Genomic DNA, 56,516 nt, shown 5'->3' on the forward strand with positions numbered 1-56,516 from the left:
AATTCATTCAGCAGTGAATTAGTTCTCAGTTTTTCATGTTAAGCATTTGCACTTTTTCCCAGTTAAAGCCCTGTAGTTCCTGCAGCATTCAACTGAGTTTCTCTTGTAGCATCTCTTGAAATCTTAGCTAGATTACTTTTTCGGAGGTGCTTTTTCTTTTTTCGGCATTCAATAATTCTGCATTTTTGGTCAGTTCAAAGGAATAATTATTACTGTACATCATCTGACAGCTGCTACTCAAGACCCAAGTGGCTCTTTTTATCAGAAGCCGTCCTCCCATTTACAGCACCTGACTACCATTTATGCATAAAACTGCTGAACAGTCATTGTAAGCTGTGAAAGTACTATTTTCAAAAATGATTACTTGTGGTTTCCAGCTTTGAAAGCTGCATTTGTTCTCACACTATTACTTTTTTTGAACAGACATTTACCTATATTTACAATTAATGGTGGCTTTGTGAGAAAAAAAAAATCACCCACTAAAGAGCCGGTATGTTTTATATGGTACCAGACCACTGAACATCAAGTCTAATTGCAGTGGACAATCCTTGTCTGACCTCCTGCTTCAAAACTCATGATTAAATATATATATATATATATATATATATATATACTGTATACGCTTATATACCCACTGTATAATCCTGTCTCCCTGCTACACTAGACCCATTCCAATTTGCCTATCGCCACAATAGGTCAACAGAGGACGCCATCTCAACAGCGCTTCACTCTGCCCTCACCCACCTGGACAGTCAAAACACACATGTGAGAATGCTGTTCACAGATTTCAGTTCTGCATTTAATACTGTAATCCCCTCCAAGCTAATCTCCAAGCTCAGCCAGCTTGGAATCAGCACACCCATCTGCAATTGGATTCTAGATTTTCTGACTAACAGACCTCAGTCCGTTAAGTTAGATAACCTCTCCTCCTCCATCATCACCCTGAACACCGGCGTGCCACAGGGCTGTACTCCCTCTTCACCCATGACTGTGTTCCTGTTTATGGCTCCAACACCATAATCAAATTTGCAGATGACACCACGGTGGTAGGTCTGATCAAGGATGACGATGAGTCAGCCTACAGGGATGAGGTGCAGCACCTGGCTGTGTGGTGTGCCACCAACAATCTAGAACTAAACACCCAGAAGACAAAGGAGATCATTGTGGACTTCAGGCGGACTAGGAGTCATGCACACACACCCATCTACATCAACGGAGCTGTAGTGGAGCGTGTGTCGAGTTTCAAGTTCCTTGGCATCCACATCTCTGATGACCTCACCTGGTCCCATTACACCTCCACTCTGGTCAAAAAGGCACAGCAGCGCCTTTACTTCTTAAGGAGCCTTAAGAAAGTTCACCTGAATCCCAGGATCCTTGTGGAATTCTACCGCTGTACCATTGAGAGCATACTCACGAACTACATCTCAGTATGGTACAGCAATTGCTCTGCATCTGACCGCAAAGCACTCCAGCGGGTGGTTAATTTCCATTGAGAACATTTATCATAAGCGCTGTCTGGGCAGGGCAAGAAACATCATCAAGGATGCCTCTCACCCTAACCATGGACTTTTCACCCTCCTTCCATCCGGCAGGCGTTACAGGTGCCTACGCTCTCGCACTAGTAGGCTCAGGAAGAGCTTCTTCCCCGAGGCTGTGACACTTCTGAACGCCACACCACCAATCTAACCTGCACCTGCTTATTACTGCACTGGTCACAGTACTTTACAAACACATGCATTTGCACTACTCATATTTTGGACAGACTGCACATTGTTAAAGTTATTACACTATAAACTGTCTAAAGTTGTTACTGTACAAAGCACAGTAAACTATTTCTATAAAATATTGCACTACTGTTATTTTGCATAGAATACATTGTTCTATAAATACTTTGCACACTCATCCAGCTGTATTTATTTATTACCACTGTTCTCACGTCTCTGCTGTTCATAATGTGTATATATAATCCTACATTGCTCTGTTCATAATGTACATACAATCCCTACATTGCATTCCTATTTATATTCTGTATATACTCTGCTCAATACAGCAATTCCACTGTACATTCTGTAAATCATATCTTCACCTACTCTGCACTTATATGTATATAAAACACTATATTCTTGCACTTCTGGTTAGATGCTAACTGCATTTCATTAGCTCTGTACTTGTACTCTGCATAATGACAATAAAGTTGAATCTAATCTAATCTAATATATATATATATATATATATATATATATATATATATATATATATATATATATATATATATAAGTGCTGTCAAACGATTAATTACAATTAATTGGATCCAAAATAAAAGTTTTTGTGTACATAATATATGTGTGTGTATTGTGTATATGTATTATGTATATATAAATACACACACACATGCTGCATATGTCTGTGGTTTTCTGTTTCTCCTGTGACCTAGTTTTCCCCATTCTGTTTAAATAGTCATTCAGTTCACCTGTTGTCTTATCTCATTAGTTTCCTTTGTTTGGTTCATTCTTTATAGACTTATAAGTCATAACTCAGTTCTCCCTTAGTCTTCGTCTGTTCTCGTCCATATTATGCTGTTTTACTTGCCTGTTTCCTGGATTTACTAATTAAAATACCTTTTACTTATCTCCTTCGTCTTCATGTGATTGTGCCCCCCCCCCCCCCCCCCCCCCCACACACACACACACACACACACACACATACACAGACTTAGAAATCCGGACAAAATTGCATTGCCAAATAAATGAGGAGCCAACTGTGAGCAGAAACAAGTCCATGAGTGTTTATTTTCATGTTATATTAACAGCACTGAAACACTAATTTCATTCACTCAGTGAACCAATCACAATTAATGAGAGAGACCCTGAACCTCAAAACCAGTCGCAAGGGTAATTTTTTCGAAATTGAGATATATACATCATCTGAAAGCTAAATAAGTAAGCTTTCCATTGATGTGTGGTTTGTTAGGATAGCATAATACTTGTCTGAGATACAACAATTTGAAAATCTGGAATCTGAGGGTGCAAAAAATCCCAATATTGAACAAATCGCCTTTAAAAAAGTTCTTAGCAATGCATATTACTAATAAAAAAAATTGTATTGATATATTTACAGTTAGAAATGTACAAAATATCTTCATGGAATATGATCTTTACTTAATGTCCTAATGATTTTTGACATAAAATAAAAATTTATAATTTAACCATACAGTTGCCAGTCCTCTGTCGTGTGTGTCATGTGTTCCCGCCTCATGTTTCCATATTTGGTTTGTTTCCTGTCCTTGTTAAATGTAATCATTAGTTAATTCTTGTCCAGCTGTGTTTGTCTCGTTATCTATGATTTACCTGTGTATTTATAGTCCTGTCTGTTCAGTTTGATTTGGTCTGGTCTACTCGTTACTCCCCGGTGTTCCTGTCGGTGTCTTGCCCTGCCTTGATGTCATCAGTAAAGACTATTATTTGAAGTTATATCCTGCGGGTTCCTGTGTCCTCTCTTGTGTGTGCACCTTGACAACAGTGTATTTTTGGCTATTGCTACAAATATTCCCCAGCTATTTAAGACTGGTTTTGTGGTCCAGGGTCGCACACACATACATTATATCTACAATGGAAAAAGAAAATGGGTAGTTTTATGAAAATCTTGTCAATCATGTTGGATTTGGGCCAGGTTTTGTCTATCCGTTTAAGTTTCCTGCCCAATGGGGGATGTAGCACCAAGAATGACAGACATATTTTTAATGCTCTGGAGGAATATCTCCTGCATGCCAACAGTGTGCCTCAAGACAGTGTGTTGATAAGAGTTCAGATCTTAAGCTCTCCATGCAGCACCAAGTAGAAAAATATTCTCTAGGCACAGTGAGGGAGAGGGAAAATCATGGCAGGAAGGTAATTTGTGTGAGTGGGTAGGAGGTGAACCTCTCATGGATGGTGACTGTGTTGGGGGCAAATATTATCCCATAGGGAGTGTGGTCTGGAGTCCTATGTCGTGTCTCAGGTGGTAGGAATGAAAGGTCATGCAATGTGCTGAAGAATTATGGAAGGATTGATGTGTCATATAGGCTTCTTGTGATAAGGCGATGATGGAACCCCCACTGACTGATATATGTGCTGTTCTGCTTGTTACATGTGCTATTTCTTCTGAGAACATATATCATTTTTCAATACCAAGCAGACAAATTGACCTTCACCTTTCACTGGCTTGTCGTGTGGTTCGTCCTAAGTGATGCTCTGATGTCTGAAGCTCTGAAGAACATCTAAGTTTTTTTTTTTTTATGCACTCACCCATATACTGTATAGATAAATGATGTTTGAGGACAGGTTTACTGAACAAGCCCTGTCTGCTCAATGAAAAATCTTTGTAGACAGACTTTTCTGTGGTCTATGTGGCTTCTGTGGTAATTTGCATGTGGTGTGATCTCTTGGGTTGAACCTAGGGTTGAGAACCAAGAAGGTTCAGAGCTGGTTGGATTAAAGTTTTCGTCATCCAGTTCTTTTTACTGTTCTCACTTCTGCTGAATCTACAGCAAAAAAGAGTGATACTGTTGTCTGATCCCTGAAAGAATTTATTTTTTTTGTCAACTGCAACATTTTAGTGAATCTACAACATAGACCTCCTACAGCATGACACTTGTAGTCCAATTATCTAATGAATCACTCTTATGAATCATTTCATTTGGCATGCATCTGAGTGAACTGGTTTATAGAACAAGAAAAAAAAAATGATAGGGGATTGATTGATTGATTGATTGATTGATTGATTGATTGATTGATTGATTGATTGATTGATTGATTGATTGATTGATTGATTGGATGAATCATTCACAATAAGATTAATAATACGCATTTAGAGAATAGGGTGAATTTCCATTTCATACTGACTTATGTGAAAAAGTGTTATACTCTTTACTGACTGGTTGTTCATATGACAACATGTATGTATATTTTATGAGTTTTGTCAATACTAGCCTAACTATTTTACTTTTTATTTAATGTTATTTATTAAGGACAACCATTGGATCACGTTTGTGGCATGTCAGACAAAGCTTTCTGTCATTAAAAAGCCTGTGTAAACAAACCTTTTGCAACAATTGTTTTAAAATTTATTATCAATTGCATCCAGTGTTGGGGAATAATAGTTACATGTAACAGAATTATATAATTTAATTACAAAATAAATATAACTGTAATCTGTTACAGTTTCTGAGAAAAAAAGTGTAATTAAATTACAGTAACATATGAAAATGTTAAAGATTACAAAGGGGGTTATACTGGAATATTTTCACAAATTTCACAATTTTTTCTTTCCCAAATTGCATTGACTGCTTTAAAATATGAGACACCAATGTTTCAGGACAGTGTAGGACACAGAAAACAGGTTTATTTGATAACTGTTTTATTTCCTATTTGGGTTTATGTATATGCCTTGTTTTTTTGTTTTTTGTTTTTAAGATAAACAGTTTTTATAAAGCATTGTTAGATGCTTCCTGTCAGCTATGCAAAGATTTGATTTCAAAACCAGTATCATAGCTATTAAACTATTTCTCATTATGATTTTAAATATGTGTTTAACAATCTCAAAGTAAAAAGAGGTGCTAAAGTCTGATTTTGTGGTGGCTGTGCTTTAAAATGAAATTATTATAATCTTAATTTAAGTGATGAAGGATTTTGAAAGTCTGACAGTAATCAGTGTTGAGCGCTACTGTAAGCTTAACCCAAAATGATTAACATTGGAAAACATGAAATTTAAGAATTTATAAAAGTAATCAAATGTAACCAGTTTCATTACTTTAATAAAGTAATTGAAATAGTACTTGTTACATTTTAAATAGGGTAACTTGTAATCTGTAACCTGTTACATTTCCAAAGTAACCTTCCCAACACTGATTGCATCTTATTTGGCAATTGCATATTTATCTGAAAAAAAAAAAAAAAAAAAAAAGAAAAAATAACTATTAATGGAACAGTTAAAACACTGGAATCATTCAATTCTTTATGATTCCCATCCCTACTCAGAGTAAATGATAATTGCAGTGCAAGAGTCCTGATATGTCAGTTGATATGCGTGTGTACATCAATCATACCACACGATTTGATTCTCCAGTGGCTGTCAATATTAAGATGTGAGAAAGAAGCAGGATGGCACCTCTTAGCCCCTGCTGTGTTCCCTTCACAAGAGCTTCAGAGGATGTATACTGGAGTGAGTCACATTAACTCTCTGCGCTCGTGGGAAGCAAGCTCAGGGGGGAATTTGCTACAGGGAGAAACTATATATTAGCTTTATTATTATTCAATGACTGCTCTATTAATAGGCTTGCAGACTTGATCATCAGATTAACTCTCTTTGACTGCAGCTGTGACTCATATTTTCCAGGGAAAGTTTTTTTTTTTCTATACATTCATATATCCATGGATGACTAATAATTGCATTGACAGGCAAACACTAGACATTGCAGATTGTCACTGCAATGACATCAATCATCAAAAGCTTCAATTTGGAAAATAAAATTTACACTCAGGCCATCCAAGATGTAGATGACATTGTTTGTTCATAAGAACATGTTTAAAGAAATTTAACATTGCATCACTTGCTCATCAATGGATCCTCTAGTGAATGGGTGCCGTCAGATTAGGAGCCCGGACAGCTGATAAAAACCTCACATTTAATCCACAGGACTCCAGTCCATAAATTATTATCTTGTGAAGTGAAAAGTTGTATGTTTATAATATAATTGTTACCATATTTTGAATGACAGCAGCCTTATATGTTTTGTTTTTTTTGGTCTTGGCAATTGTTAAGGTTTTATAGGGTTTTTATATTTAAGTATCTTACTTTTGGAATACACCATTTAGATCCAGCTCATGGTTGAGAAACATGAATAGTGTTCAGTCACTTAACTGGAAGTGGCAAATAGAGGTGGGCACATTTGCACTAATGGATTTGGAACACCACTTAAATTACTGAAGTAAAGATTTCTGCTTGCAATAGTGTTAATAATAGTTCATGAAGAACACCTTTTAGAAGAGGGATAATGACAGAGGAGTCTGTGTGTGAGTGTGTATGAAGATTTCTTTGTATGTACGTTTTAAAGTTTTTTTGTGCTTTACAGAAGCACACGACACATTCAGTCGATAAAGACAAAACAAAAGGCTACAATTTATTATATTGTTCTTCAAATGAGCATTCAGATTACCAATAATTTCAGAATCAGAATCACGTTTTATTTTATCACATATATTTTAAAAAGTTATTTACTTCAAAGCTGATGTGTCTTCATTGTCACATGATTTGGTGCTAAAAAACAAAACAAAAACATTGCTATTATCAATGTTGAAAACAGATTCAGGATCCTTTGAAGTAAGAACAGCATTTATTTGATATAATATTTTGTAACGGAGTAAAAGTCTATACTCTTACTTTTGATCAATTTAATGCATCCTTGTGGAATAAAAGTATTAAAAGCAGTGTGTAATGTGTATATAGTCAGTTTTGATTTTGATGCTACTTTTAAAATCTCTCGTGGTACAATAGATCAGCATAAAAGCTGACTAAGATGCAAAACAGCAGTTTCTGGAACTCTTTGAAATGATCATCCTTAATTCTTGTCTTCCTATCTATTTTTCATCCCTGCAGTATATGACAATAATTTTTTCTTCCTTGATCTCCACCTCTTCTTTGGTTTTTGTTGTTTTGTGTATCTTTATTGGTTTGAGCCTCTATGGTAAACTCCTTAGTTAGTGTTTGTGGTTCCACAACAGCTTTGAGGATCATTTTCATTTGAATTATTTCGTTGCTCGTTTTCTTTGGTGTTTTTGATGACTTTATCAGTTTTTGTTGCAGTATTGATTATATCGGACTTGTAATATACATCTGTCATTATCAGCAAAAATCTGCATATGCTTTTCTCAACATCATGCAGCTCTCAATGTGGCTGATCCTTCCAAAGACTGTAAACACATTTCAGACACTATTATGAACACAGACAGCTGGATCCACATCATTGAGAGAGACACACACAGAGTCTATTATCAGAGCAAGCGCTCCTGTTCACCTCTGTCACAATGTGTCCGTGAAATGTAAATCACAATGATTTAGTTGGCATGATAGAAATGATATTTTTGCCTGGATCCATCCCCATTTAGGTAGAATAGACATAAATTCATTACAGGCAATCTAGCCAAGTCTAAACTAATAAAATTATCTCAAGGTTGTAGCTTTTCATTCAGCCTGTCTAATACAGTTGAGCCTTTATCCAAACAATGATATCCAATGTAATTCCAGCGCTGTGCATGAGCTACCATAATCCTTAAAGGTCAATTAGTGATCCCAATTGAAAAAATAATAATTTTCAAAGCCGTTTTCCTTTCAAAGTTAACCCAAAAATGAAGTGAGTCGTAATTACCAAATTGAATCATATTGAGAGGTTTTTGTATAGCTGTATTCATCTTAGAATGCATTTGAATATTATTGATAGTTTTGATAACGTCCTTAACAAATAATGCTCTTAAATTATAAAGAACCTCAGTATTATTCAACTTGAAGAGAAGCATGGTATGACAATGTATTTCAATTGGATACACACTAAATCATGGTTATTATTGTTAAATAAAACTAGAACCATTAAAAAAAAAAATCCATTACTAATAACACAACAAAAAACAAGCATTTTCGGTAACACTTTATTTCGATAGTCCACTTTAGACATTCTAACAGTAAGTAACTTTGCAACTACATGTCAACTAGCAGTCATTATAGTATTAGTAGACTGTCTGCTTAATATCTTAACACTTTATTTTGATGGGTCCACAACATACAACATACTGACTATGAGAAATACTGACTATGACAAACACAGCTGGACAAGTATATGTCAACTTATTCTACTAACCCTAAACCTACCCTAACAGTATACTCTGAGAGTCAGTAGACATGTAGTTGCAAATTAATGAGAATTAGTTGACATGTAGTTACAAAGTTACTTATAGTTAGTAGAATGTAGAATCAAAATAAAGTGTAACCGCATTTTCATTTAATTTAACTAAAGTAGCTAAAACTAAATATGTAGCTACTATAAAATGTATAGACAAATAAAAAAAATGACAAAAACACAATAAAATTACTTGTGAAAATAGAAAATAAAATATAATTCAAAATATTAACAAAAACTGTAAGTGCATCAATGATACCGAGATAGCACTTCTATGAATAGGCTACACAAGATAGCAGTCACACATGCACACGTCTCTTCTTCTTGTGAATAGGAAAAAGTCTAAGTTAGTCGAAAGCTAAAATAGAAAAATCTCACAGATTTTCAGATGTTCAGTCTGAGTATTAAAGTAACTAGAGCTGGACAAATTCTGACATCTACTGGCGATAATTATATGGCGAAAGTAACAAGTGTTTTTTAGAACACTAACATCTAGTGGTCACTTAACTGACTGAGAGTGAAACACCGCTGAGGAATAGTATTAACCTGGTAACTTAAACTTTAGGCAACATGCTGCATTCTTACCTGAAATGTCGCTTCAGTGTCTCATAAGAGCATTTCAGCCATATAGTTGAATCTAGTGGTCACTTAACTGACTGAGAGTGAAACACCGCTGAGGAATAGTATTAACCTGGTAACTTAAACTTTAGGCAACATGCTGCATTCTTACCTGAAATGTCGCTTCAGTGTCTCATAAGAGCATTTCAGCCATATAGTTGAAAGCCACTATCAAATTAGACTGTCTGCGATGCTGAAAACTACGGAAGTTCTAAGCGGCCATGCATTATTATAATTTTTCTGTCTTGTTTTCTCGTGATCTTAATTTTCTCGTGATCTCGACATAACGAAAGTTGTTTTGTCGTTATCTCGACTTAATTTTCTCTGTGTATTCGGCATGAGAAAATGCTATAGCATCATCGCAGCATCATGGATGATTGTATTCGCTTTTACTTTGATCAGGGACTCACTCAAACTGAAATAATAAAAATAAAAATATGGTATAAGTACCATCCCAAATATTGAAGGTGTTGTGTGTGTGACCGACATTGATCCATGATAGAATACTTGTCATATTCATACTCGGACATTTTAGCTCTGTGTCTGTCAGTGATTGACGACTTATAAGTGTTCGACACTTGAGAAGGAGGCTGTCGGGTCTGCAACTTTATCGTCGAAGACAATATAGCGACCCTGATTTTCTCAGCTACAATTACGTCGTGAGAAAACGGGTTTTAGGTTGAGATCAACAACTTTCGTTATGTCCAGATAACCACAAAACAAATTTCGTTATGTCGAGATCACGACAAAATTAAGTCGTGATAACCACAAAACAAATTTCGTTATGTCGAGATCACGAGAAAATTAAGTCGTGATAACGACAAAACAACTCGTTATGTCGAGATCACGAGAAAATTAAGTCGTGATAACGACAAAACAACTTTCGTTATGTCGAGATCACGAGAAAATTAAGTCGTGATCACGAGAAAACAAGACAGAAAAATTATAATAATGCATGGCCGCTTAGAACTTCCGTAGAAAACAGACCCAAAAAAAACGACATTTAAGATGGTTTGCTGGCCAGGTTGGTCTGTAACGCGTCTACAGCAGGAGACCAGCTTGGCCAGTTTGAAGGTCTAGGTAGAGATTATTTTAACAGAATTTTTAGACCTTTTTTCATCAGGATGAATCTCAGTCAAGCAGCAAAAGTTATGGTTCTACGGGTAAGAAACGTGTATAATCTGTTGAACATGGATAGTACAGCATGCAAACACAGTCTTTGGAATTAGCTAGCCAATAAAAACACATTTACGTAATTTAGGGAGAGATTTTGAAATAATGACAAGATTGCCAGTGCTAGTGTAGGTCATTTCAGGTTATTTGTTGACGACAGTCCAGAATAAAGGCTGCTGATCTTTACTGAGATTCCTAGACTTACTCGTGCTTAAGAATGCAGCAGTAGGTTACTCATAGTAATTCTGTCACGAGATATTTGTCTAAATTTGGGTTTAGACCAGCTAAAGTTTCTCTCCACATATTTCAGCCGCTGACTGAAGGCTATTGATGGCGTCTGAAAAAAAGGACACGGGTGAAGTTTTGAAGGAACAGGTAATGTTACAGAGTGTGTCAGTTGCTGTCCTTCTGCTGATAGCTCAGTTTTTCATTTTTAGGGTTATTGTCTTGTGCTGTTTTTCTGTATGAATACATTTGTTCTTTTTGAGGGTCAGTGCTGTTTATCAGTGTCCACACCAGTCATATATGTTATTTAAAGATATTACCAATGCTTCACTTTAGAAAACTAAAAATGTAACTTTATTGTTCAGAGTTGTGACATGTATTTCCTTGCAGAATGTACTTCTTCGAATCCGCAATCTTCGATCTGTCAGTGCCGCTCTGGAATCCATTGAGAAGACATACAGTCATACGAAGCAGTCTCATCCCATTATAAACTATGTTTGTGGGTTGTATGAGAAAGGTGTGAGTAAGGCTGGCAGGTTGGCTGTATGGAGCATTCAACCGGCCCTCCATGTACTGGAGCCCCAGCGTAAGTGAAATCATCTGGATTATTTATACAGTGTAGTAATAATAATAATAGCCTAATGTAATTAGTATAATCATATGAAGTAGATTTATTTAGTAGGCCTTTTTATTGATTAAAATTTGAAACTTCATTGTTAAAGTCCTGAAATGTAACTTATAGAGAAGTTTGTTTAGGTACATCACAATTTTGTCAAATTTAACTACATTGCTTTCACTCTTTTTTTTATTTTATTTTTTGTTTAACCATGACTAGTTTGTGGAAGCTCATGGTATGGTAAATCATAATTATGAAAATATATTTTTTTTAAATCCGAGATACTAAATCATAATTACGTAAAGTAGTAAATATTACATTAAAAAGTTTGTCAGAAAACAAGTTGTATCTCGTAATTACAACTTTTATGCAGAGTTTTAACTTTTATATCACAAATTTGAATTTTATGTCAAATTTAATTTATGTCATAATTACAGTTTGTTATAGGATAGTTCAAATAAAAGGATTGCAAGTAAAATGACCAATTTTTAGAGAATGTCTCTGTGTTTTTGGGACAATCTGTAAGCAACTGAGTTCAAATTGATGTAAAGGAATGGAGACTGCAGTTTAGTTTCTAGTTTGGCAATAAATCAGTCTATAGAAAATAGGCAGAACAAAACAAAATGAGTAACCTAATATCTTCTTTTTGCATTGCAATAAAGTCTATTTTAGTGATACTCTGCGAAAGAAGTAATCTGATGAGACGTTAATGAGCTGTTTTGGTCTTCAAACGTGGATATTGATGCTCAAGTAGGGGAGAGTCTGTCTAGACACAGAATGACTCATGAATTACTTCTGACATATCCGCCAGTGGATGCTGTGCTTTCAGGTCAATGTCAAACCTAAAACGTGATCTGTTTATTGCACTGCATGTCTTTTAATTGACATTTAATAGTGATCCTAATTTATATTAATAGATAACCGTAAAAGATCATTTATTTAATAAAAAGGGAAGTGCTATTTAGTTACATCTTCTGCAAGTGCTTTGCTTGTCTCAAAATCCTCATATTCTGAATGACTAAAAAGAAAAAAACGGGAACAATTTTTATGATTTTGTTCTCCTTGGGTTTTGTACAAATATATTTGTAACATAAATGCAAATACAAGTTGAGAAATGCAGTATAGCCAGGGTTATAGTCTGGCATTGCAAAACTGAACTCTGCTCTCACCGTGTTTGTGATTAGATGAATAATTGGGCAATAATGTTAAATATTTGAATCCTTCAAGGGCCCACTTGAGCATTACACAAGACTAATCCACTGAGAGATGTAATTACATTTTACTAGCACTCTGACTCTACTGTGTAGATTTCCTTTTTGTAATGAGCTAATGACTGAATATATAGTCTGGTGCTGCATAATATATATTAATTTATTTTTCTTTTTTTACATCAGATTTATTTAACAGACCATAAATAAAACCAATTGGGGTCTGTAATGTTTTTGTAATGGAAATTAATGCTTGTATTCAGCAAGGATGCATTATATTGATCAAAAATGAATTGAAAATAATAAGAAATGTTTCCTGAGCATCAAATCAGCATATACAAATATTTTCTGAAAAATCATGTAACACTGAAGACTGGAATAATGGCTGCTGAAAATTCAGTTTTGCATCACAGGACAAATTTATAGTTTAATATTAGGGGTGACAAATCGATTAATCGCATCCAAAATAAAAGTTTGTGTTTGAATAATATATTTGTGTGCACTGTGTATATTTGCTTACGGCAAAGCATCATTGATGGTTATTTCACACACACACACACACGTGTGTGTGTGTGTGTGTGTGTGTGTGTGCGATACTGTGATTAATCGATTTGACAGCCCTCAAATCTATATTAAAATGAAACAAGTTATTATAAATTGTAAAGAAAAATCTGATCAAACAAAAGTATACTTGGTGAGTGTTAGTGACTTCTTTCAAAACTGTTTTAAAAAATGAACTTTTCCAAACTACTGAATGGTAGTGTACATAACGTATGCAATATTTCATCCACATAGTGGATCTATTTCTATAATGAACATTAACAAGACATTTACAAGGCAATAAAAACATTCCAGAGCAGTTCAGCAGTCATTTCAGAAATTAAAGGTCAGCCTCGTGAATTCTAGAGGAGTTAGTAAGGCTTAGCATTAGGGGAAACATTTTGAAAGAAACTGTTCATGTGTTTTGCCAAATGAATCAGCATATGTTTGCATTAATGTATAATGTATTCATATATTTTGACGTTTAATCAAGTTATAAAACATTAACGCTCTGCATTTGTATGAAAATTATATTATTTGTAGTTGTAGCAGCCAACTCATTGGCCTGCAGAGGGCTGGACCACCTGGAGGAGAAGGTACCAGCCTTGCAGTATCCACCTGAAGAGGTAATGTGCTTCAAATATCCAAAACTGGTTTCTTACTACTACTCTTAAGTTGTTAATTGTATTTGTTTTAACTATGGGCACACATTAACTAAGATGCATATATAAGTATAGTAAAATGTCTGTATTTTAAATAAAAATGTCCTTTTTCTGCTTCCTCCACAACAGCTAACAGCAAGCATCAAGGAGCTGGTGTCATCAACTTTGGAAACTGCCAAGGATAGAGTTGCCTGTCCAATCAAACAGACCTCTAATGTTGTATTGGACAAGGTATCAACTGGGTACCAGCAGAGTAAGAATGCCTTAAGTGACGGCATACATTATGTCCTTAACAGCAAGCTTGTCTGCCTGGCTGAGCAGAGAGCTGACAGGGCTCTAAGTCTAATGGAGAACCTTGTCGACTTTGCCCTTCCTGTATCTTCAACTGAGACAGGTATTCTGATATTCTTATATGATTAATGTAGTCCTACAGTATACAGCTGTATATTTTTAGTGAACGATTCTTAGTTTCTTCCTTTGTATTTCTTGGGAGAAAATCATATCAAATAAATTCAGTGTGGCCCCAGCAAAATGCATGTGCTTTTAAGGCTGGACACTAGATGTCACTGAAACTTCATTGTTAAAGCGATGAAGTCCTGTTAGGTCCATAATAATTTTGTCAAATTTGACTACATCGCCCGAGTTTAGCTTCACCTTTCCCCAGTACACCTGCCTGGAATTTTCTAAAGTTGCTTGAAGAAACTGATTAGTTGTTTCAGGGTTGGAGCTAAACTTTGCAGGACAGTAGCCTTCCAGGAGCAGGACTGGACGCCCCTGAGTTTGACCATCCATTTTGCGATTGTATCTGTTAAATGTAAACATTGTCTTTGCAAACTATTTTGTAACAACAAGTGTAGTGTATTATATTGTTTTATTCTGTTGTGGACTGTATTGCTGTGGTTCAAGCCTTAGAGCCATAGATAAAGTTAATAGAGATCCCTGGATTGAATAAGTGTTGATCTAGTTTAGTGACTCATTGCCTGGAAGAACTGTAGAAGCCTTGTTCCCTCTTTTCTGTCTGTTTATTATAATATTGCATCTTTAAGTGTCCACTGTGCATCTGCTCCTCTACAGAGATGTGTCTGGAGGCACGTATTCACAGTCATGGCTACAAATTGCATCATCTGTTAACAGGATGTTTTAAAGAGGGTGTTTCATCACATCATTATTTAGTATCTATTTATGTGAGATGTTCAGTTATCTTTTGGAACAGAACTATTCAGGCTTTGAACTTTGGCTTTGGCTTGAATTGATCCCTAGGGCTTTGCTCTCAGTGTTTGATGTCTAAAAAAGGCAGGGTCATAAAATAAAAATAAAACTTTTAAAAACATTAAACAAAGTAGATACAGTTTCTGAATTGATGGTCTTAACTAATATGGAAGCCCATTTCCAACACACAAGAAAAAAAAAATCATGCTTCATCATGTAAATAATAATTACGACATAAACCCCTGGTTTCACAGGTAAACCTAGTCCTAGACTAAAATGTAAATCTGAGCTGTTTCAGCTGAAAGAAACTTGCACTGACTGATCTTTAAAATATATCAGTGGCTTTGTTTTTCTCAAGATGCACAGCAGTAATGTTTTTTCTAAGCACGTTTATAAAAATTGCTTTAATGTCCTTATTGAACAATGATCTAATCCTGGCTTAATCTAAGCGCCGTCTGTGAAACCGGGCCCAAATGTCTACATCACCTTAAAGGATAGTTCTTCAAAAAAATTTAAACTTGCTTCAAGATGTAGATGAGTTTGTTTCTTCAACTGAGCAGATTTGGAGAAATTTTGCATTACATCACTTTCTCATCAATGAAGTGAATGGGTGCCGTCAGAATGAGAGTCTAACCAGCTGATAAAAACATCACAATCCACACAACTCCAGTCCATCAGTTAACATCTTGTGACGTGAAAAGCTGCATGTTTGTAAATAACAAATCCATCATTAAGGTGTTTTAACTTTAAACCATTGCTTCTGGCCACAATATGAGTCCACAATCCATAATAACGCTTCCTATAATTAATAAAACAGGGCTGTCCAAACTCGGTCCTGGAGGGCCGGTGTCCTGCAGAGTTTATCTCCAACTTGCCTCAACACACCTGCATGGAAGCTTCTAGTATGCCTAGTAAGAGCTTGATTAGCTGCTTCAGGTGTGTTTAATTAGGGTTGGAGCTAAACTCTGCAGGACACCGGCCCTCCGGTACCGAGTTTGGACAACCCTGAAATAAAAAGCACATCCCCTTTTATCCTTTCACATGAAAATCCACCGACAATGGATTGAAGTTAAAACATCTTAATGATGGATTTATTACTAACACGCAGCTTGTGGATTACTTATGGATTATTGTGATGTTTTTATGTTTGGATACTCATTCTGATGGCACCAATTCACTGCAAAGGATCCACTGGTGAGCAAGTGATGTAATGATAAATTTCTCCAAATCTGTTCAGATGAAGGAACAAATTCATCCATATCTTGGATGACCTGAGGGTGATACATTTTCAGCAAATTTTCATTTTTGGGTGAACTATTCCTTTAAAATAAAGTGTTACTCAACTTTTACCTCTTTATGTAAGGACCGTGTGCATTACATGTGATCCTGACCTGTTTAGCTTCTGCGTTCAGTGCATTATGTGGTCCTTTGATAATTTACATAACTGACTTAGATATCTTTTTGCTCAGAGGCAATTATTCCTTCGATTCCTTAGAAACAGAAAAGTAAAGTGTCCTGTGTACAGCTCTCCCTTTTTTAACCTTTGTTTATCCATGAGTGTGAAAGTGTGTCGAACGGGATAATTCCTTCCTCACGTGGCCCTAAAGAAGCAGCACGCTGCTGGTAATTTCTATCCCAATACAGTTAGAGTATTTTTTTTCATGCTTGTGTCTTTCTGTGGCCATGTTTAATGGTACATTCAGCAGAGAGAATCTGTTTAGTGTGTGTTTTGTCTGCCTTTGTAAATCCAATTGGATTGCATTTAATGTTGGATATTGAGCAAGAGGGCCTGAATGCCTCTGTAGCCCTGAGCTTAGTAGTCATGTGTGGCATTATTACATTGGGTTCTGTTTATACACAGAGAGGAAGTGCTTCCTGAGGAACTTGTCTTTTTAACCCTTATGCATTTAGATAATTTATAAATCTGATCTGAAGATATAGTGCTAAGAAACTCTCTTTCTTCACTTCCGCCATCTTTTTGTTTTTGTCATTTCCTAGCCTGAAGGAATACATTTCCTCCCAGTGCTATAGTTGTCAAAGTAGTGGGCCATATCACAGATGGGTTATGTTGTCACAGTGAAGCCAGCACAAAACCAATTCATATAATAGAAAAAATGTAAAAGTAATAGTATTTTTTTTTTGGGGGGGGGGGGGGGGTCAATATAAACAAAAAGTGTATTTAATTCATCTTGGTGAATAAAAGTATTTCTTTCAACAAAAATCTTATCTTTCTAAGTTTGTTTTAAAATAAATGAATACTTTTATTCAGTAAGGATGCATCACAATGATCAAAACTGACAATAAAGGCATTTTGTTACGAATCCTGGCCATGCACTTCAGTTTACTCACCACCAGAGGTCACCCGCTCACCACATGGACTTTTACACTACACAGCACACTGGACTCAATTTCCCACAATCCATTGCACTGACGACTTGCACAGCTGTTCACTGTTTCGCCCACACCTGATCACCATTTCACAATCACCATGACTCTATTTAAGCCTGGGACTTGCTCTTGCTCACCGCCGAGTATTGTTAGCCTGCTACCTTACAAAGCGTTCCTAGTTTGCCTTGCCTTGCCTTGCCTTGCCTTGCCTTGCCTTGCCTTGCCTTGCCTTGCCTTGCCTTGCCTTGCCTTGCCTTGCCTTGCCTTGCCTTGCCTTGCCTTGCCTTGCCTTGCCTTGCCTTGCCTTCCGTGTCTGACCCTGCCCGTGTTTTCTGGATTTACCCCTTTGCCTTGCCGTTTGGACTGTGTTCGCTCCCCGTTTGGATTATTGCTTTCGTTTCTGGATTATCTCTCTGCCTTGCCCCTTTGGATACTGTTCGCCGATCGTTGACCCACGCTTGCTCCACGGATTGCTGTGTCTTGCCCTTGCCATACCTGTTTGCCACTGTCTGATCCTGCCTGTTTCTGACCATGTTTAATAATAAAGCTTTGCATATGGATCCGCATGTCTCACGTCTCGTCAGCCCCGTAACACATTTATAGAGTACAAAAGGTTTAATTTAAAATAAATGTTGTTCTAATCATCAAAGATTCCCCAAAAAAGTATCACAGTTTCCACAAAAATATTAAACAGCACTTTATTTAATATTGATAATAAGAAGAATGTATCAAAGCATTCTAATAGAGTAGTTATTTTAAATTGCAATAATATTTCACAACATTACTAATTTTACTGTATTTTTGATCAAATAATGCAGCCTTGGTGAGAAAAAGAGACTTTTCAAAAACTTTTGAATGCTAGACACACACATATATAGAGAAAGATACTGTTTTTAAATAACTAAATAATGAAAAATACATTATATTAATACATTTTAATGGCCTTTTCAATACTCTGCCTGTCTGTTCCATTGTTATCTTTTAATTCCGCTGTTTTTAATTTTTATTGCATGAAGTAATTTTAACCACTCTGTGACCCTTTCACAGGCATCGTTTTGTCACAGAGAGTGAGTGAATAAGATGAGTGTTTGGACCACTATAAGAGAGCATGAAAGCAGTTAAAAAGTCCTCCTTCCACTCTTTATGTCTCCACATAAGATGTCTTTTTTGCAGAGGATGATGGGAGTATGGGAGTGCAGGAGCCTGATGTTGGAGCCTCTGGCCCAAAGCCCAGCTTCAGCAGGCTGGGAGCGCTGGCCGACACCATCTGCAGACGAGCGTTTGAGAAGACAGCTGCACAACTCCAGCGCTCCAAACGTCAAGGTCAGGGACTGGTCACACAGATCCCTGGCATGAGTCCCCTGGTAAGTAACAAACATCGTTCAAGTGTTAGTTTGTCCTTCCAAGAACAAAATGTGGCTTCATCGTTGAGCACATGTTCTTTTTTTAAGTGTTAGGGTTATGTAATTATGTTCAACTCCTCATAGAGCCCACAGCAAATTAAGGGCCATCTATGTTGTGCGTCTCCTTCATTTTGGAAACCGCTGTTGCGTATACCTCTCGCTCAATTAGTACACCAAATTACTGTGATTCCACACCCTGCCAAGCCAACAGACCAAAACAGAGAGCCCAACTCAGCACATGACCCAGCACATGCATTCATCTTTTTGCCATGCTGTAGCAACATTGTCAAACTGCCAATTAAAAACACAGTTGTAAGGACTGATCAAGCCAGGGATTTTCAAACTGGGGTCCGAAGACCCCCAGTGCAACACAAGGGGAGGCTAGGGAGTCTGCAAAAGAGTTAAGAGAAAATAAAAATTCTGAAAGAAATATCAGAAATTATACTGACAAATAAGAAGCATGTCAACCTCTATAACAGGAAGACTGTTCAAATAGTGGCTACTGGCTTAAAGGCCATGTGACTAGTGTAATAGAACATTGCCAACAGTTAAGTTTAAACTGAGATTGTAAAGAAAATGGTCTGTACAAAAGTTAGAGTCAGTGTCATACTGCTATTGTCTTTCCTATGTTGCTAAATTAGTCTCTGATGTGCCATTAATATTTTGCAACAATAAACATTTACTCCCTACTCCCTGATGTTTGGTTCATCCTTCCTAACAAATGCCAACTTCTATTGAGTTTTTCTGTATCAGTGTGTTCACCCTGTTGGTATTTGTAAGGACAAGTTACTGCTGTATTTTCACATTTATATCCAACACCAATAGCCAGTTTTATGCTGTAGAAATGTTGGTGTTTGTTGGGTCACTGTGCATGAGCCTTTAGAGTGTGTATCTGGGTCTAGAGAGAGATTTGAGTGATGTCCTAGATTATGATCTATGGAAATTATATCTGGGACATATTCTTATTATGAAGCCTTTACTGCTCCGTTTGCTCAGATATTAAATATTTTATGGTAACAGTTTAAGCAATGTCTGTGTTGTCTACAGTACAGTTCAAACGTTTGGGGTCAGTCAGAAAGTCTTATGCTGATTTGGTGCTCAAGAAACATTATTATTATCAATGTTTGTACTGTTGGTTGTACTGCTTAATTATATTTGTGGAAACCGTGATATATTTTTTAGGATTATGTGATGAATAGAATGTTCAAAAGAACAGAATTTATTTGAAATAAATACTGTTACTTTAGATCAGTTTAAACGTGTTCTTGCTAAAATTAACATATATATATATATATATATGTATATATTATATATATAATGTATATGTGATCCTGGACCACAAAACCAGTCTTAAGTCGCCGGGGTATATTTTTAGCAATAGCCAAAAATACATTGTATAGGTCATTGCATAGCTAAGAACTTCATTTAGACCATTTTAAAGGTGATTTTCTCAATATTCTGATTTTTTTTGCACCCTCAGATTCAAGATTTTCAAATAGTTGTATCTCAGCCAAATATTGTCCTATCCTAACAAGTATACACCAATGGATAGCTTATTTATTCAGCTTTCAGATGATGTAGAAATCTTATGACTGGTTTTGTAGTCCAAGGTCACATATATACAGTGCCCTCCAAAAGTATTGGAACAGTAAAGACAAAATTGCTCTGTTGGCTGTGGAGTCAAGACATTTACAAATATGAGTAAAAGATGAATATGAGACAAAACTACAGAATGTCACATTTTATTATTGGGTGATTCAACACATAGATGTTTTACCAGTTAGGAAGATAAGCACTTTAGAGTTTCATCCATCTGATGTGAGCATAAGTATTGGAACAGTTGCCCCTCAGGTCTTTCTAAGTGATCAGCTGTGTCCTGTTGCATTAATTCTTCGGGTATTAAAAGCAGGGAATGTGCCGTCTCAGTTATATCCATTACTTCTGCATTCTGAATCTTGCATTCGATGATGACACACAAACCAGGATGAAGATGAAGGAGTTGACTTTGAGAGAAAAGCAAGCAATTTGGATGCTAAAAGAAAAGAGGAAGTCAGTTAGAGCTCTAGCAAAAACAAAGGGCATGGAGAAATCAAGAGTTTGGAAACCACCAGCAACCAACAACTACCTGATCGGCTGAGAAAACAACAGTAGTTGATGACAGACAAATCATAAAAGCTGTGACAATGAATCCTAAAAGACATGTCTGTAAAATCACCAACAACTTCCAGAAAGCTGGGGTGATGCTCTGACAATCTACTGTCCTCAGGAGACTTTGACACAGAATTACAGATGCAAGATACAAACCTCTGACCGGCACCAAAAATAGAAAGGCAAGATTAGAGTTTGCAAAAAAGCACAAAGGTGAGCCAGAAGAGTTTTGGAACTGTGTTTCATTGAACATGAATTTCACCAGCTGAAGAGGAAAGGCAGACACTCCCCAAACCAAGCAACAATTGGAATTGGCTGCATTAAAGTCTATTTCAAGGGACTATTTCAAAAACTATTTCAAAGGATGAGACCAAGAGTCTGGTGATGTCTATGGGTCACAGACTCACGGCTGTGATTGTGCGCAAGGGATCTGCAACTAAATAATAGCTTTTAATCTTTTATATCTGCCTTATGTTCAACTGTCCCAATATTTATGCTCACAACAATGAGTGGGATGAACTCTAAAAGTGCTGTTCTTTTTATTTGGTAAAGCATGTATGTGTTGAAACGGCTAATAATAAAATGTGACATTCTGTAGTTTTGTCTCATATTCATCTTTTAATTATATTTGCAAATGTCTCGACTCCACAGCCAACAGAGCAATTTTGTCTTTACTGTTCCAATACTTATGGAGGGGACTGTATATATATGTATGTATATATATATATATATATATATATATATATATATATATATATATATATATATATGACATTGTTAATGTATTTGGTCTTGGCAGAATCGATCTGCTATGTTGCAGAGCAAGGACCGAGACTTGCTACTGCCAATACATCCACAACATGCTGCTGTGAGTATGTAAGAAATACTGCTGCTGCACATATAACTTATGTGAATAACCCCCATAGCATACATGATCACCCCGTAGCAGATCTACAGTATAAGGGTGGAACTGGGGAAGGTGGAGGGTTTTTGAAGCATGCTGCATATATGACTAGTGCTTGCTGCAACTGCTACAGCAAGCACTAGTCATATATTTGAATGTTGAGCAGCGAGCTCATTGGCTACCAAGAGAGCTGTGACGTGTGATTATAATGTCATTATGTCAGATTGAGTTAGACCTATCGGCTGTGCCATCTAGAGTTTCATGTCAAAACTGGGGCATGCACAAAACGTATCACCTGTACATAAACAAAATTACAAACAGTAAATATAAAATTTGTAAAAGTTGATTTTGTCTTTTTTAAGGTTGAATATACCATGAGGACTGTGAAGACCATACGAAGTGTAATACTGAGTCTGCCGAGCTCTGTGGCAGTGTTTCTGAAAGATGGGCAACAGCACAATTCTCTGAAGGAGATGACCAGCAATGCGTTTGAGCAGGTAGAGGTTAGTGAGATTTTTAGCATCACTAATTCTGGTCATTTAAGACTGATGTAAATAATTACCATTTATATCAAACTATTGGCATTTTAAGTTTCACTTTAGTTCTTAAAAATTTTACTTGAAACTTTGTGTCCAGTAATTTACACACTTTAAGAATATTGTTTATTTATAATTATTTGTGAAGTTTACTGAAAAGTGAAAAATAGTTTCACTGCCAATTTTTGATGCAATAATAGCATAAACATTCATAACTCCCATTAAACTTATATAAAAAAAAATTTTTGTTTTGTGATATAATTTTAGAAATTTCTCAATTTGATCTACTGTAGGAATTTGTTTGAGTGTACAGTACGATATACTGTTGACTTAAGGTGTGGTCCAAGTTTCCACTGTTCTTTGAAAGTATGCTGGCAAAATTGTGTTCAAGTTGTTCACTCAAATTTCCTGTGTTGACCAAAAGAAAGCTGATTTGTGTGAATGTGTCTTCTGTGTAAACTTTGCTTCATACATCACTACACTATTCACAATAGACAATTAACCTTTTTTGCCTGTGAAATGTGCTTAAATATTGCTTAAATGTGAGATTTAAGCATTATTACGCAACACTTGTTGCTAGCAGTCCTGGCAAGAACACATTTTGTAAGTACACAGACCTCCATAAAAGCATAAGAAAAAATGTTGGATTGTTTATTTGCTTAAAATTCCTAATACACTCATATGAAGATGCTTGTACACATTCGATTAGTATAAGATTAGTACGCATACAGTATACTGTATTTTCTCTTGCAGAGTAATGGGCTGCTGAGGCTAGTCAGTGGATTAGGGCAGCAGTTACTGAAGGTCTATGGGTCTGTGGTGGCTAATGTAAAGAAACCCCATCAAACCAGCTTCAACCTGTCTAAGGATGGAGTCAGCATTGTCCTGCAGTCCTTTGGCACAGTCAGGGAGAAAGCACTGCACAACCTTTCTTATTACGGGCTGGTGAGTGAGTCAGTCATTTTCAGGTTTGATTTGATTTGGCCCCTCATGTGCTTTGAATTGTCTGGAATCTAGTTCACATGGACTCTTCGCATGTGCATAGACCCCCTTCAACACAAACACACACACTTCAAATTCATCACCCACCCCTGCTGTGATCACACACCCAGCTCTGCATGTCAGGGGGATATTTCCATTATAGATTCTGTCTAGACTGAGAGCAACACTGAATTGTTTAAATAAATTATGACCTTTCTTCACAACTGTGTTAGAGCATCTTGCAGTTTTTCTCAATCTCTTTGGCTTAATTCTTGAGTGAGAGTTTTTTTCTCAAAACATCAAGGTATAAACAATTAGTTCCTTGTTCATCAGATTTGATTTCTTGTTGATTTAGGCAAATTGCATGTGTTTTGACAAATTGGCACGTGTGCAAAAGAGTAAGTACAATTTTCTATAATTTGCACAGTAACTAAATTCACATGGCTTGCTGGTAAACTCAAATTTATTCTCAGTGAAATTGTCAAACTCTAAACAAAACTTGATGAACCATTCATTTATCAAAATCTGTCAGACATGTGTATGTACCATAAATACCTGACCTGGAATGGTTGTAATGTCTGCTAAGTTGGCTGATAGCTTGCCATTAGAGTTCCAAAGGGGCAGAAAACTTTTCAGGATTCTTTTGAAAATTTAGTAAATTTTCATAATCTTTTGGATTTTTTACATTTATCGGATATTTCTCACCATTTAGGAACTGTACTTACCATTGTAATGAAATAGGAATCACAATGCATTTATATTTATACAGTACATTTATATGTAGAAATGTATTACAGTACATGTAAACTGAAAATGTACAGTTGTTCATCATGGAAGAGCAGCAATAAGATAAGTAAGAATGTGTAGTGTAGGGATTCCACAACTCTTCTATATAATATTGAAATTTGTGTATTGCATGTTTTTTATTTTTTTCGGTTTTGCATCTTTTGCAGCACCTGTTACATGAACCCTGAGTTCCCTTTCAATACTTCACTCGTACTGCATCGCTCGACGTTAATGGGGAAAACTCCTTTTTCTCCGAGGACTGAAGACTTTTTGAATCATGCAGTGTAATTGCATGGCCATTGGTTCGTGCAGTGATAAAGAAACGAACCAATGGCTCATAGGGAGGTCAATGGCCAATTTAGTGGTGCTGGAGCATGGACACAGCTCTCTCCCCTCTAAGGCAGATGGGGGTCCGTATCCTGAATTACCTTGACGACTGGCTCATTCTGGCACAGTCAGAGGCCGAGCTGATAGCCCACAGGTCCCTCCTCCTCAGTCACTTGGAGCGCCTGATACTCAGGATCAATCTTGCCAAGAGCTCTTTGTCCCCCAGCCAACGAACTTCATTCCTGGGAGCAGTTTTTGACTCGGTCCACATGAGGGCGGTAGTCACACTATATCGTGCACTAGCTATACAGCAGCTCGCAGCAGAATTGGAGCCTCATACCTTCTCAAAGCGTTTCAAAAGATGCTGGGCCTCATGACCTACAGTACTTCAGTTGGGCCTGCTCCGAATGAGACCCCTTCAGTACTGGTTGAAACCTCTGATTCCGCCCCATGCATGGCATCATGGACACATCCGCTTCAGGGTGACCCAGGCCTGCGTAGCAGCCCTGGCCCCCTGGAAGAACGTGCAATGGTTTGAGCAAGGTGTGACGATGGGATTGGTTTACAGAAGGAAGGTTCTCTTGACAGATGCTTCCAATGCAGGTTGGGGAGCTCTGTGCGAGGGCAGTCCAACCTTTGGCTCCTGGTCGAAGGCAGAAAGCCAGCTACACATCAACTGCCTCGAAATGATTACAGTCGAGCTCTTCAAACCTTTCTGCCGGACCTGAGAAGACACCACGTGCTAGTCCGCTCAGCATTACGGTGGTGCCATATAAATCGCCAAGACAGTCTCACCTCAAAACGCCTTTTCGAGATGGTAATGTGCCTCTTGGAGTGGGCACATCTCAACCTGCGTTCATTGGGGGCAGCACATGTGCCTGGCGTGCTGAACCAAGGAGCAGATATGGTGTCTCGGAGCAACGTCCCCACAGAAGAGTGGATGATATATCCACAAATGGTTCAGAAAATCTGGGAGATCTTTGGAAAGGCAGAGATAGACCTCTTCACCTCAAAAGACAACTCTCACTGTCAAACTTATTTTTCGAAGTGCAAGGATGTGTTGGCCCACGAATGGCCCAACCTCCTCTTGTATGATTTTCCTCCGATCGCTCTGATCCCCCAGGTAATCAGGCGAGTCAGGGAGCACAGACACAGAGTGCTATTAGTGGCACCATCCTTGGATTTCAGTGCTGTCTCAGCTGCTGATAGCAGCCCCGTGGCCCATTCCCCTGAGGCGGGATCTCCTCTCTCAGGCGAACAGAATGATTTGGCACCCCCAGCCCGAGCTGTGGGCTCTACATGTTTGGGCTCTCGACAGGAATCGGTAGATCTCCACGAGAGTGTCCTAAATACTATCTCACAGGCTAGAGCACCGTCCACGAGACGCCTCTACGCCCTTAAGTGGTCTGTCTTTTCCACCTGGTGTGCAACCCATGGCGAGGACCGTCTCGGTTACGTATGTAACCCTCGTTCCCTGAAGAAGGGAACGGAGACGTCACGTCGGTGACCGACGAATTGGGATCTCGCTTAGAGTTGAAAATGCGAACGCCGTGTTCTCTCATGGGAACAAGGGCTGCCTCCGCAACTTTCGTGAAGACACGGGGTAACAGGGACAGCCCGAAGGGCAGGACTTTGTACTGATATGCCCGTCCTTCGACGCAACCCGCAGGAATGGCCTGTGGCGCGGAAGGAATCGACACATGGAAGTACACGTCCTTCAGGTCGACCGCTGCAAACCAATCTCGGGGACGGATGCACCCAAAGATGCGTTTCTGTGTGAGTGTCTTGAACGAAAGCCTGTGAAGGGCCCAGTTCCAGACACGCAGATCCAAGATTGGTCGTAACCCACCGCTTTCTTGGGTACAATGAAGTAAGGGTTGCAAGCCCTGTCTTCATATCGGCTGGAGGGACCGGCTCCATCGCGTCCTCCGCCAGTAGGACAGCGATCTCTCCACACGAGACATGAGCATCAGCTGCCTTCACTGCTGTGAGGTGGATGCCCCTGAACTTGGGAGGAAACTGAGCCGCATAGCCGAGTCAGATGGTCCACTGGAGCCAGCAAGACGTGCTGGGTAGACGCAGGCACCCAAACACCGTACAAGCGGACCAGCGGGACCACCGACGTACCCGCGGTGGGGCAGCGAGGTGGAACACAGGAACACGGCCCGTGGTGGCCCAAGGCCCGATGAGCGCAGTCCGGAGTTGGTCCATCCGTGACTCTCCATGCCCTCTTGGGACCCAGAGGCAGAGACAACCGCTTCTTGTCGAGATTTTTGAAATAGAAGAATCTCCACCCGGCCCTCCTGGAGGCGCATCCGCCACCTCCCAAAGCAGTCCTCTCTCTCTCTCTGGGTCGCCCGTCCTGTGCCTCTTGGTCTTCTGCTCACTGCCAGCTTTGACGGGGGCCAGGACGGGCGGGGCAGCCTGCCTACGCCCAGCTCAACGGCACCGCTTCTGGAAGCTGCTGCGGATGCGGTGCGGGAGCAGGGACGGACGCAGGGGCCGCCCTCGGCGACAAGCAGGTTGGGGCGCTGCAGCCGGCGGACGGGTGGAGGCAGCAGCTGCCCGCCGGGGCAGGAGGTGTTGGATCGCCTCAGCCTGCTCGTGAGCAGCCGAGAACTGCTGGGCCATGTTCTTGACTGCGTCGCCGAAGAGGCCAGTCTGGGACACAGGGCCCTTGAGGAACCGATACTTTGTCGGCGTCCCCATGTCGACCAGACACAGCCAGGGGTGAACGTCCTGGACCACAAGTGTGGACATCGCACGACCCAGAGACCGCGTCACCTTCGTCGCTCGTAGCGTGAGGCCCGAGGTACAAGCTCTCAGAGCTTCCGGATCGTAACCACCCCCGTGCATGTCCTCAGTGCTTTTCGCCTGAGGACCCTGCAGTAACGCCATAGCGTAAGGTGGAGGCAGCTTCCCCACAGGCCATATAAGCACCGCCGGACAGACCAGACGAGTACCTACAGGCCCGGAAGGGGAGGCACGGTTCGCCCCGCCGAGTAGAGACATTATTAGGACATAATATTAGGTATTAGGACACAACTGCATCGCAACCGACCGCTCCACCGGGGGGACCCCCGTATACCCCCTAGCTGCGCCACCACCGAGAGTGGTGAGGGGGAGGAGTTAACAGGGCGGTTTCTGGCAGTAAAAGGTGCCGTCCACGACCTGGTAAGCTCCCCATGCACCTCCGGGAAGAGAGGCACTGGGGCAGGGCGCTGAGAACCAGTGCAAGCTACCCCGAGAAACCAGTCGTCCAACCTCGAGGGCTCGGGACACGGTGGGATCTCCACTCGAGCCCTACCCTCTCAGTGGCCCGGGAAAGCATAGCCGTGATTTCTAGAGCCGACTCAGGCACTGCTACTCCCGGAGCAGCAGCAGCCGAATCTTCTTGCCCAGAAATCTCCAGCTCACCCTCCGATGCAGCAGTCGACGTCTGGTCATCGGGAGGAGCGCCAGGGTAACTGCTGGTGCTCCCCTTGTAGAGGGCCCAGCACGTTCCACTGACAGCTCAACTGGTTTTGGAGCGCAAGAGGGGCGATGGTCCCTCGAGGGTTTGTTCCCTGGAGGGTTTGCCACCATGCCACCGCCTGAAATGGTCCCCGTCTGTCTGCAGCCAGAACGAGAGCCAAATCAAGGCAGAGGCAACAGAGCTCCGTCCCTTTGTCGAGGTATCAGAGCCTGGCCCGCAACTCCAAGATGATCATCTTGCCACCATGAGAAGATGCCTCATCCACGAGCGCCACCTCAGCATGCTTACTGCCCAGGCATGTGAGGCAGCGATCATGACCATCACCCGGCACCAGGTAACGACCGCATCCAGAAACGCACGGGTGACACGTTGTCTGAAGCAAGACCCAACTCGTCTTTACAAAGACGTAACGTCGAGTTTGCCAGATGCAACATCGTCTTTAAAAAGACGCACCAGTGAATGCTCTTTTAGAGAAATCACTCTTTCAGTGTGCTGAAGCGCACAGGGGAGATGGCCGTTTGCAACACAATCAGTGGGTAGTGCAACCTGATGTGTGCAATCCACTCGACACAGGAAGAACCACCGCCGCTGACGCGCCGTACCACCAGCACAAGAATGCCTCGAAGAGCGCACTGACTTGCAGACACTGTAGGTTGGTCAGGAGCAGAACGATGAACGCTCGGCTCCGAAGCGAAAAGCTGAATATGCACTGCACCCGCTGCCTACTTATACTCACGCTGTGATTAGCGGCAGCTGGATGCAATAATCGCATGCCAATATCCATTGGCTTGTTTAGATATTCTTGTAGGGGATTGGTCTCTCTAAGCGAGATCCCAATTCGTCAGTCACCGACGTGACTCGGAGTGACCGACTGATAGGGAACCTGTATCATGTGACATATCGGTGATATTGTCCTACTTGCAAGAGCTGTTGGATAAGGGCCACTCCCCTTCCACACTCAAGGTGTATGTGGCAGCTATAGCAGCTTCTCACGCTCCCATAGCCGGACAGTCAGTGGGCCGGAACAACCAAGTTTTCCGTTTCCTGAGGGCATCCAGGAGGCTCCATCCGCCCCAGCTCCTCACGGTCCCTACATGGGATCTGCCCACGGTCCTGAGAGCCCTCAAGGGCTCCCCCTTTAAGCCACTACTGTCTGCGAGCTTAAAAACGTTGTCGCTGAAAACCGCTCTGCTATTGGCGCTAGCATCGGTTAAGCGAGTGGGTGACTTGCAGACTCTCTTGATAAACCCTGCATGTCTTGAGTTTGGGCCTAACGACTCCAAAGTCGTCCTAAAGCCAAGACAGGGGTATGTCCCTAAGGTTCTCTACACTCCGTTTAGAGCCCAGGTTATTACTCTCGCTGCACTTCCTCCTTCTGAGGAGGACCAAGAGTTTAACCTTCTCTGCCCAGTCAGGGCATTGAGAATTTACATCGAGCGTTCCGCCCCCTTCAGGCAGTCGGAACAACTCTTCGTATGCTTTGGTGGCCACACCAAGGGATCTCCGGTCACAAAGCAGAGGATCTCTCGAGGGTTGGTAGACGCTATCGCACTAGCATACTCCTTCCTGGGTCTTCAGAGCCCTATGGGAGTGAGAGCCCATTCCACTCGAGGCGTGGCCTCTTCTTGGGTGCGGTCTAGTGGGGACATAGCAGACATCTGTGCGGCGGCCGGCTGGGCCTCGCCATCCACCTTCGACAGGTTCTATATCTTACAGGCCCGGATTTTATCTGCTTAAAAGGGCACACGTCTATCTAAGGCAGTCTAACTCTCAGGCTCTGCCTGATTCTTCAAGAACGCTCTTGGCCCCATTAATAGTGCTCAGGCTGTACATAAGCCCGTTGGAACAATTATCTAAAGCTGGGGTGACCTCTATGAAGTTCAACCCTCTTGCTTCCTGCAGGGCTCACCCTGCATATAATTGGTCCCTCTGAGCCCTTATCGCTCAAGGCCAGTTTATATCAGTCGTTCCTCTTACATGGCATGGCGAGATTGTATTGGTTCCCCATTAGTGTCTAGCGACACAGTACGAGTGAAGTATCGAAAGGGAACATACTCGGTTACTTACGTAACCTCGGTTTCCTGAGATACCTTGCCGTACCATGACACTGCACGACTCAGTGTCGTCGCTTCAGTCAAATTTACCTGAGATCCTATGGTGAAATGCCCGCTTATATAGCCAGATGGCCCTGCCCATTCTGGCGGGCTCTAGCAGGCTTCACCACCATAGGCTCATACAGCACCGCTGTTTCTTTATCACTGCACAAACCAATGACCAATGGTTGAAAAAGTCTTCAGTCCTTGGAGAAAAAGGAGTTCTCCCCATTATTATCTAGCGACGCCGAACTCGTTCCGGTATCTCAGGGTACGTTTTTGCTCCACAACATCAGTTGAATGTTTGAAATAACTTCCTTTTGTGATCTGAAGTGGCTTCTTATCACAGAATGAGGCAGAAAATATTAGGGATGCACGATATTATCGGACTGATATCGGAATTGGCCGATAATGGCTTTAAATGTAAATATCGGCATCAGCCCAATATGAAAAATTATGCCGATATGTCTTGCCGATAAGAGGAATACATTAACTTACATATGCCCAGGGTGTGCTAGTGATTAGATCATGTCACCAGTGTGGCTCATTCTTGAAGCAAAGTTTTGTCTGAATCACGATTATATTGACTGTTTTAGTTTAATCTGTGAAAGCACGAGAATGATGCCTTCGTGTGTGATAGAGTTAACAGGCATGTGCACGTGCAGCAGCAGAGGCAGCCTCTCCTGGGTCCTAAAGCCCGTTCCGTAAGGGGTTTTAATCTGTAGGGGGTGCTGTTGGCCTACCTCTAATTAAATTAAAAACTAAAATAGCCTACACAAATAACATTTATACTGTGTTCCTGATTAAATAAAGCAGTAATTGATGTCATAAAATAATGAGTATATTTTGAATTAATAGTCAGAAACTATAGCTTACATGGAAAAAGAATTAACAAACATGTCACTTGCAAATTAAATAATTATATATATATATATACTGATTTATTAATTAATGTGTAGTATGTTAGTATATTTCATAAGCTCTAAAAGATCTTCTGAATTTTTACAACTCTTTTGTTTTAGACCATCTACAAATGTTAAATCTTAAAATAAAATGTTAGGGTTAACTGCATATTTCTAGGGGAAAAAATGCAGTGATTGATATATAGTTTATTTATAGTTATTTTCAAAGCTAAAAGTACTGTCAAAAAAACCTTCATTATTTTTATTTAATTCTAACAATAAGTTTGTGTTTAAAACTAAACAAAATTAAAAATATTTTGCTTAAAAGTTCTGCACAGGAGAGATTTGTTGTTTCCAAACAAAGGGAAATATATCGGATATCGGCAAAAATCTAATATGTGCATCCCTAGAAAATATATTCTTGTATAGAATCAAAACCAGTCTGTCAAAAAAATGTAAAACATAACAAATGTAAAACAGTCATTCTTGAGAAGTGGGACAAAACAGGGTGCAAAATTTAAAAAATAAAACTTTATACTCAAATGAAACTACATGTATGTATCTTATATGTACTAAGCTACTGAGCTATGCTTTGATACACCTCCCAACTTTTCTCTTTTTTAAACAAAATATGCTTTTTACCTTGGACTGTGTAATTTCAACTTTATCTTTAACAGCATTCAAGATGTTTTTAACATTTCAAAACACATTCTCATGTTAGCAGATAGATTACACTTTCACATGTGACCAACAATTCCAATTCCACAACAAATATAAAATATAATAATTAAATATTATCAAAATATTCTCCTCTGACAGAGGTGACAGATCTGACGGAGTTGACACATCTGACAGTGGTGACGAAAACCTGAATTTGTAGTCTTTTTAACTATCAAATGCATTGGCTCAATCAATTACTGTACTAAAACAAACACAACAAACAGTGAGTATGTTATTGTTCATAAAGCTTTTATTCAAGAGTCACATTTAAGTATTTTTCAAGCACAAAATAATATGGTGGTGACATCTGACGGTGTTGACAAATTTGGAATTTCTTTCACAAAATAAGTTCAAACGAGTTCATGTAGAGGAGGACTGTGATATTCCCTGATTTTATTACATTTTAATAAATGTCAGACGGTGTTGACAAAAAGTGGGGACACAACTTTGATACCTTATGAAACATGCATGTGTCACCGAAAAACAACCTTGCTTTGATATGAGACATTATTAAGTGTTGCTCTTCATAAGACAAGCTCTTTTTCATCATTAAAAAACATTTTTATCCATTTTATAACATATGAATGATTGAACCCTTCTCTGTGGACACACTGTTTTAGATGAAGTGAGAAGACAGTAAGTGTCATAGATTTCACATAATAATGATAAAATTAAATTGAAGGGGATAATTGAGTTAAATACATTCTATTATTAATCCCCATAACATTTACATTTAAATTTATTTATTTATTTATTTTAAACCTAATAGCAGTTACAATTGTTGGACATGTTTTGTCCCATATCTCAAGAATGACTGAAAATATAAAATGTAAAATATAACAAATATGAAATTAAATTGCATATAATAAAATTTTTATTTGCATATACAGAAACACGAAATGAAATTAAATTAAGTTTGCATATGACAAAACATTTATAAACAAAACATTTTGACTAGTGTGGCTCACACAATGGCAAAAACGTTTTATTTTGATGGCACTGGCTAAGTCACTGACACAATAACTATTTAAAGCATAAATTAAATGTTTTGCATGAGTTACTACATTTTGCAGACATGCAATAGAGTTCTGATGTTCTAGCAAATAGTTATGAAAATCATTGAGCAATTTAGAAAGAAGTTTCCATTCAAAGCCATATAAATTTTATCTTTGACAAGATAATATCTCTGTAGAGCAACAAGTAGCCTATGCGAATCATAAAAAATTGCCATGCAGGCCATACGTTTCAAGCAGTTTGCATTTTACCTCACTTATAAGAATTCATCAATATGCATTAAATTGATCTGTGTCCTTCAGTAAAGTAATATTTCATATTAATTGTAAATAGAATCTGGTTGGTTTTTGGTTTTAAAACAAAATTTAATATAGTTTTTAAAATAAATGTACACTTTCATTCAGCAAGGACACATTGAAAAAAAGTATCATAGTTTCTACAAAAAAATATTCAAGCAGCACAACTCTTTTCAACATTGATAATAATAAATGTTTTTTAAATCAGCATATTAGAATGGTTTCTGAAGGATCGTGTGACGCTAAAGACTGAGGTGATGATGCTGAAAATTCAGCTTTGCTGAAACAGCAATAAATAAATACAAAATTAAATACTGTATATTAAAATTGAAAAGTTATTTTAAATTGTAATGATATTTCACAGCATAGTTTTTTTAATCGCATAAATGTAGTAAGTGTAAGTGCAGATGCAGAAAGGCCATGTTTAGAAATATATTTGGCAATCAGATCAACAAGTGACCTTTTCAGTCTCCACTGGAGTGCTTAGGAAAGGCATTGGATATTGGATAACTGGAATTTTTGAACAGTTAAATCACTTATTTTGGTTTTTTTTTTTAGCTAGAAGGTCCACTTAAACACTGAGCTTTTAGTTCACACATTCCAGACCCCTGCAGACCCCGACAAAGTCACTTGTGAAAGTCAATATAAGATTGTCAAAGTTTGCCTACAGTGGTATTTAATATTTTAAATACCACTGAGGGCACACTGTGACAATCTCATTCTGACTTTCGTAATTCACTGTACTTATTGACTTTAATATCAGACTCCCTGTGGTATTTGGACTGGTAAATGGATTATTAATCAAGATGTTTTTGCTTTCATAACAGGCTAGTCTTTTTTTGTCAGTCATCTGCAATGGCCACCATTCTTTGTTTGTATCAGAGTACTTTATTTTCCTTATGCCCAGAGAGAGTCAGTGGCAAGCATAGTTAATGACCATGCCAGACAACCACGCAGATCCGAGACGTCAGCTGATACGGAAACAAATAGTTTCAATCATAAGCAGTGCGTTCTTGGATGTTCCTTTGGTGGCTTGTCAAACGGGAAACCAGGGTGTAAGAGTGACATCCTTGCTTTGTCTAACTGTCTTACTGTCTAACTGTCTGCTTAATTAGTCTTACTATAAATCTAGTTTGTGCCTAATTTCTTAAAAATATGTTTGTTTGTTTTTTAAATAATTTTTTTTAAGGTACATTACTTCTTTTAATGACCTAATGGAATGCTTTGATGAATGCAGTTTTGAACATCTCTAAAATGTCTCACAGTATAACATGGTTTTATCAGCTTCTTGAAGAAATATTTGCATATTTGAATTAGAAGTCAATTTAACAAGCCCACCAAATTATATAAAATACAGCTGATTGTTTTTGGCTTCATATCAAAATAGCAGAAATGATCCAGCTGGAATCATAGCAACAATCTGTGCTATTGGCTTACAGAACTGTCATGGATCTACAGATGAGAGATCTGATATAGTAATTAGGAGACTATCAACAGAAACGTACTGTATATACACATTCAAAAGTTTGGGATCAGTAAGATTTTTCAAAACTACATATTTTTAAAATAAATTAATACTTTTATTCAGCAAGGATGCATTAAATTATTCAAAAAGATAGTAAAGTACAATGTGACAAATATTTTTATTTCAAATAAATGCTGTTCTTTTTAACTTAAATCCTGAAAAATAAATTAAGAAAAATATATCGTAGTTTTATTAAAAGTATTAAACAGCTTAACTGTTTTCAACTAAATTAGAAATAATAATAATAATAATCAGAAATGTTTCTTGAGCACCAGATCAATATATTAAAATGATTTCTGTAGGATCATGTGAGAATGAAATCTTGAGTGATGGTTGCTGAAAAATTCATCACAGGATTAAATTACATTTTAAAAAATATATATTAAAATTTAACTGTTATTTTAAATTGTAGTAATAGTTCACAGTATTATTTAACTTTAATATTCACTTAATATTTGATCAAATAAATGCAGCCTTGCTGTGCATAAGAGATTTATTTTAGAAATAAAATCACACTGACCTTTTAAAGGGTAGTGCATAAGCTTTTATTAACATTATTTTTTCCACCTTAAGCTTTATTCTAACACAATTAAGTGGTCAGATCTATTTGACAGAGGAAATCCTCCTACTAAGAAAATAAAGTTTCAAACCAGAATGAGACTGTAGAGTTAAGTGAATGAATTTGATTATAGTCTCAAGCTTATTTGAGTTTAATCAGACTTGATTTTATTTTTATCCTTGTGACGGTACTGAAGTGGTTATGTGCCATGGTCTTACGCAGGTCAAACTGGAACTGAGCACATTGTTCAAATTAATTCAGCCTTAAAACTCTCAATGCAACAAATTCTCATTCTTTATCATTCATATTTTGTGAATAATTGCACAGTTTGAGTTAACACTTGGCCACGTGTCATTGCTATAAATACCTAATAAAAACTCTTCAGTTATTTAGTAACACTCATTCAGATTTACAGGTTCATAAAGGCCTGAACTGATTCCAGCCTGCAGAGCTTCAGTTTCTCATCACGTGATGAATACCTATTCCCAGGTGCAGTGGATTCTTTAACCTAGTAGTCATCGAGATGATCTTATCCCCGTGATGATTAGATCCCCGTCCGTGATTGCAGTGTATATACCAGATGTGATCAGAGAAAATATAATGAATCATTCAAAGTTGTCCATTTTTCTTCTTTCATATTGGTCTTGAATTCCTTGAAAAACAGCAGGCGAGTCTCACTGGAAGATGTCCACGAGTAGGACAAACCCCACTGGTTGCTTCTGGGAAACATGGTCAGATATTGTAATTAGACCGCTAGCACAGACTTCACACGTGAAGTGACAGAATTGGATACAGAGATGTTATTACATCACAGTACCCAGAAAGCTGTTGGAAGATGACGTCTGTGATACAACCAACTGCATAAAAAGCTATTTGAACAAAAACTAATGAGTGCAGTTGCATAAATTCAGGTTTATTGATGACATTCAATTACCTTTACCTCAGTGATTCAATTTATTTTTATTTATTTTTTTTTTCTCAGTAATTTTGTTTTTGCATTAGAGTTGGTTTAAAAATACACTTTGGGCACATGTTTGCACTTTTGCACATAATGTCATTTTTTACATTTGGTTAGACTAAGTCACATCTCACAGATGATCTTATCATTCTATGAATATCTGGGTTGTTTTGTCTAAGAGTTTCTTAGAGGCCACACGTTTCTTCACGTTCTTATAAGTAGATAAGCTACTCTGGCCTGGCTACAAAAAATTGCACAGAAACTTTTTTTGGCCTTTCTTTGTCAATTTCGGTGCCAGAACCTTCCCATTTAGGCACTGTGCAATAACTATTTGAATAGTTTATGGTTTAGTTTGTTTTGTGGTTTTGTTTTGTTTATGTGGTTTGTTTTGTTTTGTATTGCTTTGCTTTTTGTTGCTTTGTTTTATGCTGTCTTATTTTGTGTTTTGTTTTAGTTTTGAGGTATGTTTATTTTTGTTTTGTTTTAGGTTTTATTTTTATATTTTGTTTTTTTGTTTGTTTTCCAATATATCTTTACACAAGTTAGGTGTTCTGAAGTTTTAATTGGATAATTCATCCAAAAAATGTAATCACTTACCCTCATGTTGTCCCAAACCTGTCTTTCTTCCTTCTGTGGAATTGTTCCATTCTGTGCACATTTTGAAATTGTTTTTGTCCACTCAATAAAAGGCAATGTGTTCCAAATCATTGGGAAAAAATATCATTTCAAAATATCTCTATTTACAGAAAACATTCAGTCATACGAATTTGGAATGACATGATGGTGAATAAATGATGACAGAATTTTCATTTTTGGGTGAACTATCCCTTTAATGAAGTAGATCTTAAGCTTTCACTGTAGTTTAAAACTCAGTCTCTTAGACTTTAGAGGCAATAGAGGTCAGGGAATGTGACAAAGAGCTTTAATTGGCTACAGACAGACCCATCCCTCCCTAATTAACCCCTGGCCTGGGACTGTTTGGGATCCCATAAAATAGCTAGACAAAAGGAGGAGACTCCAATAGGTCTGGCACCAAAGTTACTCTGCCCTCTAGCACTTATATAGATCTATATCCATCTGTCCACATACAAGGAGATGTTGTGTGACTTGTGCCTTCATGATGCTGTTTTTGAAGACATTTATGTTAGAGAAACAAATTATGTTTGAAACAAGTGAAAGAGACAGGCCAACCACATTTAGCCCTAGTGATCGAAAACGAAGCAAATATTCTGCAAGCCCAAGTGAGTGGGACTGAAATTTAACTCCGCTTCAAAGAGTTGAATATATTCTAGTGCCTCGTTCTGAAGGCTTTGTCTGTATTGTTGTCTGAACATCAAGAATACTAGATGTTTTTCATCTTCAGCTGGATAGCTCCAGGGCATTTTCTTGTTTTTACCGCTTATACATTCATGTGAATAGTGCTTGACTGTCACATTCCATAATTTCTGCTACCTTTACATGTGGAAAACTAAGGAATGGCTTTGTTTTCTTTCATAACAGATTCCTAGGCGATCTTCCAAGCCAGAAGGAGGATCCCAAATGGCGGAAAACGATAGATCAAAAGAATGTGCGAGTTGCTCTCTGGTGCTGGAGACTAGTGTAGGAGACCACATGCACAGGCCCAGTGGCAATTCTCAAAAGCAGCCCCTTAAGGTTACAGAGCTCAAGGAGATATCAGAGGAGACCTGTCATCTGAAGAAGGTGGTCATGAAGCAGATTCCTATGCAGCAGAAAGTAGTTCTTGGTGGCAGTAACAAGAAAGTATCCAACCACAGATCCCCGAGGAAGAGTCTGACAGATTGCACCCAGATCTCCTCTTCATCGTCTTCTTACACTCGTACAGGGCAAAACAGCAGAAATGCCTCCCCTACTGCAGATTGAGAATGGAAGAATAGTCAGAGTGGGATGCAGGTTTCATTATCTATCCTGCAGGTCTGTCGTGTTCATTTAAAGCATTAAGCACAGCAGTCATGGGTCATGATTTCGAAAATGCTGGCAGAGGTGTACGTCAACACTACCAATGCAAAACTCAACAGTCAGTGACCTACATATAGTTATACATTTGGAGGTTCTGGATGGTGTTTTTCCATTTCTTGTGCATAATAAAGCAAAGTTGTTAATTAAGTTAATTTGCTACTCAAGAAACATCTCTTGTTATTATCACTGTTGAAAACAGTTGTGCTGCTTAATATTTTTGTGGAAACATTGGTACATTGTTTTCAGTATTCTTTGATGAATAGAAAGTTCAAAAGAACAACATTTATTTGAAACAAATCTTCTGTAACATTATAAATGTCTTTACTGTCACTTCTAATAAATTTAATGCATCCTTGCTAAATAAAAATTATAATTAAAAAAAAAAACATGACCCCAAACTTTTGATCACTAGTGTAGTTAGAGGGGAAAATGCTGATTTAGAAATTGTGGTGTCACTTAAATAAATACATTTAAATAAATCTTGCATTGTTTGTGACTGATTATATAATAGTAACTATAATTGCAGAGATGGTGCAAATCTCATTAATGAAACAGGGCTACTTTTCAATCATTTTTTTATTGTATCAACAGTCACAGCAATTGGTGAGAATACACTTTTTCAATAAGACGTCCCTTGAAAAACCAAGATATGAGAAATAAGATTTGATCCTTACATGACAGAATCATTAAAGAAAGACTGCACAGATATGACTCAGCTAAAAAGAAAACCAACCCATTAAGTACAGGAATAAATTAAATACTTCATAATCAGATTTTTACCATGTCCCTGCCTATAGTATGTTTGAGTAAACCGTGTGCTAGGCTTTTTTTTTTTTAGCTTTAAAGATACCAGATTGACAATTAGAGCAAGTCATTATAGCAAAGGTTATTCACTATTCAGCTATATTCTTTTTTCTTTGAAATTAATGTTAACATTGAACTTAATTTGTCCAATTGCCTCTTTAGTCATAGCATAAAGAGCTGATCAAAATGTTTACATGCATACTTGTAATGCCTGATTGTGGTCTATGAATATATATTAATTTTTATTTTTTTGCTTAGATTGTTGTTAAATAAATAGACTTATTACACAGCTGTATACCATGTATTCATTGCATTTGTTTCCCTTTAAACTTCTGTCTGTAATCTTTCATCAACCATAGTTAACATACTTTGACAACATGATTTTGTTGTAACAATGTATTCAACACAAATATAGCATATGAATTTACTGATTGTAACATTGCACTGTACAATGGCACTCAGGGAAAGTGTTTATTTGATTTATTAGCTTTATAGCACAAGAATTATTAAACAGTGTGGTCTAGAAACCAAGACATGTTCTCCATAAAGCACTTAAACAGCCTCAGAAAAGAAGCTGGGAAAAAAACATTCTGTGCTGTTATCTGAATGCACACAGACACAATCATCAAACATTGTAACTGAACTGCAAGACGGCCTTGAGCTGATAACAGCTCCTTGAATGATAATACCTGATAATATTGGAGCCTTTTGTATTTGATAAATGTAGCATAAGACAATGTTGTCTTGCGTCAGCTTATATTTTTAGGCCACAGCGCATTGACTCATGAAAGATACCTTCTTCCAACATTCACGATTATTTGCAGAAGCAATGACATCTTCGAGTCTATAAGTAATAGCTCAACATTTGCTGAAAAATTTAAATATGTAGATGAGATTGTTTCCTTATCTGAAGAGAACTGGAGAAATTTAGCATTACATAATTTGCTCTTCAGTGAATGTTCTGCAGTGAATGGGTGCCGTCAGAATAAGATTTAAAACAGCTGATAAAAACATCACAATAATCCACAAGTAATCAAGAGGACTGCAGCCATAAACTCACATCTTGTGAAGCGAAATGCTGTGAGTTTGTAATTAAAAAAAAAAACACATCAAGATATTTTAATGTAAAACCATAGCTTCTGGCTACGAGTCCTCTGTCCATAATAATGTTTATTACAAAGTAAAAGTCCTCTCATCTGATTCAAGAGAAATATGCACAGCACAGATCAAGTACTGTTTAGAAGCAAAAACAGCTGTTTATGTAGATTACTTGTGAATTATGATGATGTTTTTATCAGCTGTTTGGACTCTCATTTTGACGGCACCCATTCAATGCAGAGGATCTGTTGGTGAGCAAGTGACGTATTGCTAAATCTCTCCAAATCTGCTCAGATGAAGAAACAAACTCATCTACATCTTGGATGGCCAAAGGGTGAGACATTTTTCAGCAAATTTTCATTTCTGGCTGAACTTTTCCTTTTTAAGTAAGCAAAGGAGTTTAAATTACATATTTATCAAACAATGGAATATTCCCTCCACTTATGATTGATATAATCTGCTGCCTCATAGCATCTTAAGCATTTTATTGAGAACTCTCCAATGTCAACATGTTCTCAATGGAAGCCATCACCTTAGCAGACAAACTAAGGCAATCTCTTAGCTGCCCACACGGAAGATCCAGCGGTAGTCACATGAGAGATTCCAGACTCTCATGCAAGCCACAGCAACAGTTTGTCTCTCTCAATGGATCTAAAATAGGTCATATCAGACCACATAAGCTTTATTTCCAGAGCTCCCATCGGCTTCACAGTGAATCTGTTCGCCTGCGGGCGAACACTGCAGACATGCTCTTCACAATGCCCTTGATCCCTGCTAACTTTTTCACAGACACCCTGGACTCCCTGATGCGATCCACCAGCCCATGGAAAACCATGAGGACACTGTGGTAGTTCTCAGCAGCTGAGACCTCATAAAACTGACAGTCTGCAGAGAGTGCAAGCAGCCTGCCCTCTTCGCTGAGGACCGTTCGGCGATGGTGCAGGTCCCTCTTGTTTCCCACAATAACTATGGGCATCTTCTCAAAGCCCAGAATGTCCTTATTAGTTTTGATAATTTGAATGAGCTTGGAGACCGCGTTGAAACTGGCTCGGTCACAGATGCTGTAGACCAGCACAAAGCCATCTGCCCACTGGAATCTCTTCTCACACATCAAGGACTCGGAAGACAGGTCCTGCTGAGAAGACAAACATTAGGTATTTATTCAACATTCAGATGGTGTATATAATATTTGTCATTCACTAAATATAAAAAAAAGCATGAAAACTGCCTAAGCTAATTTGATGGTCTTGGCTTGTTTAAGATTGTCTTATAGCCTGTACACGCTTATATACAGATGGTTTATCTAGCCTAACAAGTTACACAGTGTCCAAAACCCTTATAAATCTAGCCAACAGACTACCTTGACCAGGCTAGGAGACCAGTTACGACCACCACATAATTTTAAGCAGGTGTATATATATATATATATATATATATATATATATATATATATATATATATATATATATATATATATGCGACCGTGGACCACAAAACCAGTCACAGATATATTTGTAGCAATAGCCAAAAGTACATTGTATGGGTCAAAATTATTGATTTTTCTTTTATGCCAAAAATCATTAGGATATTAAGTAAAGACTATGTTCCATGAAGATATTTTGTAAATTTCCAACCGTAAATATATTCAAACTTAATTTTTGTTTGGTAATATGCATTGCTAAGAACTTCATTTGGACAAATTTAAAGGCGATTTTCTCAATATTTTGATGTTTTTGCAACCTCAGATTCCAGATTTTTAAATAGTTGTATCTCCGCCAAATATTGTGCTATCCTAACAAAACATACATCAACGGAAAGTAAAGCTTATTTATTCAGCATTTATATTTTGATTAAATCTTAATTTCAAAAATCTAACCCTAATATCACAGTTTTTGTGGTGCAGGGTCATATATATATATATATATATATATATATATATATATATAAGATAGGTTGAATAGTTGACAGAAAGTTAACTGGTTATGAAACACTGAATCACCTGTGAATATGGAGCATCCCATATATTCAAAGTTTGCTCTCTTCCATCCACAACAACATTGTGAGTGTAAAGGGACTCTGTAGAGAAACCAGCGTATCAGATATAGTGAAATGTAAAAATAAAAAATAAAATAAAAAAAAAACTTATAAATAAACACATAAATCAGTAAAAGGTAACATACCGATATCCCCATATTCCCCGATGAATCTACGAGTCAGGAATCGGACAATAAGTGCTGCAATTGCAAAACACAAAACTTAAGAGCATTTGCTTATACAGCAAGATGATGTCAAAGTTACAAAAGATGACTGAAGAAAGAAATGCATTGTATATCATTGAATACTTCCTAAAAAATAAACTTACCAGATTTCCCAACATTATCAGTGCCGAGTACCACAACGTTTGCATCCATTCTCTGTCCGTTTAGTTTAGTCATGTCCTTCACAGATGCTGCAAGTGATGGTTCGGCGCGTCTCCGCCGCAGTCCACAAAGATGAGGAGAAGGCGGAGCTTCGACGTGCTCGCTCCCGTGACGCTGATGTGCCCGCCCCGACGGTGAGTTTCATGAGCAGATAACTCAAAGCAGTCACGCAACAAGCTTTGCATGACCGTTGGCTTGAAAGGCATGAAAGGGCTGTATGTCAGTGACTTTATTGCCATACTTTGCTGAAAGGGGACTGTGAATTCTGTATTTGTTGTCATTGTTTACATGGATTGTTCAGACGTTGAATCTGTTTTAGGCCACAAGGTGGTATGAGTAAGCTACTGAGGGTTAGAAAAAAATTGCTTCTACTTTTAATATGAAAAACACCTGCTAGGTTTTTCTGTATAAATTATATGCTGTATATTTTGAAGTAAAAAAGTACACGTTTCTTGCCAATTGTTTTGTATCCATGCTGAAAAAAAAATAGAAACCAACACAGAACTTCTAATGGTTTCCACTACAAACACCATTAAAACATTACAAACCATCAACATTAAACCATTAAAAAATGGTTCCCTTTAGTGTGTTTTGGGACATATTCCATTAGGATTTAGTGGTTTTAACAAGCCACCAATAAAAGGCAACAGATTACCAGTAGAGACCCACAGAGATGATTACAGTTCCCAGTAAAACCATTGCAAATTTTGTGAAGGTTTTATTGTGTTTGTTTGTTTGTTTCATCAGGGATGTTTGTTTCAAACAATCTTGTTAATAAAAAGTGAATATGATAAAACCACACGTATGTATCATGCTAGGGGTATGCTGTATAGGCTATTTAATGAATTTCTGTTTTCCTGGACAATAATGATTGAAATGTTCATTAGCTTATTATATCTAGGGCTTATTCACATTTTTTAAATATGCTTTAAAAATATAATTTGTTCCTGTGAAGCATAGCAGAATTTTTAGTCTTCAGTGTCACATGATCCTTCAGAAATCATTCTAATATACTGATTTATTATGTTGTGCTGCTTAATATTTTTTCAGACGTGATACTTTTTCAGGCTTCTTTGATAAATAAAAAGTTAAAAAGAACAGTGTCTATTCAAAATAGATATTTTGTGTTACAATACACTACTATTGAAAAGTTTGGGGTCAGTAAGATTTTTATTTTTTTTTAAAGAAATTAATACTTTTATTTAGCAAGGATGCGGAAAATGGATTAGAAGTGATAGTAAAGACTTATATTGTTAGAAAAGATTTCTATTTGAAATAAATTCTGTTCTTTTTTACTTTTTTACAAAAGAATCAAAGAAAATAGTATCACAGGTTCCACAGCACAACAGTTTCAACACTGATAATAAATCAGCATATTAGAATGATTTCTGAAGGATCATGTAACACTGAAGTAACACTGGGGAAGTCATGGCCTAATGGTTAGAGAGTCAGACTTGTAATCCGAAGGTTGTGGGTTCGAGTCTCCGGCCGGCAGGAATTGTAGGTGGGGGGAGTGAATGTCCAGCGCTCTCTCCACCCTCAATACCACGACTGAAGTGCCCTTGAGCAAGGCACCGAACCCCCAACTGCTCCCCGGGCGCTGCAGCATAAAATGTCTGCCCACTGCTCCGGGTGTATGTTCACGGTGTGTGTGTGTTCACTGCTGTGTGTGTGCACTTTGGATGGGTTAAATGCAGAGCACGAATTCCGAGTATGGGTCACCATACTTGGCTGAATGTCACTTCACTTCTGAAGATCAGGGCTGCGTTCAGCCCCGAAGAAACGGTGCAAAACGTTTATTAAACGGAAACGTTGTTCAATGGTGATGCGTTGAACACCCTGTTCTGATGACGCAAGTGTTGCAACTATGGCAGCTGAGAAGGACACTCTGTGTGCTCTTTTTGAAGAATTTTCAGAGCCTGATAAAATCAGTATAAATAAATTTTTAATACTGCAAAATACGCTCGATGTTACAGTCACTGCCCTTGCCGTCCAGAATAAAAGAGAACATCCCAATGGAGTGAAGGGATTTGTGGAAACTGTGGTTCCTAAGTATTGTGATCCAACATTTGCCTCGCATTTCAGGATGAAAAGACAAACATTTCAGGTGAAGGATAATCCACTTTTTACCTCCGAGACTGTGTTATGTTCTATATGACCTTATTATTTTTTATTGTGAATATTAGGCTTATCATTATTGCTGATCACTGTTGTTGTGCTATGATATTGTAATATTTAATCATTATACAATCAGAGGAGTATAGAAAAGTTTATGAACGTGTCACTCCAGAATAAAATAGAAAAATATATAAACGTATAGTATTTTTATGTTACATTAATCAGTGTCTAGCACACCTTCCTAAGGAGAGGATATGGACCAGAAGACATTGCAATTACTACATGATATTTAGACAGACTTAAAGAAGTTCCTGATCTATACTTTTGCTCTTATTATTTCAGTTATTTTGCCCTTTTTTTTGCCTTTGGGCACCGGTTTGAGCCTGAATGTGCCCCTGAGTAATGGCTGATGAAAATTCAGCACTGTGTCACAGAAATAAATTACATCTTAAATCGTATTAAAATAGGAAAACAATATTAGAAATTGCAATAATATTTCACAATATCATTGTTGTTCTGTATTTCTGAGCTAATTAATACAGCCTTGATGAGCATTAATTTAACTCCATTAAAAACATTGAAACTCTTACTGACTTTTATTATTTCTTACAGATGAACGATAAAAACACTGATCAGTGTCAACATTGATCAATTTATTTTTCCTGTGGTAAAAGCCAGGAAATTTAAAATGAAATGCACTATAAAATGCATTGTCCCTATCTGGCCACTAGGGTGCAGTATAATCACAATAATTAGACATCTGTCCTTGACAGAAGTGGCATAGGACAAAACAGTTTTGTGAGTGCATCTCACGTTTTGTATAATTGTTTTTAATGTGTATTTTTTTTCTCACCTGCCCTTCTGTGTATAGAGATAAAACAATTGGGGGGGGGAAACTCTCCACCACCAAATTCATCAATAAATATGTCCCTTAATAGTATCATGCAAAATCAAATTAAATACAAAACTGATAATGCTGTATATAAAACCTAAAATAACACACTGCATGATATTGCCACACACAAACCAGAACAGAAACTCTGTGGGCACCTTCATCAGTATGCATGCAGTGTAAATACAAGCATATGTTGATTGATTGAATAATAGCCGTTTGCTAAGCGTTCACATGCTGATGAAGGTGCCCACGTGTTACCATTCTGGTTTGTGTATGGCCATATCATGCAGTGTCCTCATTAAAGATATGGGTGGCTTGGAGGGAACAGCTCCTTATGATTTATGTACTGGTCCAAAGAAAGTGGTGACATTTTCCTGACTGCACCAGTGAGAACATGCTATTGTTTAGGTGGCTTGGATCCTCAGTAATTCCTCAAAGAGCAGCTGAAGACACACCTTTTAAACAAGCACTCAATCATCCCACACCCTTAAACCAATGAACAAAAATGTATTTTTCTTCTCTGAACTTATCCTCTTCTCTAGCTTGCTCTCTAATCTAGTTGTTTAATAAACCAGACTTTGTGTATTACGATTATTGTTGGTTCTCTGATGAATTGCTCTGTTCCTTACTTCTGCCTGTACTATACCTTCAGTCATACACTCAGTTGATCGTCTGCACGTCTCTGCCGTCCTGAGTTGTTCTGCTCCCATCCAGGCAGTAATACTACCTGTTGGGATGCTTTAAATAGTGCTTGTGTAGAAAGAGGGTCCTCATAAACTTCTCCTACTCTTGAAGCCACCCTGCTGTCCCACCCTGACTTCGCTGTTGGCTGTGATTCATTTCCATCTGTGGCTGGCTGAAGGTGTGAAGTTGCTTTTTTTCACTAATGGAATTGGAGTCATGTAAGGCAATACATCAGTTCAGTTATGTGTGTATCAGGCTCAAAAATTAGTTTTCTATTAAGGGGTGCTATTTGCCCCCGGGATTAATTTCTGGGGCATTTTTATTATCTTTGTAAGAGCAATCTATAGAATTAACTCACTAATTTGATTTCTGTGGCTTTTTTTTTTCTTATTCAAGTATTTATTTAATTAATTTAATCAATCAGTCGGAATTGTATCAACATTTAACAAAAGTCATCTTTACACTGCAAAGGTTGCACAGAAGCTGATGAGATGAGATGAGTTTGTTTCTTCATTGGAACAGATTTTGAAAAATTTACCATTACATAATTTTCTCACTAATGGATCATCTGCAGTGAATGGGTGCCGTCAGAATGAAAGTCCAAACATCTGATAAAACAATCACAATAATCCACAAGTAATCGTCACAACTTAAGTCAAACAATTACTGTCATGTGAACCAAAAATCTGCATGTTTGTAAGAAAGAAATTCATCATTAAGACATTTTTAACTTCAAACCATAGCTTCCAGCTAAAATATGTGTCCTTTATCCATAATATTTATTTCTCAGATTTTTGGACTCTTATTCTGACGGCACCCATTTGCTGCAGAGGATCCATTGAAATAAAAAAATAGAACTCATTACAGGGTACGGCTGCAATATTATCAGAGGTTCGACCGGAATTTTACGAAGCTACGAGAATATTTTTTGAACGCAAAGAAAACAAAAATAACGACTTTATTCAACAAGTGGTCTTCTACGCGTCACCCTAGCGCCATTTTGGAGAGTATCCACTGAACATACAGAACGTTTTTTTCTTTGTGTACAAAAAGTATTCTCATAGCTTCATAAAATTACGGTTGAACCTCTGATGTCACATGGATTATTTTAACGATGTCCTTGCTACGTTTCTGGACGTTGATCGTGTTAATTACATTGCTGTCTATAGGAGGGTCAGAGAGCTCTCAGAATTCATCAAAAATATCTTAATTTGTGTTCTGAAGATGAACGAAGGTCTTACAGGTTTGGAACGACATGAGGGTGAGGAATTAATGACAGAATTTTCATTTTGGGGTGAACTATCCCTTTAAGGTACTCCTATGAACTACTAATATTAGAGGTAAATAGGTTACTTGAAGAGCTGTTGTTACTTTTGTACAAAAGAAAAGAGAAAACAGCTTTTATGTCAAGATCTCAAAAAGGGCTAACTCAGGTTAACTCTGCATTGTATTGGTTTAAAATATCAACCTGTCAGTCTGGCCTCTGCTTTAAAAGGTCATGTCACATCACGTGTTTCATCATTTTAAAACTCTGGTATAAGCTTGAATGGAATCAGTCAAAACATTATATGGTTTGTTAATTATTTATTAAAGCTAATTAGCAGTATATAATTAATCTAACATCATTTAATTATTTACAATTTACATTTATTTTCTTTAAATATAACTAAAAATACAATTGCAATAAATGATTTTGCAGATGAACAGACTTCAAATATTTAATTTATATTTATTTACTTTTTAATCTAAAAGAGTAATTGTAATGGAACGGGTCTGACACAGAAGGTAAGTGAAATGACAAGGTGTTTATTTACAGGGTGAAACAGTAAACAGCAATCGTGTGGATTCTTCGGACTTGGTGAGTGTCACTTCGTGAGGTTAAGGAGATAAGAATGTCAATCACAATCAGTCTCTCTGTTTTGACAGATCCTGGGGATTGGCCGCGGCAGAGCGGCAGAGACATACGGGGATCCGACCAAGCCACCGGAACAGACGAGGAGGAGGACTGGAAGAGGACAAGGCAGAAGGTAAGTAGGGACAGGTAAGTAATCGCAGGTAGTTATACTCAGCTTTGTCAGGAAGCAGAGATGGTCCATGGAGTAATCCTGAGATCGGACAACTGGTGACTTTGGTGACTGAGCTTATATGTGGCTGGTGATAATGAGGTGCAGGTGCAGGTGATTAAAACTCAGGTGAAGTGGATCGGGGTAACTGGCTCTGGGAGGAGCCTGGTCCTTCTGTTACAGTAATGTCATCTCAAACTTTTCTTCTCTCTTACCCACCTAGATCCCTATGCCAAAGCTACGGTTATTATTTCCATACTGCCCTCATAAAAAGCCCTATCAAACTAATTTGAGGCCACTCTGTTGAAATGAAAAAAACTGTAAAGGGTTTCAGTGCCATGAAAACTGCTCTTCTGAACACATTCAAATAAATTGCTTATGGATGATCCATGCACAGCTTAGTCTCACCTGAATTGTTGAATGTTTCCATTTTTAGCCATCTATATTTAAAAAGAAAAGTCAAAGCAATGACTAGAACTGGGCTGTATTTACACAGTATAATGTGATATAGCTCATTACATGCTTGACAGACAGTAAAATGTAGTATTCTGTTCAGCGCTTCAGGGTTAGGAGAGCACAGTGTGCGAGGTCATTACGATTCTCTTAGGAAAATGTTTTAATGCCTTGTGAAATGAAGTATATATATTAGCCCTATATGCTGGTGGCACCAAAGGGAATATAGATAATATTGTATGCACCCTGGGGCCACTTCTTCCATTTCTGAGCTGTCAGAGGTTATATTTGCTTTAATTGCCACACACGTGTGTGAAATACTGTATAAATAGTGTCTTAGAGACGACATATATCCTGCACAGGTGAGTAGCATTTACCCCTCCTATATAGATTGAGCTTCACCTATTTTATTTTATTTTATTTTAAATAAAAAATTAAATAAAATTTTAACAAAAAATGTTCATATTAAAATGCAGTTTAGGTTAAGAATGTTTGCAGCAGTGTACATGTTATATTTCACATAATTGTATTTGAGAGCATCAGATTTAATAAATGTTGATTAAAAGCAAGTGTGCTTTTGAGAAAATATTGGACATTAAAATAACCGACACCAAACCAATGATTTGCATTTGGTGGATTTTGCATGAACTTTGATATCTAGTTACAAACCCAATACTTCTAAACCTCCTCTTATAGCAGCCATTTATTCATGCAAAGCCAGTTCCAGTAAAGCAGCTGAGTCCGTGTGTGTGTGTGTATGCAAATTAATCTCCTTATGGACTAATCTAAACCCTCTTCCATGTTTGATAATTCCACTATTTTCTGGTTCAGGTGTATAGCATATTGGCTGAGTAAAGGTGTGAGATAAGTGTGAAATAAGACCGTTCAGGCAAAAGGCCTGTCTGAAAATTATATTGGATTTACAATTCATACAGATAAACTGTCCAAAGCAAAGAGCGTCTTTGATGACTTACAGCTTCTTGTATACAATAAACTTTCAATTTATTTAAAGTGACAACACTGGAGGAGAGAATCAGTTTTGCAAGTTTTAAACTAAATCTAAATGTGAGTGAAACGCACAGGAAATATTAAAATAGGGACCATTAATTGATTATTTCACATTTTGAATTTAAAGCTGCTGCATGGTTATTACATGTTTATTAGAAGCAGTGGCATACACAGATCTTGCTATCAACCCATTAGCACATTTGATGTGATTTCATTTGATTGCATTTCATTTCAGTAATACCCATCACGCTGAGGCAGAGGTCTTTAGTTCTGAGCGTTTCTTTCTCTGCAACCCAGATGTGCTGTTGACTCCCGCAGGAGAATGATGGAAGATTCCCTTCTTGCATATTCATGGATTGGTTTCAGACACTTCAATTATTCAGCTGGATGGATTTTCTTAAGGAACCGTCCAAAGAACTGCCCACCTTGAACTGTGAGTGATGCATGGGATTTAATGCCATTTCAGTAGCGGGCAGGATAATCTTCAAAGGAATGTGTTTGCCCCTTTCTGAACACAGGCCACTGAATCTCACCCGTATCTTTTTCAAAACCTTTCTGATATTTTATTACAGGTGCTTCATGGTCGTCATGCATGGAGGTACCATGTGGAAATTAAAAGTAACCATTTCGTTATTGTAATGTGACCTGTCAATCTTAATTCTATACTAAAAGAGTGCACCATGTGGTAACATCTAAATAAATTTTGTTTATTGAAGTCAAAAATATAATTCCAAGATCACTGATTAATAGCCCCATGTATATATAGGACCAAAGATGCAGAAATAAAAATTAATATATATTAAAAATAAATAAATAAATGCCAAAATAAGAAATTATATTAAAAAGAATAACTGAAATTAAAAGTAAATAATGAAAGTAATTAATAGACAAAATTATGGACAAAAAACACTAATTTATTTAGGACATGAAAATGAATTTTTTTGTTTGTTTTATCATATATTTTTTTCCCCCTGACTATTATATTTATTTAGTTATTTTTAATGTTCATGCGGCCTTAAAATTTTAAGTTTAGTCAACCTGAAATGTGAAGTTGTATTATGTGAAAACACTGATATTTAAGACAATTAAATGAAATGCAGGAAAGCTATTCTAAGTCAGTAAGTTTTAAATTGTTATAGCTGTTTACAGTAATCATATGTAAAGGTGCCTGAACTTTATAATACGACGGCCTAAAAACTTTACTGAGGGCTAAAAGTAAATGTTGCATTATATCCAACTATATTATATTAAAATGTATTGCATTATTTAAATTTTTTTAGAATTTAAAAATTTTAAATAACAATTTCTGAATTTTTGAAATTATTTTTTTTAAATCAAAAACATTCACTAAATTTCAATAAAAGAAAAATGTAAATTAGAAATGATTTTTCCCTCCTCCTCTTGTGAAATGCTGGTTTGGGCATTTCTGCCTTAAAGTGGCATTAATGGTTATGCACATTTTAGGGATAGATAAGGAACAAAGTTGTTATGACAGTGAATCTGTCAAAGCTGATCCCTTCTTGACCCTACATGTTACTTGTCTTGAGATGTTAACCACTGTACTTTGTGAGGCGCAGCTTTCATTAGACATCATTAGACATCTGTGGAGGAATCGATACAAAAGGAAAAGATGAGATCATTGCTTTTTCATATCCCCCTCAGGAAGGAAACGCTTGAGCAACTTTGCTGTAGAGCCACAAGCTGTGCAGCGAGGAGGCAGAATCACTCAGCCCAGCCTTTCACAAACAGCTGCTTCTAGTGCCACTAGATGTATTTTGGAGGGAAGGGGGTGGAAGCTGCTCCCTGCACTTCTCAATGTGCCAGAAAGTGTTATCAGTTCAGTGTTAATGCATGTGTCGTGTCTTAATTTCCATTACCCGTTCCTTTATCGTTGTGTGTATATCAATGAGAAACTGCTGCCGAATTTAAATGAGACATTCTGTTGCTTGTTGCTAAGGTCTGTCTGTGTCATGAGGACATTTTCTGAAAGAGTAATTTGTGTATTTCCTCCCTTAATTGAAAAAAAACTTTATTTTCTCCTAACGACTGAATCATAAGAAAAGGAATAATGATAACACTTTACAATGAGGTTCAATTCATTAACATTGGTTAATGTATTAGGTATTATAGGAACTAACAATAGACAACAATTTGTGATAATGAATGAATGAATGAATGAATGAATGAATGAATGATGCATTTATATAGCGCATTTATTGTGTATTGCCGTACACCCAAAGCGCTTTACAATCATGTGGGGGTTTCTCCTTAACCACCACCAGTGTGCAGCATCCACTTGGATGATGTGACAGCAGCCACAGTACAACGGCGCCAGTGCGCTCACCACACACCAGCTACAGGTGGAGAGGAGAGAGTGATAGAGCCAATCAAGTGGATGAGGATTACTAGGAGGCCATGATTGATACGGGTCAGTGGAGGGAATTTGGCCAGGACACCGGGGTTACACCCCTACTCTTTACGAGAAGTGCCATGGGATTTTTAGTGACCACAGAGAGTCAGGACCTCGGTTTAACGTCTCATCCGAAAGATGGTGCTTTTTACAGTATAGTGTCCCCGTCACTATACTGGGGTGTTAGGACCCACACAGACCACAGGGTGAGCACCCCCTGCTGGCCTCACTAACACCTCTTCCAACAGCAACCTAGTTTTCCCAGGAGGTCTCCCATCCAGGTACTGACCAGGCTCAACCCTGCTTAGCTTCAGTGGGCAACCCGTCTTGGGCTGCAGGGTGATATGGCTGTGGTGCATCCATATAATCTATGATCATATTATACTGTAAATACACTATGTACCATTTTCATGTTTTTATATAAAAAAAAATATGCATAATTAAGGTAAATCTATAACATTGTACTTTGAGTTTTATTACCTTGGAATTAAATGACAGAAAACTGGTTAATGCTGCTACATGAGCATTTCTAATACAATAGACTGACAGCAGATTTGACATCTTTCTCTCTTTCTCTTGAAATGTTTTTCCTCTTTTGGAAAAGCATGGAAACGTTATTTGTTATTGGGACAAATGGGAACGCAAAAACTATATTTTTTGTAGTTTTTGTTCTCCACTATATCATTTTACCCATCGAAGATAATGTCCGCTTCTGAGAACCCCAGAAACCGTGTTGCCAAATCTGTGGTTTTTCCACAGAATTGGGCTATTTTTATACTGTTGCTGTGGGTTGTTTTTTTAGTCTGTGAGTTGAAGCTAAACCCCATTTCCCCCCGAGTCGCAACTGGGCTAGTTCTGGCTGTGACTGGGCTAATTCTGAGTACCAATTGACCCTTTGCAAAGACCCGCCCTCCCTTAGTTACTGTTGCTATGTGTGACAAGCTATGCCGGTCTAGTACAACACATAATGTTCTAACGCAGTGAAAAATACATTACGGAGCAAAGCGGAAACTGACAGGAGCACGTTACTTTAGGTATGAAACAAGTTTCAGCTTTCAATTTTATTTTTATTTTTTTGATGAAATTCCAACAATAAATACCATTTTATTGATCTTTAATGTGTCGTGATAGATCACTGTAGTGCCTTCAAGCGGCACGTGAACCGATCGTCTTTTCCTCTTTACCAGTTAAAGCATGAAATAAACATGAATGAACATCAGAAGGTATTTTATTTTAATTTGAAGTCCACTCTACTCTCCTGTCTGATTTGTTTGTCGGACAAAATGTGGGATTTGGCATTATGATTGGTCAGATCGCCTGTCAATTAATCCCTCTGCGAAGGGTCAATGGGGATTATTTTATAACGCAGACCTGGCAACACTTTTTTTAATGTAATAATATTTCACAATATGAATGTTTTCTGTACATTTGATCAAATAAATGCCTGCATGGGTGAGCAATAAGAAACGTCTTTCAAAAATATGGCATAAGGACATCGGTCAGTAATAAAATGCTGTAATTGCCACCACCATAGAACTACTAGCATGTGTGATCTGATCTCATGACTTGCATACATGTTAGTTGAATTTGACTCTAGATATTTGGCATATGTGCATGCTTGAGGGAAAAGCAACAAATGAATAATTCATGGAATAAATATGGTAAGTGCTTTCAAATGGTCCCTCATCAAAACTACTACAATACTCCCCTGCTCCTTTCTTTTATACTCACTCGGATGAACTATACATGCAAGATTGATTCAGTATAACACTGCCATTACTTCATTAATAAACACTGTAAAATTGATAATGCAGCTGTCACGTATGATAAGGCCAAGCATAAAGAAAGTGGAGGAAAATCTGGTTCAGATTGTTGAAATAGTGATATCTTTACCCTGGCAATCAGTTTTGGAGACTTTTTTTCCCTTTTAACCTGCCAGTTAAACTTCTGACAGACTAAACAGGAATTGGCTAAGCGATTTCTCAGCTCACAGGAATGCACCAATGCATTTAGTGGCTTTGCTCATTATCATGAATAGTGGAATGACTTGATGCCTTTTGTATTTTTTATACTTTTCTCAGAGGACACATTTACCTTATTTGAATTGCAATGTCCCTGACTGTATCCACAGGGAGAACTATTTAACATTTATAAATATCTCTATAATGTCACTGGTTGAATGAGAGCCGGGGCAGTTGCCATGACAAAAGGGCGAGTACATGCTTGGCTTGCATTGTTTTAAAAGACAAATGAAATCAAGGAGTCTTTTCCTTCTTTAGAGCTGCGCAGGATGTGAGTCAACAGGGTGTCTGCAAAATGCGAAAATGCAAACCATCAAAACTATTTTCAAAAACAAGCTACAGTATTTTCTAACTATGCAGAAAAAGATGTAATAAACAGTTTATTATACTCTTTTATTATAATCTGTCATTTCTGTGTAGTTAGAAAATGCAACACATTATAAATGTATATATACAAACTATATGACGGCAATATATATAAAAACGTATATATTAAACTTATAAAACGTATTATATATATATATATAAAAATGTGTGTAATATGATTTAAAAAATAAAACACAAAATAAAAAAATATATACTTTTATTCAGCAAGGACTTATTAAATTGATCAAATGTGACAGTAAAGTATTTATAATATGAATACTTCATGACAGCATAGTATTTATAACATTGCAAAAGATTTTAATTTAAAATAAATTATGATTTAGTTGAAATTTCTATTATTTAAAGAATCCTGAAAAAATAATCATGATTTCCACAAAAATGATAAGCAAAAACCGTTTTCAACATTGTTAATAATTAAGTAACACAAATAATTGAAGACTGGAGAAATGATGCTGAAAATTCAGCTTTGCATCACAGGAATAAATTGCATTTTAAAATACATTAAAATAGAATCTCTTATTTTAAATTGTAATAATATTTCACAATATTACTGTATTTTTGATCAAATAAATGAAGCTTTGGTGATCATAAGAGACTTCTTTCAAAAACTTACTGAATCTTATTCATTCATCCATCCATCCATCCATCCATCCATCCATCCATCCATTCATTCATTCATTCAGGCCATGACACTTATGGGGTAAAATTGGTTGCTTTATAGCACTTCTTAAAGGGAGAGTTCACCTTCAGTTGGTCCCCATCGATTTGCATAGTGATTTTTTTTTCCATACTTTGGAAGTCAATGGTGACCAGCAACTGAAGGTGAACTATCCCTTTAAGATGCTTTGCTTACAACTGTGCTACTTTGAATAAAATATGAGACTCCTGTCATGACATGAGAGACATTTATGTTTGCCCTTCAGTGCATTCTCATCTGTCCGCATACTTCCAATGGGTTTGTAATGAATTGAGAGGTGGCACGGCACCCTGTCTCCAAAATGCTGTCACGGTCAGGCCTGTGAAAGCACAGTCAGCAGCTTTTCAACTGTAGCTGAATTTATTGGGGTTTTCCAGAGTGAGAGTCTCTGAATTGCTAAACATGCTGTTTATTTCTTCCATCGGCTATCCATGGTGGCAACTCACTCTGTGCCAGCAGAAAGAACAGAGCCCCTTTAGTGCATTTTATGTGCTCTTGAAAGGAGGTTATGGCAATTTATCTGTCCCTTGCTATAAAATCCATCATGCCTATAAAACTGTATCAGTCAGGGTGAGGACAGCATAAATATCCAGTAAGAATAACAGTATCATTTATCTGAACTGTTTGGATTTCTGGCTGTTACAAAGTTTGCCACACACTGGGATAAAAGTATCCTTAGACCACTCTTAAAAGAACTGTTCTCCCAAAAATTCAAATTAGCTAAAAATGTATTAACCCTCAGATCATCCAAGATGTAGATGTGTTCACTGGAGTAAGTGTTATTTTGGATTATGAACTGGTAATTTACCTAGAAGTGAGGATTTAACGTTAACATTTTTAACTTTAAAATGCCTTAATGATCGATTGCACTCATTCTGACAGCACCCATTCACTGCAGAGGATCCATTGGTGAGCGAGTGATAAGCAAGCTAAATTTCTTCAAATCTGTTGAACAAACTCATCTACATATTGGATTGTCTGAGGTTTAAAAAAAAAATCATTTTTAGCTATTTTTATTTTTATTAAATTTTTATTTGCATAATTTTTTTTATAAAAAACTGGATAAAAATTGCATTCACAGTCGTAAATCATATTTTAGTCTCATTAGTAAATTTTTCATAATTTTAAATAATTTTGGAATTTGGTTTGAGTAGATGTTACATTTTACATTCTATTTATTTATTGTTTATTTATTTATTTAGTTACTCATTCGTTCATTCATTCATCTATGGTCTCTTTAGTGCTTTTAGCTATTTTATTTCAATCCTGTAAATTATCTTGCAATTGTG

General features: G+C 37.6%; 2 protein-coding genes across 5 annotated transcripts; one reads left to right on the plus strand and one right to left on the minus strand.

The window, feature by feature from the left end:
• Nucleotides 1–10,872: 10,872 nt before the first annotated feature.
• Nucleotides 10,873–38,087, plus strand: plin1 (perilipin 1). 3 transcript variants are annotated; one of them, XM_079373862.1, is made up of 10 exons: nt 10,873–10,942; nt 11,028–11,092; nt 11,333–11,528; nt 13,850–13,932; nt 14,098–14,362; nt 18,739–18,929; nt 21,916–21,984; nt 22,383–22,523; nt 23,310–23,501; nt 37,693–38,087. In XM_079373862.1, the coding sequence occupies exons 2-10, from the start codon at nt 11,048–11,050 to the stop codon at nt 38,071–38,073; spliced, it is 1,563 nt and encodes a 520-aa protein (XP_079229988.1). In that variant the 5' UTR covers nt 10,873–10,942; nt 11,028–11,047; the 3' UTR covers nt 38,074–38,087. The 3 variants fall into 3 exon arrangements, with proteins under 3 accessions (XP_079229988.1, XP_079229987.1, XP_079229989.1); XM_079373861.1 differs by having other exon boundaries at nt 10,934–11,092; XM_079373863.1 differs by lacking the exon at nt 21,916–21,984 and having other exon boundaries at nt 10,934–11,092.
• A 647-nt stretch (nt 38,088–38,734) lies between these two features.
• LOC306842794 (ras-related and estrogen-regulated growth inhibitor-like protein) lies at nt 38,735–42,551 on the minus strand. Of its 2 annotated transcripts, none has more exons than XM_079373864.1 (4): nt 42,434–42,551; nt 42,252–42,305; nt 42,071–42,147; nt 38,735–41,206 (listed from the first exon to the last, which is right to left on the minus strand). In XM_079373864.1, exons 1-4 carry the CDS (start codon nt 42,504–42,506, stop codon nt 40,778–40,780), a joined length of 633 nt encoding a protein of 210 aa, XP_079229990.1. In that variant the 5' UTR covers nt 42,507–42,551; the 3' UTR covers nt 38,735–40,777. The 2 variants fall into 2 exon arrangements, with proteins under 2 accessions (XP_079229990.1, XP_079229991.1); XM_079373865.1 differs by having other exon boundaries at nt 39,089–41,203; nt 42,434–42,525.
• Between the last annotated feature and the right edge of the window lie 13,965 nt (nt 42,552–56,516).

Source organism: Barbus barbus (assembly GCF_936440315.1).
Source record: "Barbus barbus genome assembly, chromosome: 23".
In the NCBI taxonomy this organism is placed as follows: Eukaryota; Metazoa; Chordata; class Actinopteri; order Cypriniformes; family Cyprinidae; genus Barbus; species Barbus barbus.

What these genes read in the sequence shown, in the direction of transcription:
- plin1 (XM_079373862.1), top strand. Translation starts at nt 11,048, where the DNA reads ATGGCGTCTGAAAAAAAGGACACGGGTGAAGTTTTGAAGGAACAG. An exon ending in TCCCTGGCATGAGTCCCCTG is followed by an intron (nt 18,930 to 21,915) that starts GTAAGTAACAAA and finishes TGGTCTTGGCAG; the next exon opens with AATCGATCTGCTATGTTGCA. An exon ending in TACATCCACAACATGCTGCT is followed by an intron (nt 21,985 to 22,382) that starts GTGAGTATGTAA and finishes GTCTTTTTTAAG; the next exon opens with GTTGAATATACCATGAGGAC.
- LOC306842794 (XM_079373864.1), bottom strand. Translation starts at nt 42,506, where the DNA reads ATGACTAAACTAAACGGACAGAGAATGGATGCAAACGTTGTGGTACTC. An exon ending in TGATAATGTTGGGAAATCTG is followed by an intron (nt 42,306 to 42,433) that starts GTAAGTTTATTT and finishes TTGCAATTGCAG; the next exon opens with CACTTATTGTCCGATTCCTG. An exon ending in CGGGGAATATGGGGATATCG is followed by an intron (nt 42,148 to 42,251) that starts GTATGTTACCTT and finishes GTTTCTCTACAG; the next exon opens with AGTCCCTTTACACTCACAAT.